Here is a 60948-nt window from a genome sequence, read left to right on the forward strand (position 1 = left end):
GTACAGTACGGAGCTATAACTAGGTCAAAACATCTACATTTTGACATGTATTGGCACATTCTGGAGTATGATTCTGGCCTGTCCTTCATCTCAGTTTCAAAGTATAGGGTCTTTAGGATGCTACGATGTCACGTGAACGCAAACTGTTGGATGAGGCCCATTTAAAAGATCAACTTTAAAGTCATTTGGCACAATGAGAGCCGATTGCCGGTGCCGCCGCCGCAGACAGACAGGGCATCTGTAGCACGGGGCTGACAAGTGGATGCAGCTGGTGGCCTTTTGCCCGGAGCAGCACATTATCACCGACTAGAGCGGTTAATGCGGGCTTCAATACAGCTCCTTTTGAGAGACTAAATAGCATTCTGATTAGAAAGCCAGGAAACCCACATCTGCAGTGCCGGAAATCGTCACAATGATCAGCCAGGGCGCTTTTGGCACAGTCTCAAGCTGGCTACACAAGAGAGCCGCTTAAGATCTAAATGAAGGGATGTGCACTTTTGAATTTGTGTTTTGAATCAAGTGCCTGATGATTATTAAAGCAGCGCTCGTCAGGTCAATAGCTATGTTAAGTTTTAGCCCCCCGTAGTAGCACTGGGCCTAACAGGTGGTGGGGATGTAAACAGGAGAATGGAGTGGGAGTGGGCTATTGTAATGCTGAAATTACAGTTTTGTTAACTGAAGGAACATAATGGCAAAAGGTGTTCATATGTGGAGCTGCCTACACTGCCATCTGCCTCCACACTGAAGGAACACGCCGTAATTATCAGAAGATACAGCAGAGGCGCAGACAGCAACATCTGGGGGGAGAACAACGGGAACAAAAAACTTCACTTTTTGGCAGATTTTTATTCAATTCAAAGAGAAACGTCTCACTCCTGTTCCCGGTCATATTGATTTACAAAAGTTGTTTATTGTTTTTTTCTTTTCGTCGTGGCATCTTTTAGTTCAAGAGATAGAAAACTTTGTAGTGAGTTTTCATTTTCAAAAGGTCTATATAATGTATGCATCCAAATGTATCCAAATGGTCTTGTAGGTGGCTACACAATATAGCTCAGTTTGTAGAGTAACTGAACTACTAATGTGAAGCATGATTCATTCCCTACACCCAACATTGATGTCATGGTGTCCTTGGGCAAGAAGACACTTATGGCGTGTTTCCACTGGCAGGCCCAACCCAGCCCAGCGCCCGGTCTACCCTGTTAGGCGAGCGTCCCCACTGTAGTCCCGGCTGATCAGGCATATGTTTTGGGACTTCTGGCTGTGGACAAAGTGTGCTGAACTGAGAGGGAACAGGCCTCACTAAAACATCAATAACTGTTGAAACAGGTGATTTTGCCGATGATAGCACAACTTTAGCTGGTGTTAGCATAACATTAGCGTGTTGCTTACCTTCAAAGCTCATCTTTTAGCTGCTTCTTTCTTGTAGTAGGCCTAGGTATATGCCTTGGCACCTCTGCATAATGCCATAAGCCGCACCGAAAGGCAGCATTTGTCCACATTGTTCTCATTGCAGGTTCACAAAACTTTTCATTGCTGTTCTCTAATGTGTACTCCAGCGTGTGCATCTATGGGGCTCCGCCCACAACAACTGCGGTCCATTAACAAGTGGAAACCCTCCATTCTAGATACACGAGAGGCCGAGAACAGTTTACGCTTATCGCGGGGGTTACGTTCTAAAAATAACCCGCAATAGGTGAAATCCGCAAAGTAGACAGTTTTTTTTTTTTTGAAGGCTGCAAAACCCCTCACCACACACTTTATACACTTTTCCCACTAGTTAACACGGGTTCTCTCTTATGCCTGGTTTACACTGTGCAATTTTTTTTTTGTCTTATAAGACTTTTGATGTCACATTGCACGATGTCAGGATGGTAAACAGCGTGAGCTGCTCTCGTCTCCACTGTGCGATTGTTCAAACAAAGAGACAACCGTAGCTAAGACCAAAGTTTTCTCATAGCAGTTTCAGGCTACAGAGGCGTACGTGGTGTTTATTCCCGTGGAAAAGTGCAGAGAAAGGTGTGTAAAATGCGGCCTGTGTTGCTGCGACTCTGGCGGTGTGCGCTGACACTGACAGAGATCCTCTCTGCAACGAGAGGATGGCTCACTCTACGCCTGGCCAATCAGGATCCAGAACACAATAAAAAAGCATACCAAACTGTAAACAGCGAGGCAGCAAAAGCTGAACCGCTTTATAGCGAGGGACCACTGTACTTCGACTGAGCCGTACTGAACAGAAGTATGCTATATGGAACCCCAGCATTACCCCACCTTATTGTATGTCATTTAGCACCTTTTGAGATTTCAAATACCCTGGGCCCAAACTTGCAGAAACAACAAGGAGTGAAGTCCTTGCAAGAAATGCAAAAAGATTATCTCCCAGCTATTAGCAAGGATGGACTTTGCAGAATTCAAAATGTGCATTTGAAGGCAAGAAAGGCAACACCAGGTATGTTTTGGCAACAACATTATCACATGGGTACAAATTAAATCAGGCATTACATGAGCCTTTAAAAACCTTTTCTACTTATTTTCCGACTTAAAACTGGTGAGAAGTATTGTAACATGCTGGAGCACCTGTGTTCCTCCAATTAGGAGGTGATTGGTGTACCAGAAAGAATGTGAATCTAGCTTTGTTGCCGCCAATATGGTTTTGAGATGGAGAAAAAAAAAAAACACCACACGCTCGCATTGATTTTCGCAACATATGGTGGTCTGAAATCATCTCTACCTTGTTCCTCCGTGCTCCCTGCTCCCGTGATGCATTACTGATTAGCGAATGAGAGCGTGTGCGCGAGCCTCTCAAATCAACAGCCTCGGCCCCGTGCGCTTATCGAGATGAATGCCGCTTATCCGTCTTCTGATGCAATCCATACATCACCGACACGCCCGCACTCGCCCGCTCTTAAGCAGCGAGGGGCTTTACAATGTTGTGAATAAAGCGCGTTCATAAAAGTGGGGCCGTAGAGTTTGCGGGGTGATGTACGGCGCGCTGTGGGGCGACACTGAGCTCCAACGGGAGGGGGATCAATAGGCAGTCCATCAGCGCGACACTCTCCTGATGTCATTAATGGAGAGTGGGCATCCTAATTCATACGACAAATCACCTCCACAGACGCTGCATTGATCTTTAATTAGAGGCCGCTGTTAATCACCTTTTACGAGTCTCGGAGCGGGAGTAACGGTTTGTTGTAGCCCAGTCGGTGACACAAACAGCATCAACAGGCTGTGGTTATATGGATGGAATAATAAGGAGGGTGACAAGAAGATCGCTATGTTATCACTCACCAGGTTTCACTCACACTTTAGCATTTTTGCCTGGAAGAGGGGGCTTTTGCATGTGAGTAGGTTAATGGGCCACAAACGCATTTGCACACATTTCATCAAACAGAGGAAAGAGATCTGGACAAAAGAGGCAATAAACAATGTGGTCAATTTCATATAGACCAAGGGTATAGGCAAGTTTGCGTCGTGGAGGGTCGATTTTCATCATTGCCAAAACACGCAAGGGCCGAACCTCAACATTGTAGCCTGAAGTAAAGAACTATTTTCTGCAAATGCCAATGTTTTACATCAGTGGTTCCCAAGTGGCAGGGCTTTGGGACCCACCATTACCCTCGGATGGCAAGCCGAGGACCCAAATAAAGCTGTAGTTTGTCATATATCTTATAAAAATAAAAATAAAATAAAATTATGATCAAAACAACCCAAAAAGATTCATTTTAACAGACACAGTTATTGTTTCCATGCAGATAGAAAATATTGAAAAAGTAGACTCGCGACCCACTGAAAATGGTTCCGTGGCCCACTTTTGGGTCCCGACCCACCAGTTGAGAATTACTGGACATTTTTTAAATACTGACACCATTTCTCGCATTTTAAGAGTACTTTAGCAGGTATTTGCTCTCTTATTTGCATAATAATATTTCTCAAAATCATCTTGGGGCCAGAGGTTCTGTGCTAGAGGGCTGGATTTGGCCCTTGCGCCTGACGTTGCCTACCCCTGGTCTAGACCATTCTCTTGGCCATAGACTTTGACACAATACATTTAATGACTTTTAATGCCTTGCGGAAACCCTGAGTCAAATCATCTTGGTGGGGTCTCCCTGCTCTGCTGCAGTTTCAAACACATCAAAACAGCTTATTCAAAGTGTATCTCCTGGGTTTGAGATGTTGTGCATTGTTCATGATCAGTTTTGGCACCGAGGCTTAGGTAAGTCCGTTGTCTTCATGGAACTCTGACATCAAAATATTCCCCGGACACAGGGACATCCAATGACCCACAAACGTTAGCCGTACGGTTCCTGCTCCTGTCATTACGCAGCTGAACTCACGGTTAAAAGATAAAGCCCCCACAGAGACACAGTGGTTCGTTATTGACCCAAAAGGTTGCCCCCCTGTCTCCTGCTTCACTGTTAGGGGGTGAAGGGTCAGTCTGCAGACAGCTCCATCCTTTATCCACATTTAACCCACTGCACTCTGACACTGACCCCGACATGTTCGCCTGCAGAGAATAAGCTCTCTGGGCGTCTTCAGACCAAGAGCTAAAGACTCCACACAGCGACTGGATGTGGTTCTACAATCTGCAATTCAAGCACAAATAACAGGTGGCTTGAATTGAGTTTTCAGCAAGATTTGCAATGGAAATACAATTGACAAGCATGACATCTTTCTAAATGCAGCAACAGTGCGCACATATATCAGCCTGTTGAATTGTCATGTCCAGGGGAAAGGTTGACACATTTGTTCAAAACAATCTGTTTCATCATTTGACCTATTGATTTACACATATCAGAATTGTTCTTGCACTAATAATTTTTGTTGTAATTATCAAATTGCAAAAGCTACAATTACTTTTGGTAATGAATCTGCAGAGAACCAAATCCCCTCTTCTTCAATTCTGTTTACACTTCTACAACAGTTCCTCTTATAATCTTAAACTGTTATCTGCCATTTTAGGGTTAGGGTTAGAGTTAGAGTTATTTTCTCCGATTACTCGTATCCATGTCCCAAAGCATATTGACTGGAGAGCTTACAGCCTTTATGCCAGTGTGAAACCTCATTTGAAAGCCAAGACCTTCTAGTTTCTTAAAGTATGTGTAAGGTCTGTGTGAGTGAAACACAACTTACATGACATTCCCTAACCCAAACCTATTCATAGACCAAACCCTGTCCCCCAGATCAGGAGGAAGGCAAGTAATAGGTTAAAGGTGCATTGTGCAACTTTTTGGAAAAAAAAGTTGATATTTGTGCATATTTGACCTTGTAGTGACCCAGTGGCTGTATGAGTGGTCAGCATGATGCCTTTACTTTCGACCACGGTGGTCTCTACAACCAGGATCAAGTGTTTTGTGGGTTTTCTGGTGAGAGGCTCTGTCTGCAGTGAAAAATCTACCAGAAACTCCAAAAACAATTGATCCTGGAGCATCATGGAGACCATGAAAGCAACGGCGCCATGCTGACCACTCATACAGCCGCTGGGTCACTTCAAGGTCAAATACGCACCAATATCAACTTTTTCTACCCACATTAAAAGTTGCATAATGCTCCTGGATATATTAAAAATAAATAAAGTCGCCACAAAAAGAAGGTCACACACTATGATATTTCGTTGGATCACCTTTAACTTAGCTCAATGAGCTTCTGATGGGAGAGTGTGATCACTGTGCACTGCCTTCTCCAGCACATCCCAAAGATTCTCAATCAGGTTGGCAGTGTAGTTACTTCATTGTGAGTGAAATGGCTTTTTGTTAACATCATTATCTTACCTAGAATGAAATACGTTACATTGCTCGTAGTTGCGTAAACATTTTGGTTTCCCTGAACCTAAATCTGGCTTTAAGGTAACGAGACAGGATTAATTTACAGGTTTCCATATCAATAAAACACCACTTATGTCCTGATTATACTTGTCGGGTTTATCTGTCTGACCTCACACAGTCGATCTCAATCCCCCAGAACAGCTACTCCTTTATTCGGCTTACAAGCGAATACCTTTGTGGTGCAAGAAGCGTATTATTAAGTTCACCACAGAAATACAGTACAGGAGGCATCAAATTCCATTACCTCGCGCAACTTTCCTATCCCTCTCTCCTTCTCTCCCCCATGTAGGATGTGCACAGACCAGTGTCAGGACCCGCCCCCAGCGTTACGGCAAATGAACGGCCCCGAAAAGCCTTGTGATTATCGCACAATAAAAGAATGCGATGGCTTAAAGGAGCAGAAGGGGAAAGCTGCCCAGTGAAAGATGGGTGGATGGTGTACGTCGCGCGGTGTATAATTAAGCCAGTCTGCACTTGATGAAAGCGGATCGCACTGGCGGGCCACGGTTTCACACACTGTTTGATTTTACGACATAATAACAGTCCAAAATCCAATGAGAAGATTTAATATTGAGCTGCGACCAAAGTGTGTGTCCAAAGTCAACACTGACAGTGGCTCCCTCGAGGCAGGAGCCGGAGGAGGAGGAGGAGGAGGCAGTGAGGGGAGGTATGAGAGATGGGGATGGGAGGGGGGTCCAGGTGCTTCGCTGAATCTCGCTGACTGTAGAGCTGTGTACCTGCGTGTGAGCACCTGGGAGGTCTGACTCTAAGGGAAGAAGACAACTGTGCAGAGCTAGACGTTGTGGATGGAAAAATAAATACAGTGACTTCAAGAGCGGACAAAACACACAGATATAACAAAGAAAAAGAAGAGGAAATCAAGTGGGGGAACGGGTTTTTATTTGAGCTTTGTTTAATCAGGAAAGTCCCATTTAGATTTCAGAGCATGATTTTCAGTAAAGTCCCTGGTGGGGATTCTGTTGTACAAGTTTTAGTACGTTATGTTAAGAATTATCATGCAAATTGTATTTCAGTGCCATAAAGGTAAAAAAAAAAAAAAAAAATCAATTAAACTCATGGATGGTATTGTGTCTCAGGGCTCTTTGAATCACTGACATCAATCTCAGACAGCTGTTATAATTAGTTGTCGGGTTAAGCCCAGTTATGGGAAAAACTACTGAAAAAGGACCCTCACCATAAGTAAGTAGACCGCCATTTGCAGCCGTTTTCTGATTGTGAGCATTCAATTAACAGTTTAGGGGAGGCCGAATAGACGGTTTGTGCACAACTGCAAGCCTCTGGAGGGTCCTACACCATGATGTTCAGGCGACTCCAGAGGCACCAGCAGCTTCAAAAACCTGTTTGCTGCTTTGTAGCAGCTGTTCTCTTAATCTGATGTATTTGTCTGGCTGAAACCGTCCTCATTGTGCATTTATCTGCACAAACCCACGTGTGCTCTGAATCAGCCACAAATCTATAACAGTATGATGATTACGATTGATATTTCGTGAAATATCGAAGGTTTTCAGACCAAGGCATTCAACTATTTCCCGCTTTTCATCAGCAGAAAGATCCTTTTTCTTTCCCTTATTGCTTAATAATGGTGAACATCCTTTTTCAGTAGTTTTTCCCTTAACGGGGCTTACATGACAACTACTCATCTGTCTGAGATTGATGTCAGTGATTCAAAGAGCCCTGAGACACAATACCATCCATGAGTTTAGTTGAAAAAAAATATTTTGATGGCACTGAAATACAATTTGCATAATAATTCGTAGCATAGTGTAGTTGGGGAAACCAAGAGGAAAGGGAGAAAGGAGAGAATAATCCAATTCCACACTGAAAGATCTCTGGCCTGGGAGTGAACGCGGCCCCCTCTCACTGTGCCACCATGCTGCCCACCAGGTATCTATAGATTTTTCTCTTTATGTGACCCCAACTCTTGTTTTTTTGTTATTTTTTGTTTGTTTTGGGGTTTATTTGTACCCCTTTACTTTTCCTGACATTTGTATGAATCAAATCCATACAGGTTGCGGCCTGTTCACCACTGTTGTTATAACAAAAAAACAAATGTGCATTTAATATAGATTTAAAGCCATCTCCAAAGACAGTACACAAACATGTTTATTTGCACTGCTGAAACCTCTGGCGTCCCTGCAGTTACAGGCCTCATAAATCATATTGCGGAGTTTCCAGTCGACCATAATTTGTCATTGCAGTTTGGAGATGAGCACCATTTTGATGCTCGACGACACGGCTTCACCCTAAATGACCAAACCTCCCAGAGTGTGGTTACTGCGCTCTTCCTCTTTCCCCCTGAGCTTAAGTCTCCGTCCTTTAGTTAGACGCTCATCGTGACCACACGTCTTTGTTCCTCCGGGTCACATTCTCCTCACAAGAACAGATCTGCCCCATCCCAGCTGTGGACGGACCACGCTTCGCCGCACGGCGCTCTGCACTGTAAAAATCACTGCGAGGGGGATTGTACTTGAAAAGAAAGTGTCGTAAAAAAGTTGTATTTACGCAGGATGCATTAGAGAGCATGTTTGAAAGCTGCTGTGTGACAATAAAAACACACAAACCTAATGATTACGCTGATTATTACAATTCACTCACAAGCTCACAAAATCATAGACAGGCAAAAGGCGGGAGAAGTGTTTTGCCTAACCTTGCCAAAGGACACAATGACAGAGTCCTCTCAACCACTGGAGCTGATGTCAAATCATCAAATAAACGGAGTGTAACTTTTTGGACTTACACGGAGCAGCAACAAAGGCATATATGGGATAATATTAAGAATAGATATATAACGAAAAATGTACAGTAAGATAAAAGGTGTGCTTGGCTATGACACTGATCTTCCGCCTTGCGTTTATTCCTACCAGGGATTAGTAGTGTCTTGAACAGTAATATATATAAATCTGTACAAATAAATAAGATTACATGGAGGACAGTGAGTAACTGATGGACTGGAAACATGTTAATGCAGTACGCTTCAGTGTTAATAAAGGATAACACTTTATTTTAGACTACCCATGATGCATCCCTTGTACCTGCCAAATTTAGTAGAATATGATGAGCTGTGTAACAATGTGTAACAACTTGTACCTATGGGTTGGATACACGATGGAATAATATGTATTTGTAGTTGGATGGGACATAATGTTTAACCATAACCTTGTCTTATTACATTATGTACCTGCAAAGTTCTAATACACATTATTCTATTGTGTATGTACTACATAGGTACAAGTTATTACAGAAAGTTACAAAGCAGATTACAATGTACTTCATTTAGTTAGACACAATGTTTCAAGGAAGTGTAAAATAAAATATAACAAAAAAAATAGACCTAGTTGTTTATTTTAGAATTGATTTAGTTGTCAAGGGTCAACTCAACTCAGTCAGCATCATACACACACATGCACGCACACACACACTAACATACTAGCAGACAACAGAGAGGGTTCACATTTTGTTTTGTTTTATTTAACACATATTTATAACATATATTTAATGTATCGATATCTGAGATCACAAATAACAACATCAACAACAAAAAAACTCCCACCTTAATGGACACAGATGTTTCTTTTGTTTTCAAACTGATTGTGTGCCAGTCATTAATAAATCACAAAGTATATTTAAATTCAAACATCACTGAGAGGGTCCCTTGGAATAGCCACTGATTATAAAACGCTCATATTATAATATTTATAGGGCTCGTGTTACTGTGCCCGGTACTACCACAGTCATTCGTTTTGTTTTACAGTGACTCTTCTGACCACTCTTCCAAAGCGCCGTGGGTTCATTCCTCGTCTCTATGTCCTCCTCGGTGTTCCCACATGCTGCAGCTGGGCCACATTTACTCTGGTGGGGTGTCGTTGGGCTCGGAGCGGGGCTGGCGTCACTGTCCCGTGGCCGGTGGCGAGATTAGTGACTGCCGCTGTCCCAGGAGGAGAGAGGCCTGGTCCGGAGCCCTGTGATCCAGCGGAACGGGCTCTGCGCAGTGTTCATGTGGTGTGTGGCCCGCGACGCCGACCACAATCCCTGCTGACACCCTGTTCTGTGAGGACGTGGTTTTACTGCGCACCATGATTTCACCTCCCCCCCCTGTTCCGCCGACGAGCATTTTGGGGGCAGAAGGAAATGGCACCTCTTCACCACGGCTGCTCAAGGACACTTTTCTCCCACGACGCTGGGCACGGGAAGCTCCCTGGAGGGGGAGGGGGGGGGGGGGGGGGGGGGGGGGGGAGCCCGTGAACAGGCCTGAAGAGGGCAGTTTACGATCATTAATTTTTTGTGATGTGAAAATAAGAAAAACGCTATGAACGGGTCTGATGGGTCACCTAATTGTGGGGGTGTAGGTCATGAGCCCTGCAGGGGGGGAACGTTTATTTTCGATATCAAACGTGGTGTTAAAAAGGCAGGTGACGAGCTGCCAGTATTCCAGTCATATGGCGGAACGCGGCTCTGTCCCGAGCGTTGAGGATTTGAGTCCCGGCCTCGACAATGTCTCTCCCGCTCGTCATCGCCCCTTTTCCAGTGCTGTCCTGTCGAATAGAACCTACAGGCAAAAGAGACACAGGTGTTGAGTTGTTTTGTTTAGGCTTACACAATGCTTAAATCAACAAAAAAAGGGCGGCAAAATGCAGATGGGGTCACGAGATAGCGAGTCCAGACACCACACAAGTTGAGACCAACAACGGACCGCCTCAGATTGGGGGACAAGTTCCTAATTTGCGGAGAGGGGAATTGGAAACTTAAGGTGCAGTAAAAGGTACTTCATTGTTCATGTATGCTGAAACTTATTTCCCACTTGTAGCGTGACAACCTGCCAAGAACCGCTCCATACCCATCTCCTCGACCAGCCAGTTAGGAGGAAAGGCCTGTTTTGCATGTTTTGGCTTGATGAGAGAAAACCAAGCAGCGGTAAACCAGTAAGACGCAAGGAGAGCATGCAAACTCCGGACCAGCACCCACACTTTGAATCTCGCGTGATGACCGCCATAGTGCAATCTCAAATTCATAGAAAGGAAAGAAGTGCGTAAGTTCAGCAGGCATCTCCAAACACATTGTGGTAAGCCTCTGATTATGCAACAAGCAGCCCTGAGTGGACCGCCCGGGCGAACCGTATTAGAAGATGCCCGGGGCTGTTGTATAATTAAAAAGACAACTCTCCCCGTCATGTCACGTTGATTGGTTCGATGATAGCCGAACTCAAATGTTTCAAAGCGGAGAGGAGAGGAGAGGAGGCTTTTTGGCATCGTCCTCTTAACCTTTGCGTAATGCCTAACATGTGTGGCCGGCGCAGACAGTAGAAATAGACTGTGGGATCCGGCGCTGATGAGGAAGGTCATGCAGGAGTTATAGGGCTGTTCCCACTGATTCACGCAAATTAAAAGAGCACAACAAAGCGAGAAGAGGACACTGCTGTTGCCAATATCGGCATCTGCGAACGACTAGCGCGCACATTCTCTCTCTGTGCAGTTAGCCCTTAGCGCATATGTATAATAAAAGGTGTAATGGTTCCTTACGTTACTTTTGGATGAGATTTTGGGGGGTGAAGTTTGATAGCCACGTGATGTACAGCAGTGAGAAGGTATAAAGCGCTCAGCTCGGATGGCTCCAGCCTCTGCATGCCGCTTGTTTCTTGTTGTGCAGTGTTCTTTGTGGTTAATTACTTCTCGCGCCACAGACTTCCCGTGCGTTCACTGAGCCATTGTGAGTCGCGTCTCCTTCCCCCCTTTTCCCTCTGTCTGTGGCCGCCGCGCCGAGAAATTTCTTGCAGCGTTTTCTATTTTGCCCGGGACAAAAACCTGTGGCATCTTCCCTCTTCAGCACTTTCCGCTGACCAAAATCTCCCAACATGGCACCCAGATGTCAGCCACACACAACAGCGGTCGGCGAAGTCATAATGAGTTTTGCGAAGTACCACAAACATTATCTGTGGAAGCCGCTGAGGTGCAAGAAGCGCTCAGCATCACAACTTAAAAAAAATAAAAGAAAAAGACAAAATTGTTAGATAAGTGTGGGAAAAAGTTGGATGTAAAAGTTATCGGACCAACAGACTTATCATTGTCTTATTGTCTATGATCATCTATGACAACTCCCCTCCTGGAACTGCCACCTTAATGTGGTGGAGGAGTTTGAGCACCCGAATGATCCTGGGAGCTTTGTTGCCGGGGTCTTCGTGCCCCTGGTTGGGTCTCCCATGGCAAAAAGGTCCTGGGTGACGGGTCAGGCAAAGAGCGGTTCAGAAGCCCCCTATGAGAGACCAACAGGCCTGGTTAGAACCATGAGGCCGTCCTTCTGTGGACCCACCACCTGCAGGAGGAGCCATAAGGGTCTGTTGCAATGTGATTCACGACCCGGCATCGGAAAAGTGGAGGAAAATGGATGGATGGATGGATGGATGGATGGAAGGATGGATGGATCTATGACAACTACTGCCATCACTAGTGTTTCTGTTGTTGTCAAATCCTCCAATGAATATCATCACTGTACTTTTGGCGCAACTGTGGTTAAGGTGTTTCTTATAACCAAAAGAGTTGGTGATTTAATCCAAGCATCAACAAGTGACTTTTTTTTTTTTCTTGGCCTGGGGGGTTTGCATGCTGCGTCAACACTTACAGAATTGTCAGATTAATGGACAACCACTGGTAAAAAGTGATTAATTTCATCTGCACCGCTGATTAACTCCGCTCTCCCCATGTCACCGCTGGCCTCAAACTCCTGGGGGTTACGACTCCCTGTGGTGTCAACGACTCTGTAACTTCTTCTTCTTCTTCTTCTTCTTCTTCTGCGCGCGCACAGACAAGAACTTGTGGATTTTTGAGTCTCTCTCCGAGTCGTTGCGGGAAAACCCAGAAGTTCTAGCCTGTGACCTTTTAAGTGTCGTAATCCCCTACTTCTTTGGCACGCCCAGATATCTCTTTCGCATGGGGCTTCGCTTTCCTCTCGACAAACTGCCGTCCGAGCTACACTCATCACTAGGGCTGTAGATGTATCTCTTTAAGGTGTCTGTGTGCATACTTCTCCGCCTGGTATCCACCTGCATGTTTGTTCAGTGTGAATGAGGTGTGTGCATATGTTGGGGGTTAGAGAGGCCATTGCCAATGTCTTTCCATCTCGAATTAGGGCCTGGTTAGTACCTAGAATACAAGGTAGCCTGTGTGAGTGAGGGGTTGTTGGTAGTCCATGTTGATCCAATTTTGTCGGATAAATCATAGGATGGATCCCAGGCTGCTTTTGAAATGCTTTCTAGTAAAGGTTTCTAGTTACTTTTAACCACTAAACTTTCCATGCTCTGCAACATCACAATGATTCAACCTTGATCTGCATATTGAATCACCGAACTGAGAAAGTTAGCTGCTCTCGTATGTGGCGAAAGTTGGCATTAATGACAAATTCTCTGTGTTTTGACTTTCCCCCCTGACAAAACCATCTTTCATTTCTTCCCCGGCTCTCGTAAACAGAGCGCATGCATTCTCCGGTCGCTGTGCAATGTCCTGGAGGCTCAAGCAAAGACAGGCTTGACTGCAGTTGGCCCTGGATCAGCGCATACCTGATGGGTCCCCTTCCTCGTGCCAAAACTCATTTATGAAGTATGAGACTGTCAACAGCTCGCGTACAAAAAAACACCAGCCCCTATGACTCATGTTCGCATTTGCATTGTTTTCCAAAAGTAGGAAAGTCACACACACACACACACACACAGCGGTAGCAGCTGCGGAGTGAGCAGGAGAGCGATTTGCTTCTAATCTGATTTCATAACGGACATGAGGGTGTCTTGACTTGTCCGACTCACTGGAAGAGAGCAATGTCAAGAACGCGGTTGTGCTTACTTTGGGGTATTTGTTGAAAGACTTTGAAATATTGATCTTCTTGTATATACAAAGGAAGTATGAAGAATAGCAATACTACTTTCTACTTCTACAACAGCTTCCACCATTTTTGATATTAATGAATAACACTCTATTGGAGGCCTATTCAACTTCAGATGTGGCCCTCAAACTAATCCGGTCCAGGCCCCCAGCTTATCTTTCTTTTCTTTTTCTTTTTTTACTTTTTATGTTGTTGTTTTCTTCTGTTCAGTCCAAACTTGAAGTAGACGCTGTTGTATGTGATCTATCATTAAATCAGACACAGTGGATATTATGTGCGGTGGGAAAAAGAGATGACATTTTGTGAAATGTGCAGCCCACATTTGGCCTTACAAAATCAGGCTCCCACAAAAATATAGTCGATTAAGCCTTGCTTTTGAATCACTTTTAGCAGTGTCCGGCCCATGAAGCATTTCAAAATGGCCAACGCCTTTGTTGAGGATATCTAACACAGAACGGACTTCGCACTTTGTTCCATTGGCTGAATAGACCGATCGACACTGCTGTGCCCAGATACATAAATAAAGGTAGAAATGAAAGCTGCAATTTTGTTGTTGTTGTTGTTTTGTTTTGTCTGTTACTTTTTTTGTTAATTGAGTTTCTTTGACAAAAGGTTTGACGACACCAGCTCTCAAGATTGCAATGAATTTTACCTTTGTAATGATAAAGTACATTTATTGCATGTAATGCTTAATTTTATATATAAACTATGAATAAAAGTGAATAATGCGTCGATACACTCACTTATAAGGGTGAGCGTTTTATTCTCCTGCCACTGTGAGGATTTCTCTTAGCAAATATAACTGACTCAACAACTTTTACCTTATTATGAAAACCTGTTCCAAATGTAGTGAAGGCCTAATGTTTTAACACACAGATGGAGAAAAAAACCTACAACAAAGGATCACACCGTGCTAATCGTCGTGATGAATGAAATGCAAAAGACGGCGTTGTCATAGAGCAATTGCAACATTTATTGAAGTGTTGGCTTTCTTGTATTGATTTTTCAACACATTACAAAAATACATATATGTTCCAAACAGCAAGACGTGGACTGTTTCGGAAACCACTTTTTTTTCCTTTTTTTTTTTTCTTCACAACAATGCACTCCCCCCCCCCACAAAAAAAAAGAGGAACAAGGAAACTATCATTTTTTTTGTACAAAGAGTGAGTGAAAAGTCGTGAGATATGAAGAAATGTATACAGTATGTTGCCAAATTACAATTGGTAAGTGCCATCACAAGACCTTCAACCAACCATAAGGAGAATAAGAGCGAAAACATCGTGTCTCGTTTTGATTAGGGGTAGTTTATGCACTATTTTTAGACCCACCCTTGCAGAAAGTCCACGGATTCTGACGTTTCTAGTTTTATATCCATACTCGGATAGCTTCACCAAACAAACAACATTCATGTAAAACATAAAGGAAAATAAAAGTTCAAAATGGCACCAAATTGCGATAATAAAAAAATAATAAAAATCCTGGTTTTCCTTTTTGCAATATTACAATTTCCACAATACAGGAAAAAAAAAAAGAAGCAAAGATAAAAAAAAATCCCTCCACCAGCATAAAAAAAAAAGTCTTATGGTGTTCAGAACATTGGACAATTTAAAAACTAAACAATACTTTATTTTCTTAAAACACGTACACATTTTTTTTTTCTTTTCAATAACTTTAACACTGTAAACGTTGTAAAGACTTGAACGTCCTCGAGGGGTTTTGGATAATGTGACAGCGTTTTCTTTACGTTTGCATCTCTTTTTTTTATTCTAGTATGGCTCGGGTTTTTTTGGCCTCGCGCAAACTTTTTCCTATAGGCGCGTCTACCACTGGATCTTGATTTTTTGCAGCCATGCATCAACACATGTAAGCAAGCCCCCTCTTTCTCCCCCCCCCCAATCCATGTAGCCATTCATTACAATGTATAACCTATGCCGTCACCTCTCGCTATGCAGGAATCACGTTGCATTTCGGAGCACTGTATATTCCTATCAAACAAAATTGGCGGCGATGGAAGCCGATGGTGGTCCCCCCCCCCCCCCCCTCCCAAAAAAAAAAAGCAGGTCAGAACTTTGCAAAATGTGAAGATGATTTTCGATGGTCGGGGGGTGCTGGGATTGCGAAATGAAAGTCGTCTCAATTTTCTTTTCATGTGGCTTTTTTTTTTGCGCCGCGTCTCCCGCCTCTCACGCTCCGCCGGTGTGGCCAGCCCATGTGCATTTGGGTACGAAATAACACACACTTTTCATATGCTTCCAATTTGATTTGAATGACTCTGGTCAAGGCCTTGCAACCCCCCCCCCCCCCCCTCCGCGTCCGCTCTTCCTCCTCCCCTCTCCGCCTTCATACATTTCATCAATTTCAATCTTTCTATTTTACTATATAAGACCAACCCCTGCGCAAGGTCGCCGAGTCGATCCACCCCCCCCCCCCCCGGTGCGCCCGTGAAAAATTACCATAACTCATATATTTTTCCTTGTACCCCGATTCATTTCGGGGGGGAAAAAGCAAAAAGAATCAGAAAAGGGTGTAATCCCCGAAAGTCGCCGCCGCGCACACTGTCTCGCAAATCTGTTAAAACCGTATCACTTTGTCGGGGCGAATGAACAGGCAAATTCGGTCTAAAAGCGGCTCTAATGCATGAATGTGAGCTAGTGGAGTGTGAAAAGACGCCCCGACGCATGGGGAGAGGCTTAGAGCGCGCCGCCGAGAGAAACACATGCTAACACACAAACTGATATGACTTTCATTTCGGAACGTTTGGAGAGGGGCTGCGGTTGTGTTTCCATAAAGATTCAATGCACTGATATAAGGTTAACATGGTCGAGCAAGAAATCTTAAGGTTGGCATCACTATTATTATGATTCTGATTGATCCTCCAATGATCCTCTCAAACTCAATTCATATTTGCGATACCTTTTTGCAGGTAATGTATTGCGGCATATTGAAGAAAGTCTGCAACTACTACACAGCAATAGACAAGACTTGGAATGTGCGATAAACAATTGAAACTGTGCATCTACAGTTCGTAAAGGTTCAACAGTCTTTTATGAAAACACAACAGCCCAGGATTGTAAGAAGGACTTGCCGTGGAAAGTGGACACGTTGGCTTGGGAGGTCTGAAATCAGGTTAAAAATGAAAAAATGCACGGTAGATGGATGTAGCATATACTGTGGGCAATGAAGCAGCTGGTCTCTGATTGTTAAGGTTTAGGCCATCTCCTAAGTACTCAGGGCAACTTTTGAACATATAAAAAAGAAAATATTTACAAACCATAAACAGGACTGTTCTTCTCACATTAATCACAAGTAGTCTTAACTTATTCAACATATTACATAGGGCGCTTTAGACCTACACTGGGAATGTTCTGAGCCTCCGATAAAGGTTCCTCCTTTTAAGTGCAACCATTTATTTACGTCCCGGATGAATCAAACAGGACAGCAATACAGCAACTGCATCAGAATAGTCGCATGCCAATATTCAAAATATTGAATCCCCTGAAAATTAATATATAATGTTGGATTTCTCAAATCCAAGGTGGTGTTTTATTGTCAGCCTGACATTCAGTGCTTTAGGCCTGGATGAGGAAATGGATTGTAGTCCGCTGCTGCAGTTAGTATAGATAGAAAACATTTTTAAAAGCATCCTGCTTCACACAATTTTTCTCTCATATGACAATATTTTAAAAGGAAACAAAAAGAATATTTGAAAAAGGGTGACTTCTTCCAGTTATATTTTTAAAAACAAAAATGTTTTAGCACACTTTAAAAACTAACTCCATAGGAAATCCCACAAAGATGTACCTGCACATGCCAAATATCATTACAAAAATCCAATAAATACAGAAATTATTGCACAGTAGAAAGGCTCCATGGATTCCTAACTGATAAAATCCTTAGACAGTTTGCCTGGATACGCCAAGATCGGCTCTCAGACAATTTCTTTTAAAGTTTCCCTTTGTTTATATTCTCAGGTGGCAGTTTGTGACAAGAAAAAGACAAACATTAATCAATCTCATTTCAGAGATAAAGATTCTGCAGCCAAGCCCCACAGCTCAGAGGTTGTTGAGGGAGTTTGTGTGCGTAAATGTGTGTCTAAGTGTTGATTGTTGAGGTTTTGGCTCAGCCTCTATCGGCCTGCTCCAGTTTGACCTCGCTGGCCATCAAATGTTCCCCGTGCCACTTCTTCATGTGTTTCTCCAGCGTGCTGTAGACACTGAAGGGCATGTGGCAGATGTCACAGCGGTACACCTCTTTCCCAAACTGGCCGTGGGTCTTCATATGGCGTGTGAGCTTGGAGCTCTGTGCACAGGCGTAGCTGCACAGGTCACACTTATAGGGCCGCTCACCTGTGTGGCTGCGCCGATGTACCGTCAGATTACTGCAGTTTTTAAACACTTTTCCGCAGTACTCACACGTGTCGTTCCTGCGGTCCTTGGAGCTGGGGGGTCTGCCAGGCCCGGGGCCCCTCAGGAGGTGAGGGGTACTGCTGTTGCTGCGACCTGAGGCGCTGCCTGGATCCAGCAGTTCCCCTGGCGGCGTGGAGAAGCGCAGGCTTCCCGTTTCTGAGGAGGAGTGCTCCGAGGAGGTGCCGAATGGCGACTGTCGAGAATCTGTGAATCCCAGAAAGGGTTCTCTAATGAAGTGGCGAGATGCAGCATAACCAGCCAGGAGCTGTGAGTACACATTCTCAGGGGAGATGAGGGGTATGGTTGGAGGAAGCTCAAGCTGTTCCTTCTCTATCTTGATCCTCTTGTTGTTGGATGGGTTGGGGCTGGTAATGGGAGTTGGCCGACGCTGGAACAAGCCGGAGAAGGCGTCTGCCTCAGAGACGCTGATCCTGCCGTTCATCAAAGGCCTCTGATCCTCTTGCTGGCTCCTCTCTCTCTCTCTCTCCTGCTCTTGCTCTGCTTCTCTCTCCGCCTCGTCCCGCTCTCCACCGTCTCCGTTGGGCTGCCTGTCCAGGAGTCTCTTGTTGGGGTTCAGTCTCAGGTGATTGTCCAGATGGTTGTATGGGCGCATGATCCCCACACCTCCACTTTCTCTGACTCTGTCTCCTCCCATGGCCTTATCCTCAGGGGAATGCCTTGGCCCGTTCTCTCGATTTTGGCTGAACTCCTGCGAGTCCTCACTCAAGTTTGAATCTGGACGACAGCCATTCCTCAGCTCCTCCTCTTCCTCCTCCTCTTCTTCTTCCTCCTCCTCTTCCTCTTCCTCCTCCTCATCATTGTCCAAACCCATCCCTCTACCATCACCGTCTCTCATTTTGTCTTCACCCTCTCCATCGCCTTTGGAGTCTTGTTCTGGGGAGCCACTCATGGAACCAGACTTGTGCATATGTGTTTTCATGTGCCTCTTGAGTTTGCTGGCCTGGGAGCACGCATGGTCACAGAGATGGCATTTGTAGGGCCTCTCTCCCGTGTGGCTTCGCCGATGGACAATCAAGTTGCTTTGGAACTTAAATACTTTGCCACAGAACTCACAGGATTTTGACTTAACCCCTTGGTTCTGGGGGTCAGACGGGCTACCGGAGTTATGACTACCTTGTGATGTGGGAGGCTGCGGGGCATAGGTGAGAAAGGCAGGGGGCTTGGACCCGGGCTGGAAAAGGGTGGGACTTAGCAGGCGATGCATGGGTGGCACTCGATTGGGAGACAGAGGAGGAGTTGGTCCGCCATTATTGGTGTTACCTGCTAGTTCCCTTAGACGCCTGGAGAAGTCCATCGAAGGGGGCTCCATGGGGGTCAGCCGCATCACCCTCTCAAAGGCACTGGGGTGCTGGGACAGCAGCCCCATCTCTTCCGGACCCAGCCGCTCTAGAGGAGGTCTAGGGGGAGGGGGAGGGCTGATGAAGGGTGGCGTAGCAGGCAGCCGTGTTTCCATGTAGCCTGGTGGAGGGGGATGTTCCCTGAGGAGGGGTGCGGCCATGCGCAGGAGGTGGAATGGGTTGTTGGTGTCGCCGAGAAAGGTGGGCAGAGGAGAGCGCGGCAGAGCGTCGGCACCCGGGGGTGGGGGTAGAGCCATGCGCGGGGTGAGGGAAGCGTTGACCAGGTGGTTGTCCAGGTAGATGCGGATGCCATGGGTGTTCTGAGCGTGCTGCAGCAGGAACCAGGCGCTGGTGAAGGTCTGCTTACAGGAGGTGCAGATGTAGCTCGACGGCTCATCTTTATCTGCAAAAAAAACAAGAGAGAAAGATCTGTTAATTGTTATGCCCCACACTTGACAGTTCCTGCCGAGTGTGTATTTAAGAATATTAACTTCACATAAACTTGAGCTGAGAGTATCTCTGCAAAAAAGGGTCTCTTGTGGGCTCTGTGTGCGTTCGTGTGCAACTCGCAGGGTGTGTGACTACAGGCTAATGCAGATGGTGGGTACTGCCCCAAGGCCACGACACATTATGCAAATTCTAATGTCAGCTAGGCTTTAATATACAGATCCATCTCGTCTACTCTGTCATTTCCATACGGAGACAGGAGAGGCTGCTTCAGAAAAAAAAGCACAGGGGGGGAACAAGAAAGCAGAAAGAATGGGGTGATGGAGGGATGCTGGAATCGGAGAAGACGACAAGCGCACAAAGGAGAGACAAAAATGATGGAGATGATGTGTAAACATTCAAGCCCCTGTGGTCTAGATCGAACTCTATGTCACACGGACAGTAAAAGATCTGGTGTGGCCGATCCTAACGTGCATTACTCCCAGACAAATTGCCCTTTTTAACGCTCTGACTTCATAACAGCAAATGAATTTATCAGTCACTATGGCGTGGCCCTCGTAAGCCTTCTTGTGGCTCATAAAAAGAAAAAACCTTGATGGCGATCCGTCTAATTCAACACAGGCTCAGGCTTGCCTTGCGTTAAAAAAACAAAAGTATTTCCACAGTCTTCTTGTGTTTGTGCTCGCGAGGCATCTGCATCTACTTTATCATCAGCAGCTACCGCGAGCCCGAGTCAAGTTGGTACAGTGGTCCCGGAGAAGCCCCCCGAGGGAAAAAACACAAAAATATAGAGGAGCTGCTCTTGCCCAAAGTCTTATGTGATCAAGAAAAAGAACCTTTGAGACGGCTGACTGCCTCAAAGCCACCCATTGTCAAGGAATGTAAAACACACACATACACATCCGTATAGTATGTGTACTCGAGGGCTATGCAGTACACTGCTAAATGATCTTTATTGCAGTATTACTTGAGTGAATATACATATCGCATGAAGCCACATAAGAGATTTAAACTTCTTTTTGCTAACAGCCTGAAAGGAAAATAAATGGCATCCTGCTTTTACACAATTTGGAGGGGGAACAAACTGCTGATGACTTTTGTTAATTTATTGCAACATAATACATCAATCATCACATATCTTTTTTTCCTCATATCTTAAGAGACCCTAAAGCACAGTGATGTTTCTCCTCGCTGGGGCTGCTCTGGCCTGGCCAATCTTTGACTGATCCTCGATGAGCGAAAAGTGATGTTGGATCACATAGTCCAGAAATGATTGCCCAATTAGATTAAATTACCTGCTGTCTTCAAGAGTGCTTATTATCCTTAATATCTTTCTTGTAATTTTGAAGTGTCAGTAATTACAAAAGACTCTAACACAACAGCGGCATGCAGTACAGAAGCAGGAGTCGGCAGTGAGGAGGCTTTTGAAATTCTTTATGTTTACATAGCATACCTCTCTATCCCTAATGGTCCATTTCGCGCTCCCCAACTCTCAAAAAGAGTTGGGGAGATATAGAAAGTACCTGCTGAATTTGAAATAAAGACAACCAGTTTGATAATTGAATCCATCTTCGGTCAAAGACTAACATTGTAGTGCCTGCCGTCCGTGGCCTGCTGCACAGATAAGCTAAAGCTGATGTTGGCTTGTGTCTCGTACAGGAAGCTGTTTTGGCGGTGTGATCACTTTGGCTTCCCCCGCGGGAGTAAAAGGGTCAGGCAAAGTTAATGAGGGTCTCGTTTAGTGATTCTGCCTGCTTTTCTCTGCTATTAGCGGGGGCGATCTCACAGAGTTGTCACTGACTGCCGGCTGTTTGCGTGGGGCGGGGGGGGAGGCACATGACCTGACTGGAACGCGAGCCGGTGTTGGGCATGTGTGCGCAAATGTATATGGATGTCTCCTAAATGCTTTACGCCGGCGTGTGTGTGTTTGCGTGTGGGGCGCAAGTGGCGGGCTGCGTGCCTGTGTTTAGTTTGGCCCGACATCACACGAGCGCTTGGCAAGAGCAGAGAGCTGGACGGCTTAACAGCTTGGACAGCGAGAAGAGGCGCGAGGGGGGAAGAGGAGCGCACAGAGGCGGAGGAGGAGAAGAAAGGGGTGAGTAAAGAAGTGGGGAGTGGGGCATTAGGGGAGCAGACGTACTTGGACACACACGGGCTATTTACATGTCCCCGGGGGGATCGGGGGCGGTCTACGGACTGGCAGGCTGTGTAATCCAATCAGCAAGGATCGATACGAGATGAAGATGCAAGAGCTTGAACTGCGGATTGATGAAGTTTTTCTAATTGTGAAAAACACACTATTGACTAAATGATATAAACTCCTCAAAGATCGAGTTGCTAATTAAATAATCCCATGGCCAAAAGTGGAATGGGAAAAGTAGCTTGACCTGCACCATCTAGAGAACTGGACTGCACTGTTGTGACCAGCTCAGTTGACAGCTTTGAAAACGCATTCTAGCATATCCAATCAATAAAGATAAGCTTACGCCGAAATGAAGTACCAAATAAAAAGGGAGATAAGACTAACAAAACTAGAAAATGGGGGGAAAATGGGGTATGAAAATGTTGCTTTTGTTTTACATCTGCTGGTATCAAAAAGCATGGATATGCAGCATGCACAGAAAGGCATCGTATTGCATATTGTTAGCGCGATACAATTTTTTGATATCGTTAGACACGATATAATTTATGTTACGCTCAGCTCCATCAGAGCAGCATAAACACTGTGTAGGATTCAGGGGCAAAAGAATGAAATATCAGCGCATTAATCTTCCAATAGACTGGAATTTTGAAGTACTTTGTCTGTTGTCAATTATATTGTCAAATATATCATTATCGTGATAATTCTTTTTTATATCGTGATAGAGATTTTAGGCCATATCGCACGGCCCTAATGCACAGTACTGTTTTCAAAAGGCACTGGCTGTCGTAAAGTAAGTAAGAAAAGTGTATTTCTAAAGCGCTTTTCGCAGACAAAAAGTGCTGTACAAGAGCACAGTATATTTGGGTTTAACTGCAACTGTTTTATCATCTGGTAACCCAAAGCAGGTAGCGACACTCAAAATATTGATACAAAAAGCCGGGGGCTTCCTCAGTAAAACGTAATTAACGCTTTCCAAATGTCAAAACATTTAAAATCCTGTTATACATCAAATGTATTTTAGCTGATTATATTTCCATTTGATGAAATCACTTACATTTACTGTTGCATAATTCTCAAAAATGATATGAAAAAATCGCACAACCACACTTTGGGAACCCCTGTCATAACTTTTGACATGAAGTAAAAGTAGTTTTATAAGTAAATCAACATTACTATTGTTTATTAAGTCTATGAAATAATGTGTATACCTAATCGCTTAACTGTAAATGTTAAATGAGTCTTCCCTCACGTGCAAAACAATCATTTTCTTGAAATGATGTCTGCCCGATCAATACCCACCCTCCCCCACTCCTGTACCCACACACCCCACTAACCTCCCCCCACCTCCACCCCCTTCACCGGCACCACACGCATTTAAGCAACACATTTGCATCCTGTCATAGCCTACACAGCCGTGCCATATGTTGTTAAAGGAAGCGTGTCTGCTAATAGAGAGGCAGCGGATGAGGGGGGGGGGGGGGGGGGTCGCTGCCAAATGACGGCCAAAGACAAAAATTGTTATCAACTTCCCAAATAAGAATCTCCATAACGGGGAGGGAGGGTCAAAACGCCGCCACTCACAAGCGCACAAACCTTGAAATGGAACAAAAAGGGAAACGCCTCTGACTCATGGAGCTCGAGAAGAAATGTAGAAAAGCCTTTGGGGATGGCACAGACAGAACCAACTGTCAATGATTTGTTTTATTTTTTAACTAAAAACGGGATAGAGACACAAAAAGAAGCATCCCTAAATTGAATCGCCACGTGTCTTTCAGGATATTATTGATGATGACCCCCATATGTTCGCGTCTTTCAATAAAAGCACACTCTAAACAAGGGGAAAGCTTCCCAATCGAAGACACGCGCATTCAGTCTTGCAATACATTTGATTCTTTTGTGCAAGGGTTTCATCAAAAGCTCATTTCATATCTGTTAATGTGCGTCTTGGCAGTAATTTGGAGATTCAGCTACCCATTAAGCGCACATAAAAGCCCTAGAAAGCAAATCTCCCGGGACATGTTTGCTTGATTGACACTTGACTAAGAAAAATCGTGCTAAATTATGGGTTGCAGGCCATTAGATTACGGCGCAGTGGAGATGTATAATGCCGTATACGCCATTGATTCTGCTGCGTGAGAGACAGGTCTGCACAGGGTCACGGTGGCAAAGTGTGGGACAAAAGTCTGAGAGCATAAAAGGTGTATGGTGAAGAGAAAAATGCAAACTGGCAATATAAGCAGCAAGGTCAGGTCAGGCTTACAGTATATTAACATCAAGACAACAACAAAAAAGGGAATCATGTAGTAAACTGCTTTTTACATGATTCCCACTCAGACGCACCCAAACCGTCCCCTTCCCCGCCAGTGGAAACGGGGCTTCTCGCTCTGACGGTGGCACACACACGGAGGCGAGTGTGCGTGCTGTCGCTGCTCACCGCTCACAGCCAATAAAGCCTTAGTTAAGGGGCGTCGCGGGGCCGTGTCATGCTTCACTTTGTGGCAATTACGCTCGTCTGCCCGACACTCAGACGGGGGACCCTCCACTGCATGGCCGCCAAGGTCAACTACCGGCTACAATACTTTCGTTCTCGTCAATGAGTACGGACCTAATCGGCCAATTTACGCCGTGCTCGCACACTTTGTAAAACACACACACCGAAACTCTCTCCAGCCCGTTCGTCGCCTGTGTCTGAGGCCAGGGGAGAAATGGAGAGAATACAGGATTCAGAGCAATGCAACAATCTGCTAATGTTACAGTCCACTCAACGCGGTTAATGCCTTTTTATGAGGCACAGGGAATCACACGCTCTGCTCTTCTGGCAATGCACACTGTCATTGTGTCGAGAAAAAGACACTACCAAACTGTGAAAGTGTGAGTGCGAGTGAGACAGGGCTGCTGAACGATTCCTTTATGTAATTATAAAGATGATTTCAAGAATACAAATATTACTTTTAGAATTTCAGAAAAACAAAATGTACACCTCTTGCCATATGATTATTAACTCGAAAATTTTACAGTGAATGATTACATTAAAAAGGGAAAAAACGCATTTCTTATATTCTGTTCTGCTATTCTGTTATCAGCCCTGGTTCTAAAGTGGAGAGATTCTGCATAATTGTGGCTTATAGACCTGCTTCTGGACACCTCAGCACTCATATTTAATGTTGCAAGTAATTCTGTTGTATGGACAGAAAGGAGTAGGGCTGGATGATATGACAAACAATTACAATTTTTTCATGATAAAATAAATACATGTTGCTGATTCAAGAACTTATACACACCTTTTATACAAACCTCAGCTCAAACAAAAACAATTGGTTTTCTCCAGTATAATTTGATTAGAGGTCGACCGATATGGGTTTATCTAAGGCCGATGCCAATTTTTGGGGATTTTTATTGGCCGATGCCGATATGCTTGGCTGACTTTTTGGGCGATTTTTCCAAATGTCTGGTCTATAATCCTGTTAAAACATAAATACTTGGCCACTCTAGCAGTTTACTTTATTCCTTTTGTAATTAAGTAGTTTCTGTCCCAGCTTTGATTAGTTGCTGTTAGCATTAGCATACTGCCGTTAGCATTAGCACACTGTTACGCAGTGATCAAAAATACAATTGCAAATGTTAAAACTAACTCAGCGATTGAATTGAGGTTCTGTGCTTCAAAATGACCATTTTGACTGAGGTTTAGTGAAACTTATATAAAAAAAAAAAATATTCATCTCGATGTTTCTCGGTTCCCTTGAGGCCTAGGGAACTGTGAGGCTCATTTTACAGCCCAGACTTATCTCTTTACAAAGAAAAAACGGGAAGTCTGTATCACTTTCGGTCCTGGAGATATGGGGATTTTTTTCAATATATTGGTCGATCGATATATCAAATTGACTTCTACATTTAATGCTTAAAAAATCTCCCAAGGTTCTGTTTATATTAGCTCTAAACCTGATGATTATAAAGACCGAGATGCACCGAAGTAAGTCGATTTTATTTTCCAGCCCGAGAAAGGAGAGAGTTTTGGTTTGTATCTCAATGTTTGGTTTTCATCTTCAGCGGCATGCTAACAAATCCATGGCACAGCTATAAATGCACTTCAGAGTTATATTACGTGACAAAAGGGAAATATGAATGCTTGCAAATGCTCCAAAAGTAGAAGAAAAAACAACCTAATCAAAAGAGTTTACACAACTCCAGGTATGTTTTTGACAAGGGATCGATTTCATAACAAGCGAACATTAATCATGATATGTCCCCTTTAAGGCCCTATTGTCTCATCGCCTGTGATCCCTCATGTGCAGTGTGTGGCCAGGTAGCGTGGAGGCAGTGTTTTCCCACAATGCCGCCGATGTGAGAGAGAGAGGGCAGCTCTTTGTCCTGCGCGGAGGAAAGCACAGGGCTAAGGGCCAGCAGCCTGGAGGAAGTTATTAAAACCCTGGCACATGCACGCAGCCGAGGTGGGCCCGTAATAATGCCCCGCTCTCTCCTGCCTTGTTTTTTACCAAACCACGGCGCCAATTAACTCCGTCTTCAGGGACCCAGATCTGAGCTTTACATCACGTTTTATTCCTTCCAGATTGCCTTTTATAGCCATTATTTTGCCTTAAAAAGTACAAACAAAATGCCAGTGAATGAAGGGGAGCCATAGCGTTGACTGTTCACATATGGCTAATGTCGAAACGGTGAAGGCCATGGAGCTATGGGTGCAAACATGTGGACTTGAGTTTCAGATAGCAGTTCCCATATGCCAAATATTGTCTTACACTGTATTGGAATTTTTTCAGAATCCAGACAAACAGTGGCAGTGGTGTCTTTGTGCCAGTCACAAGCACAGGCAAATGGATGGGGCCGGTAATGCAATGTCACTGAATGATTATCCACAGATTTGATGATGATTTTTTTTTTTTTTGGCACAAGAAAGGAGAAAACAATCTGAAAGAATCTATGAACAGACCGGTTTTTCAAATGCAAAATGTATCTGACAGACAAACATGCAAACTATTCTATACTCCCCATAATCAGGCAAAGGCAAGTTTATTTGTAGAGCACTATTTATAGACACGTGCTTCACAGTTACATAAAATTACAAGATGGCAGATACGATTACCAATATCTAGAGGTGGGTAGTACTCAGTTACATTTATTCAAGTACAAGTATCCATACTCTTCCTTGAGTAAAAATAATTGTTACTTTTTCCACTGTGAGTAAATATTTAAGCGGCAAATGCTCTCGTGCACCTTGTTCTTTGGAATTATTTTGTTTTCTGTATTTTAAGCCATTTTCTTGGAATTGCCTTTGGAAATATCACAATTTCTACTTTATTTAATGGTTTGTTTCACACAATATATGGTGTCATTGAAAATGAATCAGATGTTTTCGCTCAAACAGTTACTCACAGTACTCAAGTAAGATTCTCTTTGACTACTTTTTACTTATACTTGAGTAAAATTATTGGAAAGCCCCACCTTTGCCAATATCTACCCCCAAAACAAGCTCCTCAAGCACAATATTTAGATTCCTTTGCTATTGTTTTGCCTTTGAAAGCAAGAAAAGGCAAGTAGTTTAAGACTGTACAGCATTAGTTTGGGTGTAAGCACCGAGGCCACAGTGTTATGGTGCCGACATGTGGACTTGGGTTTCATTTATAGCGGCTCCACATTTGCCATCCCGCCAGCCTGCTTTTGATTTATGCTTTTGAGGTCCGCAGCGCTGCCCAAATTTACATTACGCTTACATTCGGGGGCTTTTATCAGATGTTCTAAGCCGGCGGGACGTATATTCAGACCGCAGAAGAATAACAAGAATCCACAAGCGCCGCTCCGACATGACAGGGGCGAGGAGAGTGTGCGGGGTAATGGACACTCACCGCTGGCAAATTAACTCGCAAATCTACCGGGAGAAAACCTAATTGAAATGAGGAGCATTTAAACTTGAGCCCTCTTACTTTGCATGCGAGTCGCTCTCTGAGCTCCGCCAGGTCGCTCAGAGTGTCGCTTAAGAAAAATAGATCTTTGTCTTCAATGGTGGAAGTGTATTAAAAGCCTTTGGAGTTATGTAATCATTGTATTACACTTGATGATCATTATAATTAGTGTTGTGGTGTACCATTGTTCAAATGAGCCATGGGAAAGTGACCTGTGAAGAAGCAATAGACAGACTAAAGGTCAGCGTATCCCTTTGTGATGTTGACTGTTATGAACCTTATTTCATTCTGACACAATATGATAAGGATAGTGTTGTCAAAAACAGCAAAGAGGATTCCTGGTGCCATCAAAAATGATAAACCAAAGAAGAAGAAAATGTATGGTTCACATAAACATTTGGATACTATAGATGTATTTTCGCAGCTCTTAACTGTACTTTCTAATGTTGTTGTTGCTTAATGTTACTCTATGTGTTACTCAAAGTGCTTGGATGTCGGGGTGTGGACACAGCAGAGCGCAGGTCGAGGCTGTAGGCGTCTTTGATTCCACGTTCCCCCTCGATGTGTGACCGTGTGCACTGCAGCATTCCTGGGCTTCAGCTCCACTCTACTGCTCCTACATTCCATCAAGGGCGACAGAACGCCACCACTACGGATTTGCATACAGAACAAAGCCGCCCGCAGGCGAGGCCACTGGGACGCCGAGCTGCCCCACGGCTCCTCCTCTACCTGCCCCCCCCTCCTGCCCCGTGCCCCGCAGCTCCCCCACCACACACACACACACACACACACACACACACACACACACACACACACACACACACACACACACACACTCCGCACCAGCCCTGGGACCGCGGCTGCACCTGTCAGGGGTTAGCTGACACCTCTGCTGCTGGCAAAGCATCTCCTCATTAGCATGGCTGTGATCAAGGGGTCCCCGGGGGTCCCAGCCTGCTCACCTCGTCCTCCTGCCCCCAATCCCCCCCCCCCCCATCTCCACCTCTCACACGCACCCCTGCCCCTACACTCCCCACGCCCCCACCTCCCACACCTCCATGTTCTGATGACTTGTTTGTCATGCACCGAGCTAATCGCCAGACATCAGCCGCTGCGTGCACGCGTGTGTTTGTGCCCATCTCATTCCAGGTGATAACGTGTGGTCAGCGGGCCATGTCGTCCTCTAGCGATGCGAAAGGGAACACTTTGTCAGTTTGTATCTGTCATGTCTTGACCTCGGCACTCAACACTAAGCTGCTGACATTCCCCTTGTGGACTGCGGTCAAACAGGCACGCTATAGTTACACATCACTTAGTTGTACAAGCGATATGTTGCTTTTTGCCGGTGTATTTGTACGGCCTTCAAAATGTGTACTGTCCCGAAGAACCTCCTTCTCCTTACTCCCCATCTTTTGTGTCAAAGTTATGTGTCATGTTGCTGACTTCAGGTATAAAGTGCACTTCTTGTTGACACATACCGTAATTCGATAATATAACCTAACTACTCGTTGTTAGCACATCAAGTCTACACCAAGGCAGTCACCCTTTACCGTCATCCTCCCTGGCTTTATAAGGTAACTAAAAGTGCCCATTATTAGAGTGAATGTGAATGGCTTTCTTTCTGTCTGACTAAGCAGTCCAGGATTTGTCCATGAGGTCCACATATGCACCCCAAAATAACCCCAAACACCCCCCACTGAATTCATTTACTCCAATCACAACCTGCACTTTTCGTATTGTTCATTCAACAAATGTCCGCAGCTACAACCACAGGCCGAACCATACATCACTCCTCTACACCTAGTGACGGCAACTGATAATTTTCTCCCTGGGGTATAGGATTAGGCCTGGGCAGTTAACCCGTGACCCCGGCCTGTCCGCACGAGTTTGGGTGGACTATAGTAGACATGGGAGACGAAGGGCTGAGGAGGGAGGGGGAGATCCAGGGGAAGAAGGGTGGTGGTGGTGGTGGTGGTGGGGGTCTATGGCTCTCACACGAAGGGACTGGCGCTAATGCTAACTCAAACCAGCTACGTCCTGCTAACCATGTGCACGTGTAGCGCAGGCATCTCACAAGCTTCTTCGCGTACAGTATTTGTGCAGGAATAGACGCCCGGCTTGTAGTTGTGTTTTTATTAGAGGCATTTATACTCATCAACCAGTCGTCTATTTCTGTTATTAGAAATTCTATCTATCTGTCTGTCTGTCTGTCTGTCTGTCTGTCTGTCTGTCTGTCTGTCTGTCTGTCTGTCTGTCTGTCTGTCTGTCTGTCTGTCTGTCTGTCTGTCTGTCTGTCTGTCTGTCTGACAATCCATCTTGACTCAACGGAACTCTCAGGAACTATACTCTAAATGGTTCTCAACTGATGGTTCGGTACCCAAAAGTGGGTCCTCGAACTGTTTTTTAGTGTGTTTCGAGTCTTAGAAAACCTTTCTTTTAATATTTATGCCCAGAAATGTATAGAATCACCAGTAGAGTCTGATGAAAATGACTGTTATCGGGTTGTTTTATCATAAATATATTTCATATATATATATTTCAGCTTTTTTCTGTTATTTAAAGCAGTACTAAGTCTACAAATCATTTTCGTTGTCCCTCTGGGGGTAATACAAGTGTTCATAGGATGATTGGGGGGTCTTTCATCTCCATCTGGTGTCTCTGGCCAGAAAACAATGCTTGCAACTTACCCTGCTCTGACCCGGAGGCGCAATACACACTAATGGAATCACGAAGAAGAAGCTAACAGGCTAACGGGAAATGCTAACTGCGGGCTAGTGCCACTTTAGCAGTGTTTACAGCCAAGTGAAGAAAAAAAAAAAATCTCCATTGTGTAATTGGGTTGTGGCTCAATACCAGTTGAGAACCACTGCTCTTAAACAATTGCCATTTACTTTAAGTTGTGTCTAGGGGGACTGTGCATGGAGACAGGATGAAAGTGACAGTACATGATCAGTGGAAAGCCTCATTGTGGAGTTACAACCTCTGGCTCGGTTTGCAGGGGTAACGGAGACCAGAGAACGAGGGCCAGTGAATTAAGAGTAAGAGGAGCTTTATAAAGTGCATTAGACTAAGCCCCGTAGACCTGAGTCATCATTATCAGCTCCTCTATGTCCCGCGGACTCAGTGGGCTTTTAGAGGCTGCTGTCAGCCGTGTGACACTGACAGATACATCAGGCTAAACTGGAGTTGCGGTTTCAACAAAACACAAAGAACTGAGGAGGAGGCAGGCATGAACCGTAAGGATTGTAATACACTGCCATATAGCCTGAAAACAAAAAAAGACGCCACCAAAGTTTGAGCCTGATGAATCCTGGCTTTGTCATCATGGAATACGCCCGTGCCATCAGGGAAGAAAGCCTCCACTGATGGAATATAGTTGGTCCCTATCAACCTAAACAATGTGCAAAAGTCTGAACTTCAGATACCCCTGATCTGATCCTGAATGATGAGGTCAAAGGCTGAGAAAACGATAGATATCTGTAATATCTGTTCCGTGGAGAGATTTGACTGGTCTCGAATAGTATCTCAACTCATATGGCTGCCATTTTTTTACTTTTTCAGGGATGGTCGCATGGAGATCGCTTAGATCTTTAAACCTTCATGTCCCAACCTGATGCATTAAAGTTGGTAAAAAAAAATGCATGTCACATAACACAACGACTGAATTCCAAGGCAAAAGTACAATGCTCTGTCAGTGTCCCCATACGATCGCACAGTTAATCAAAACATTGTCATCATCAGTAATGATCTGAAATGCTCTCCTTTGGCTCCGAAGTTCAGTCCATAATACAAAAACATAGAAACTGCAGCGATGTTTGTTTGAGGTTTTCCATCAAAATGAGCTCCTGTGGCCCTCTGGGATTCGCACTTTGTCCAGAAAGTCAATTTCCTTTGCATAGCCAGCGAATAGGAAATTAACATTGACATATGAGTGACATGCGAGAACTGCAAGTTTAATAAAAAAATACTCGGGCGGCTCAGTCATTTTATATACAGTACAGGAGGGTGAAATTTAAATACTACGAATACCTTGGCTTGATATTCTCCGTACTGAACGTTGAACTGGCGCGGTCCGGCGGCGTGTGCACGGGGGGGCTATCGTGTGTGTGAACGGTGCCGTAATTCTCGGAGCAGTAGTAATGGTCCCCAGCTGTCTTTGCCAGTCTCATTTAACTAGCTGCCCACAGGAAAATACCATGGGCCCTGAACACAGCACAGTCAGCGCGCTATAAAACTCACGTGGTCTGCAAAAGGGGGCACGCACGCTCGTCCACGCACTATCGAGACAAAAGAGACGAAACAAAAGAGCTCCAGCCGTGGTAAAGCAGTCAATGGGGTTGTGCAAGATGAGATAATGCTTTTGCACCCCAGTGGCCCAGTGGGTAAGGCTGCTGCACATGCACACGAACACCTCGGAATTAATTTCTCCGCCCTGAAAAGTCAAATAAGTGAATCATGAATTAATTACTACAACTGCTATTACTACTACTGTACTTCGTGACATCTGTGGATACACCTATACATGACATCGAACTATTGTTAACCTCTTACCCGCCGCCTAAACCGAGCACATATTCTCCAGTTTGGCTTAATCCAAATCGAAACCTTCAAAATAAAAAGCATCAAAATGGCGAGGAAAAAACAAGGAGGAAAACCCAACAAAAAGTGACAAAAGAGTGATGAAAAAGCAATGAAAAAAGCTACAAAAAAATTGACAAAAATGTGCCAAAAACTTGGCGACAACATGGCAAAAAAGATACAATCACTTTTGTAGGTCTTAGCTTTCAAATGAGACTCCAGTCGAGACATTTTTAGATTCGGGTAAAACCGAACTGGAGAAAATGTGCTCAGTTCAAGAAGAGGTTAACCATCTTCTCATCTTCTAGGAATCTTGTATTAGCATGAATAAAAATACTAAGGTGAAGGTGTTCAACAGTACTTTACAAAGCCATAAGTTGTTACTATGTACTACTCCTATGTATGTAGCCCTTACTTTATGCTTTTGTCTGTAGAAACCATGTGATGAACTCCATTCTCAACACAAATAAGCCTTTAAATCGTTTGTTATGAAAGAGGATTAGAAATAAACTTGCACTTGCCAAAACATCCTCAGACAGACAACTACCTGGAAGTCTATCCCGTATTATTACTTTGTTGTAATTGGACAAAATTCACATAAAAAAGTGCAATCTGGGAGACCTCTTTTCCTGGCCAGGTGTATCTTTCATTGCTCTTGTCCTGTTGTGTGCGATCCAGCGAAGGGCCGGCGGCGGCAAACCCTTAATAACCACCGCATTGTCTCCAGATGAATTCCTTCTATTATGAGCGGCCTCAAACATGCTCGGGTGTGCCAAGTGTCTCTCTCTTTCTCTTTTTTACACCTATACCCTTGAATTATAACAAAATGAATTGATCTCTCATCATCAGCGCGTCCAATAAAAGTTGTGGGAGTGTTTCCTTTTGTCATCGAACATTTTCCAGTTAAATGAACCGAGCGTTGCTTCACTTTCAAACACACCTTTTCATGAATTTCTTTGAATTACTGGGCTCTGATATTTGTATTCTTAATGTGTGTCTATACCATCAACCAAAAGTGTGATTCTTTTCATCAGAATATGTCTGTTTGTGTTCCATTCCTGATTTTGACCCAGAAAATTCCTAATGACTTTCTTGATTTACATTCATTCATTTAATCCCTTGTCTTTTCCCTCAATGTTCTGTCCAATTCTGTCCCTTCTCCCCTCTTCCTCCTTCTCGCTCCGTCTTTCTGGCTGTTATCACGCTGATACATTTCCTGCTCCTGGCACGGCTCCTGCATAGCTTATGGTTAAAGCAAGCTTTCATCTATCCACTGCCTTTAGGACACATACACGCATACATTCAGCGGTGACTAGCGCCGTTGCCCCACCACACCACAGGCCCAGACAAGCTCCGCTGGCACCAATCACGCTGATAACATCTCGGGCTTTATTTCATTTTGGCTTGGGCCGCTTTGCTTTGGGACAGGCGCGGGAGCAGGAGAGGGCTTTCTGGAAAACTGTGAGTTATGCCAATAGTAAAGAGTGCGCAAAAGGGCCTTAACCTTGAGCGGTAAACTGTCTGCGGTGCCATGGACGGACATGACGGCGCACGTCTTTCTTTTTGAAGCAGTACACAAGAACAGGCTGAACAGCATGCTACTACCATCACTGTGACAGATTTTTAATTAAGGCACTTTGTCTTAACGTTTGTACAATTTGACTGCTATGATTTTGCCAGCTTCGATTAAAGGGGAAATAACCAGCAAATGTACATTTTTTTGTTGCTTTTGACCAGTGTTCCCTCATACAAAACACAATACATTATTTTGCACACAATTTTGACCAATCTTCGTCTACTGCTGAAGGGCTCCAATCAAATTTCCTGAATTTTACTGCGTGTCATAAGTGTCCTCCACATATTTCCAAACTCTTAAATCATCCCTAGACATGCTCTGACGAAGTGCGTTCATCACCATATATTTGTCAGCATGCCATTAGACACAAATTGGCGGCTTGTATCTTGTTTTTTATCATATGCAATTTCCCCTGCTGCCAGCGGAGGGTGCTACAAGCAACATGCAAGCACATTAAAGAGCAGTGCAATTAGGTTTATTAATAGTTCCCCTAATAATATAATGAAATGTGTTTTTTAAAGCCAAGACCTGTGTGTTTATTTCATACCTTGACCAGCAGCAGCCGAAAACTGTCAAGGTATGAAACAAACAGAGAGGCCTGGGTATAAGAACAGGGTGTCAACATTAAATAGCAGTATCTACTTGTCAAGTGTATCAACAAAGTGTAAAAATCAATGAAGTGCCAAAATGCAGATTTACAAGTGACATGTATGCATGACATCACTCATGCAGTATCTTTATCTAGTGAACTAACAATGGGTAATTTTAACCCCACTTATATTTCAATTATTAACATTAATAAACAAGAGACAGACACCCTTACAGTCTTTCAGTCACTGTACAAACACCTCTCTCTTAATTGCATTGGCTCACAGTATTTTCAAAAAACGCTTCACAAATCCAGAAAAAAGGGGGTTCCGCAAGGCCCCGTCGTCGCGCATCCAGCCCGCAAAGACGAAATCTCTCAGGGCAAGTAACATAGGAAAAAGAAAACGCTACTCATGTGTTCGCCAGCCTCCCTCTCAAGATAATTGCGCGAGATAAATAAATGGTCATATAAGTGCAGGGATTGTAAGGGCACCATGAAAGGCTTTCGATAACTGTTGCGGCGGAGCTGGCTGTAAAATGCAACTATAAAAGCCCCCTTTTCCTCATTTTCTTGCGCCACAATCAGAGCCTAATAAGATAAGAGCAAAGAGAACAACAAGAGAGCAGCGTTACCATACACAAGCTGACCGGCTAACAAGCGCCATCTCTTTTCCCGCTTTTCACAAATACTAATGGCAGCCTTTTGCTCCCAAAGTCAACACGCTACTTTTCAACAGAGAGAGAGAGAAAAATACATAAAAAACGCTATTGAATGCCTCCGACAGAAATCTTCCCATTAGACCTAAAAGTGGGGTGTAATATGTTTTGGCTCGCAAAGGGGATTTGACTGTTTTTTATGCGAGGCGGGAGTGTTTCCAAAACGCTGGCTACATGTTGCGAAGCCGGTTCCCTCGCTTGTGTTTGCGGCGGCCGGGACGTACACATATACTGTAATTTCCTAAGGGCCTGTTCTAGAATTTGTTCAACGCAGGGAGAAAGAGAACACCTGCTGTCGAAAAACCGGCTACAGGACGTTGTATTACAGTCATTATCGACGCTTGGGCGAAAATCGCAGAGACATGCATACGTCCTCACTGATGGGAAATGATGCACGGTCCGGCAGGGTGGGTGAGATCAGAAAACGTGGGGGAATGCCAAGATGCTTCTGGTGGTTCGGTAAAGATCTGTGTGGTGGGGGGCGAGAGACAAAGAGGATGGTCGCTCGGCGTTGCTTCAGTGGTGTCTTGTAATTGCTGTTGTTTTGTGGATGCGAGATGCCAGGTGGTCGGGTCTAGGTTGAGCAACAAGTGCACAAAGAATGAGGTCAGCCGACTACCTGAATATACTGGATGACCAGGTTATTAGTCCATCAATGTTGTTTTGTTCTTCCCTGTTGGTAATGCCATTAGTCACTAAGCTCAAATTTTAAAAGATGGATTAGGATTGGCAACCACAGATACCTTAACCTCTTAACCCCTGTCTTAAAGAGACAAGATGCAAGTTGGTCATTATATACTCACTACTGCCACCTTAGGTCATACGTGTAACTGCAAGTTCTATACAAAAGAGACTAGATGCAAGTTGGTCATTATATACTCACTACTGCCACCTCAGGTCATACGTGTAACTGCAGGTTCTATACTAAAGAGACTAGATGCAAGTTGGTCATTATATACTCACTACTGCCACCTCAGGTCATACATGTAACCGCACCTTCTATAATAAGCTCGTGCATGACCGCAATTCGGACCCGAACACCTTTTTGAGTGACAGTGCAGGATTTTAGAGGCAGGTCTGGGCTCGTTCTACACATTAGGACATGGCTGGAACATGTAGGGGGGTCCCTTTAACCTTAAGTGTGTTTTCTCCAGTTCAGCTTTACCCAAATCTAAAAGGTTACAACCTATAAGCCAGTAAAAAGCCTCATTTGAAAGCTAAGATCTACAAAACTCATCTAAACAGATCTTTTTCCTTGTGTTGCTGCCACGTTTGTCATCACTTTTTGCTCCTTTGCTTTTTTGTTGCTTTTTTGTCACTTTTCGGTGGCTATTTTGTGGCTTTTGTGATTTTTTTTGCCAAATTTCATCACTTTTTGGTCACTTTTCTGTCACTCTTTTGTCGCTTTTTTGTTGCATTTCGGTCCCTCTTTTGTCACATTTTTGTCCCTTTTCTACTGCTCTTATGTGGCTTTACTGTTGCGTTTTCGTCACACATTTTTACTCACGTTTTTGTCGCATTTCCATCCTTATCTTCATCTAATTTTCGTCGCTATTTTGACACTTTTTTCCGAGAAGCTTTCAGATTTGGGTAAAGTCAAACTGCAGAAAAATGATGCCCGGTTCAGGTGGGGGTTAAGAGGTTCACCCGCGCAGAATCTTTGGGATGTGCTGGAGTTTCTCCGACCACTGTCTCATCATCAATACAAAACCCAAGTGAATAATCTGGACTAAGACTGCACTCACATTGACTCTACAGGTCATCTCTGTCACATTACCTTTTGGCATTAAGTTTGTGAGCCTACAACAAATTCAACAGCAGAAACTATAGCAAGATTATTACCCAGAATGAGAATGACCAGAGACATTTAGAAGTCCTTGACACTTCCTGTAGAGATGTCAGTTATTTTATGTCATCGAACAGACAAATTGTGAAGCTAATCAAGATTTAAAGGTATACAGATAATGTATATGGTTTATCCATCATTAACACTCTATTTAAAAAACCTTACTTTATATGATTCTGCATTTAAGTCAGATGTTTTTCCCCAAGAGGAGCCAGCTTGTTAAGTGTCCCCTCTATACGTTAAAATCAAATGCCGTTTCTTCGTATTTATTTGTTGATCATGCATTCAGCACTAAAACCCTCCACTCCGCTGCATATCGAGCTCCCACGGGACAGATAAACGACCGTCCCGACACGTTCGCCATAGCGGCAGAGTCATGGTGTGAGATTCTTAATAGCTCTTTAAGGCAGAGGCTGTTAAGGAGCAAAGGGTGCGCACATCTGGAAGGCACCGACAGCTCCGGCACATGCTGAAAGTTAGCGGTGGCGCTTGCAGTCCAAATTAGTGGCGAGTTTTATTCCCCCGCTGTGGTAGGAAAATATCAAATCTGCTGCCATCGGAGCGTCATAAAGCTCGTTGCGGAGCGTTTGATGCCTTCATGTGGGAGTCTTTAAGCATGTGTGAGTGCTTGTGTGTGTTTGCGTGTGTGGACTTCAGCAGGGCCCGTGTCTGACCATGTACACATTCCATAAGTGTAGATTTGCGTAGTGTTTCCGGTCCGTTCAGGTGATGGTTTTACGTCTTATTGGAGCAGAGGTTTGGGTTCAAAAACCTGTAGATTTTTCTCATGTTATATTGAAATCTGATACTAACAACGTTCAAATGATTATGACCATTGAAAAAATATTTGCTCAGCTCAATATACTGTAGAGACTGTAGATTAAGTTTTCTATATCATGGACAATGAGTGTAATTTAGAGGGACTATACGGAGTTTAAAAATGTCAAAATTATGTATTTTCCTTCCAGCAATGTCCTAATGTGTAGAATGAGCCCAGACTTGTTCACCACAACTGCCTCTAAAATCCTGCACTGTCACTCAAAAAAGTGTTAATTCGGGTCCGAAGTGCCGTCATGCACGAGCTTAATATAGAAGGTGCAGTTACATGTATGACCTGAGGTGGCAGTAGTGAGTAAAACTTGGCTAACTTGCATCTAGCCCCTTTAACACAGAATAGGAGAAAACTGTCTTAAATATTATTACAATATCTAAGACAGTAACAAAACCATTTTTACAAAGTGTGCTCCATTAGCTTTAACCTCTTACCCAACTGCTTTAACCGAGTGCATTTTGTCCAGTTTGGCTTTACCCAAATCTGAAAGGTCACAGCCTATAGGCTAGTGTAACAACTAATTTGAAAGCTAAGACCTACAAAACTGATCGCAACTTTTTGGCCTCTGTGTTTATGTCACATTTTTTTCAGTTTTGTTGTCTCTTGTCTCTTTTTTGTTGCTTTTTTGCGCTTTTTAAATGTTGTTGCTCTTTTGTGGCTTCTTTTTTTGTCGTTTTCATCATCGCTTTTGCTGCTATTTGAACTCTTAGATTTGGGTAAGCCAAACTGGAGAAAATGTGCTCGGTTTAGGTGAGGGCAGTGCTTAATTTGATCCAAATGTTCAGTTTTTCAGGGTAAAGGATCCGGGAAATATTTAGGAGGATCCGGCAAAGATTTGATTTGATATAATGGTGTTGAATGAGAGTGCTCCGGCAAATGTTTTGGCCTGTTCCCCGAATCCATCACATCAGACCAAAAGTGTTTTACATTTACAAATTTACAAATTAAGCACTGGGCGAGGGTTAAGAAACAATTGTAAGTAAGTTTGTACTAATTTGTATGAAAACAAGAGTTGATATGTACCGACAACAAGGCTAAAATGGAACTACACTGGACTACATTGCGTTTGAATGACCATTAGTAATTGAATTCTGAATACAATTGAAGTTTATCAAAAAAAGAAATGTTACTGTGCATTTAAGTAATGGTAAGCCAAAAAAAAGTGTAAAGCCCAGTCAGATGATCATTTGGCCATATACCTAACTTACAATATCCTCTGTAGCTTCTATGACAGTCTCAATGCTTATGTCTCTATGAAAGTTTTAGGAGAAAAAAGCTTATAAAAACTTAAATCATATCAGTATCAGGCCGCTACATAAAAAAAACAAAAATGTGTAAAAAGAAGTCTGAAAACGTTCTCAGTGTAGTCACAGCTGTGTACCCATATAGACCCGGTTGACCCCACGTACTTGCAGACAGACACGGGGCGAGGCAGTCAGACGGCCCCTGGGGTGGTCCCGTCTGAGTGCTGCAGTTATGGGCCAACAGCAGCCGGGGCAGGAGCGCGCAGGCTGGGACACGTATACTGTAATTGTAAACACGCATGGATTCGGGCGCGCACACGGCAGACTGGACACGCACATAAAAAAAAAAAAAAAGACCGCTTGTGTAGCCTTTGTAACCCACTCCGTTTGCACAGGGCGACATGAATGAATGGAGTTCGCTTTGTAGCTGATGTGACTTTGTGTTGTGAGGTTGTGGCTTTTTGTAAATGTGGTCGACACAGGCCGGCGTTTTGCGTAGAGCGTTACAGTAGCCAATCGCAGCATTGCATTCGGCTTTCTGCAGCTCACCGCCAGACAGGAGAGGGGTATTTTTCAATGTCAAATCTCACTTAACCGTTTTCATGGCCTTGATTGATTTTGTTTGGCTTTAGTTGCTCTTTTGAAAAGCCGGGGGGACAAGGTGGCAAATTTCACCGACACAAAATCAATCTGCTAAGAGTCCATATTATGTTTTGCATCCATGTGCAAGATACTTCACAAACATTGCATTATGTAGATCCTTCTTTCAAAGAAGACATCTAGCCAGGCACGTGTCCAGACATTTTTCATCAGAGTGGGCCTGTGGTGGCACTTTGGTATAAGGTGTCACTAGCTCCAGCCCAGTTTATAAGGCTGGGTTGCAGCTGACATCACAGCATTCTAAAGGCCTATATTATTATATAGAGGAAAAATAATTTTGTTTTTGAGGACATTTTTGGTCTTGTACAGAGAGATCATGGACCCAGTGACTGATATTAATTATCATTTTTTAAATTCATATATTTTCTTTTTAGCTACGACTTGTCAAAGTGTAATGCTGTTAATAGGAAAAACTGGCTCCTGCTCATATTCTAGAACCTGCAACCCAGCAAAAAGCAACATTTCAATTGAAAATGTAGCACTTATTTCATAATTGTGGTCAATTTAGATGCATACACTTTGCTCTTTGCTGTTTTGCTGTGGTTTGGTGAGATATTTTGTAAGTTGAGCCTTCAGTAATCTGCCTCAGAGCTTCTAAATGAGGAGGTGGCCCATCAGATTTCCCTAGACCGGGCCCTGACCCGTCCTGCAAAACAGAAGCTAAAATACTGTGCGACTTGTTCACAGCAGTGATCAAATCTAGTCAAATATTTTACACCATGAGATTTGGATCTGCTAATGTTTTGGTATTTTGCCATCTTTGCATTGGGACATTTATTTGCTAGGAAAAACATACCAAAGATTGAAAGCATTTCGGCGCCTTTTTAATAGTCATTATCATTGTTGTGCTGTTTGCATGTTTACAACTACAACAGTGTTTACAAATTCTTGCTAAATATGCAAAGTCAAGTATCAAGCGACGCACACGCGGTCCCGTCTGCCTGACCTTCCGGATGCTTTCAAAACAATGTACGTACAAAAGCGAGGACTTATCAAGTGCGCAAAATAAAAGTAGTTGCATGAATGGAAAGGGTAAAAAAAGAAAAGGGAGGAAAAAACATGCAAAATCAACTAGCATTCAAATCCGACTCACTTACGGATGCATATGCCACCTCCGCAACCACCGCGTAACCCCTAATCACAACCCCAGAGCGTGGACATCAAATGAGGCAAGTTTAGAAAAAAAAAAAAAAATCATCAGCAGTAATTAACGCATTTTCATATGCAAATGTGATTAATGCAAAACTACAAAGTCATTATGCAAATCGACTTTTCCTTGAGCCTCTGTACAAATATTCGCCGCTCAAATCACGGATCAAGCTAACCATCTTTATTTTTTTTTATCTCCCCTCTCCCTCTCTCTCTCTCTCTCCTCTGTCTCCTCTGTCGCTTTCCCGGAGTGGAGATAAGTCGCATGTGAAGTTATTTGGAACTGTGTGTTTTCATGCGATGGTGCCGGGGCTATGGCATTACACAGGCTGCCTACTGATTACTATACTGGATGCTTGGCAGTGGAGCGAGACAGCGAAGGGAGGGGAGTGAGGGGAAGGAGGGAGAGAGAAGGGGGGGGGGGTTAGAGGAGAAGGAAGGTATGAATATGCAAGAGGCTGATTGCTTTTCATGATTAAAGCCTATTTAATATGGAAATGAGAGCAAGGCAGGTGATTAAAGGAGCACGGGGTGGTGGGGGTGCCGCCGACATAAAAAAAAAAAAAAAAAGAGGAGGAAAAAAAAGTGTGGAAGAAAATAGGGAAGGGGAGGGGGAGGACAGACACCTTTATGGGGGAAAGGTGTCGGATTAGTTTGAGCGTATGGTATGATTATGAATTTGATGGAAAGTGGGATATTGAGGATAAAGAACAAGCCAGTACTTTTTTTTAAAAACGGCAAATATCGCAGGGGATCCCCAGAGCTTTATCTTTTGGTCAGAGGGTAAGGCCATGAAACTCCTATTCGAGCAAATTAAACAGTTAATTCTATAAGGGTGATTGGAAAAGGAGGAGAGGTGCCGAAAACAGTAAAAGTAAAACAGAAAAGTAGCAGCTTTAGATTAGAGGGCCCCAACATGCGCAAGGCTGGTTACTACGGGTCTAGGGGGGCACAAGCCACCCCTGAAGAGGAGGCAATAGGGGGTCATTTAATGTAATGTCATGTCTCATATATCGCAAAACAACAACAGATCAGTGAAAATAGCTGCAATCAGCACATTCACATTTACCAGAAATATTTTATTTAAGGACATCTCATAACTCAGTGCCCCCTTCTCGGCCACCCAATTGAAAAAAGTCTGGACACGCCCCTGGCAATTATTCAAAATGATAGGTAATGCTGAAACAAAGACACACAACTAACATATTGTCATCGAGGTCGTCTTAAACAGACTATATTCCGTCTCAAAATTTATCCATTCTCAGTCATAATCTCCTGCTGCGAAAGCCCTGGGCCACAACTGCCACCCCGTATGCAGCAGGAAATACGAGTTCTCGTCGGCTCTCCTAATAAATAATGATTGAGAGTGACACAATTGTGAGAGCCCAATTCTCTGTCAATATGTAGCTGAATCGCCTGCAGGTACAGGGGCAGGACAGTGGGGTTTGGTTTCAGGTTATCACTTGAGAAGCATGTGAAGGTGCTTCTATAATGTCAGAGCCCAGTTTGGACAAGTTCACGGGGCGTGGACCGTCACTGAAAAGATATTACTTTCTATGTGTTGTCGTTTATTTTTCAACTTTATAGGCAAGATCTGATTGCAAAAGATCACTTACAACATTTTTTGAACTTGGCTTTGCCAGATTTGGATAGGGTCTAAATACTGTCCCCAGATCAGTTCCTTGAACAACTACTACAGCTGCTATACAACTGCGACTTCTGCTGCACTTTTCTCTTGTCATTTTGCACACAAACATGCTTAAGCTGAGGTGTGAGATACAAAAGAGACATGTCAACATTTTCTAGAATGAAACAAAACTATCCCAGGGGGTAAGGACTATATTTTGATACGCCTTTGTCGGGATGTACTGTACAGACTATATTTAAAGGCCGATTTATGCGTGCGCGCATCTAATTATAAAGCAAAAAGTCACTGAAAGCTGTGAACATGCTCATAATCTCAACCCTGTGAACAATTTGGATTGTTGGAAATGCATTAGTAAACTTAAAACACATGGTCTTCCTATTTCATTGTGTGTAAAACAAAAAGAGAATCAGAGGAAGGGCCATTGAAGGGGAACAGATGCAATTCTCATGTACAATCTTTACAACAACAAAAAAGCACATACAAATAGATGGATATGTGACTTGAAAAGCTCTCAATAAATTGAAATACTTATGTCAACTTGTACATTCTGTGCTAACAGTGAAAGAAGTTCAATGGTTGAAAAAAAGACCTTACAGTTTAGAAAGCATTTTGACTAATAAAAAGGATCTAAAGCACTAAGCAATAACCTTGTTCAAATAGTTGGCGAATCATACTTTGTCCTTAAAACCCTTCGAAACACTATTATTAAACCTCGATGGCTCACATTTATGCCAACTATTCGAACAAACGCATGTCTGTAAGCTCCAGTAGCAGTAAGTGGCCAGTCAGAATGTGCTACAGCCAGCTTCAAATGTATGGCGCATAGGTGGGCGTTTAAGTCAAGGCCCGGATGTGAGAGCTTTTGATCATGAAAAAGCCACCATTTTATGTCAGCCGAGAAAGTGTTAGTATCAGAGGAATTTTTTAAGTGGCGTCCAGCAGAGAGAGAAAGAGAGAGAGACAGAGAGAGGGAGAGGGAGAGAGAGAGCTGAAGGAGTGAGTCGTCAGTGTAATAGCGATATAATAGGAGGGGATGGGACTGGGCAGGCCGCGGCAGTGACAGAAGGGCGATCGGAGGTGGACTGTGCCAAGACAGACTGAAGATGTTGAGAATGTCGCTCAGAGCCGCCTCATAAAATATTTATCCGGTGTGATCTCAATCCACTGTTTGGGTTGGAGTGAGAGGAAGAAAAAAAAAGAAAAAAATAAATAAATAAAAGATAGAGGCGCGTTTCTGAATATTACTTGGGCACTGTCATCGAAATGGCATTCTTACTTTTGTCCTTGGCTATGTTTTATTATATACAAGGCAGAAAATTGATTGGGAGAAAAAGCACAAATAACAAAAAACAAAACAGATGCACCATACCCGGGACGAGCCCCCGTTTTTGCCTTTCTTCAAATTCAAGAGCGTTTGGAAAAAGCCAATAAAGTGGAGTAATCAAACACATATCTTGCCTTTGAGTAACTTTGTTTGCATTGATCCCTGTAGAGTATGTCCTCAAGTGTCCTTTATTTACAAAGAAGGCAATTTTGAGCAAATTTTAGGCTGTCACTACTACTATTTCCATGGTCCTATTATAAGAAAATGAAAAAAAGGGCACTGTAATTGAACACACCCTACACTGCCCGGCTTTTAGTGTAAAGATTCACCCTCTTTACTGCCAGTTGCATTAAATAGGGGAAGAAAATTGCCTGTTAAAGTTAAAGGCGGGAAAATCCTTGCTTGTTTAGGCACCACAGACCCGTGCCATTTGAGGCCAACTTACAACTCTGGAGCCACGTGAGGGGGGAAAAACGTCAACTGTTGCAAAGACAAGTGAAGAATAATATAGGATGTCGCCTTAATGTAACTTGTCCCCTATGCAGCGGTTCACTTAAAGTGCTCCAAAGAGACCCTTCCCATGGCAGGCGTCCAGGGAGGTGGTTCAGAGCGGGGCCAGGGTCGCCTCGGCGCGGCACCACACTCCCCCCCCCAACAAGCGACAACCTCCCAGCTCGGGCCCCGATGACACGCATCATTCTTCACACAGGCTCATCCAGAAATTCATACACACCCGGGCGCATTAACATACTGTGGAAAAGGCCACACGTAAACAGGCAGAGTGCATGCATCAGCAGGAGAAACCCAGGTTGAGAGAGAGAGAGAGAAAGAAAGAAAAAAAAAGCCGGTGCAGAAGGGCCATTTTTCATCGATGCCGTGCACAGTGTGAGTTGTTGCGGGAGGAGGGTGCTTGCGTCTTTTGGGGATGATTCTGCTAGGCTTGCAAGCATGTTTGCAGCTTAAGCATGCAGGCTGACAGACAAAGAGGCCAGACAGGATGTGATAAAAACACAAGATGGTAGGAGAGAAATTAAACAGGCACAAGATGGGATGTTAGGGTTATCCAAACAGCATGACAATCTTTATAGCTGCATATAATTAAAATGTATCGCAATTTAGCCAGCTTACTCACAACTAAAGTGGAATAAAGGCCAGAATTCAAGGGTATTGGAGTTTTGACTGTCAAATGCAACTGTCAAATGCAAACCACCTGGTTGTGGTTAATATCTCTGCAAAAACAAGGCCTATCCCCATAAAGCAAAAGTTCAGTGTCTTGTGTGTCAGTATAAATAAACTCAAATATATATACATCCCACAATATTTCAGAGCGGTGTCATTAAGCAATCTCACAGGCACGATTGATGTCTGTCGAATGGACGGCAAACATGCATATCCTTACAAAAACCATAACATGTGCATATTCTCTCCTATAGCAGAGGTGGAAAGCAATAAACAAAAAACTGCGAAAGTGAAAAGGTCGGTATTTCCGAGCTAACCTAACCTAAAATGAAACAACCCGCCTCCGCCTATTTACTAAGACTGTCTGTCTACTCCACAGCGCTAACTTCTCACTGGCGCACACTGATGGCTGTTCTAAAAGTGCGCGTGCTCGCAGCGTATTGGACTTAATTAAGACTAATAAAGTAATCTAATTTCGCTTAAAACTGGAGAACGCCTTGAGTGGCAATATCGCGCGTTGAACAAAGCTCTCGTCCTGCCCCCCTTTGATTGGCTGCTCCGAGTGCTTTCATGCCCTGCTCTCTTAGTGATAACACTCGCTAACTCACTCACTTAGACGCCTTTTCCCGCCTCCTGACCACCAAACACACAAAACAATATGTGGCTAAAAAAAAAAAAAGGCTTGAAAGGCAATGATAATGTGGATGGAGCGCGGTGAGAAAATAAACATGTTTCTGTCAGATAATAGCGGTCATTATAGCTGGCAATAATTGTGCGGAAAGAGGACAAACTTTTCAATAAGACTGTTCCCTTGAGTAGTATTTCATTCAATCATGCAGTTTTGAGTAATCCTGTTCACTTTGTTGTTGTTTTTTCCACTGATGAAGCACCCCAATCTGTATTTCTAGGGTTTTGGTGCGTCATACGGGCAACATCAAACTGTCCACAACATTTTAAAAAGCCACAATCCACCAATAAACCCGTTCTGTGCTCCAAGTGTGTTCATCGAGGCGCCGTGTGATTGCTAGCCTGGTATTAGCTGAGTGTGAAAGCTTGTTTTTACAGTTTTACAACATGTAATTCCCACTCCTGCCTGCAGAGGGGGGGATTCTTACAGGCTAAGCTCTCACTCCTTCATGAGATTCCTTTACATTACAAATTAGTGTAAAAAATAAAAGCTTAATGTTTTTAAGCCTATGTTTTGCATATGTCTTCTTTCAAATTGCTGGGCTCACAAACTCCCTCAAAAAAGGATTGGGGAAAAAGTGTAAGTTGAGACCATGTACCATTTGCTATTTACAAGTGCATTGATTATTATTTCATTTGTTTTATAAAAAAAAATCATTCTAGCAAAGTCAAGTATGTACAAATATACCATAACAATCAAATCCTACACAAATCCATGTAAATCTTATTCTTTTGCTCTCCAACATGGGGGCACTACTGTAAGCCACATTCATCAACACACACACACACACTCACACACACACACACACACACACACTCCCAAATATTTCAAACAATTTAACGTCTTGGAAAATGCCTCTTATCCCCGCTGTTTCAAAGCCCATGCGTTTTCTTTTCCGTAATTACCCTCGACATCCAAAAGTGTGTCACACATTATTTCTGATCTTTTTTGATTTGTTACGAACGATGGCGGCCACACACACACAGCTGCGAGCCACACACCAGCGCCGAGCACATGTGCCGGATTGTCAATAGCGGCAATGACAAACCCACATGAAAGGATTAGCTTTCAAAAAATATATACAAAAGAGTTCTATCAAAATACTTGCATGTCACATTGGTTTAGCTAAGCACTGCTCGGCGTAAATGGACAAGTAGAAGTCTATTGTTTGCTCCGGTTTAGTCGGATCATTATGATATGCAAAAATGCCTGTATTTAATCACTTTAATGAGCAGTTCCTGTACATATTGCTGAGTCAGTAAATGAATAATACTGCTCCATAGATACAACTTGTAAGGACTAATAGCTCGACAAGTGCCAGACTAGCTACCACATCATAACCAATAACGCAAGTATCAAGTATCGACATGCAAGCTATTTTTCTTTTCTGTGTAGTGCACTTAAAATCAGCATGGAAAGTGTTTTGACGAGTTAACAAGCCAGATATGTAAAAAAAAAAAAAAGACTATTACAAACTAAAACATTTATGCATTACATCATCTTTTTGGATCATTGCTATAAACGGCGGGAAAAAAAGAAAATAAATTCAAATTGTTCAGCTGATGATAGGATCTTGTCGGGGCATGTGTCCCTGGATTAACACCTATCATATTTTCTACTTTACTCTGCATCGGCCAGTTTGCTCTCACTCCTAATCCACTCCCATTACAGCAATGTCTATAACAATGCAGTGTTGTGTTCTTGACCCGAGCCTTAGCATTGGCATTTCTGTTGTAATCCCGGGGCAGCCGTCCCTGTCCGCTCTGGGGGGGGGGGGGGGAACGATGGCGACTGTCTCCGGTGATAACTTTGAACCTCTCTCTCCCCGCAGCGCCAGCCAGGCCCTCTCCCTGTGTCTCCCCCCTGTAGCCACACAGTGAACGGCCTCGCTGCTTTTAATAATCCCCTTCTCCTCGCACACACACACGCGCACGCATTTTAATCAGCCTTCTTAGCCTTTCCCTTTTTTTAGGATGCTGCAGGATTTCTTTACAAAGACATGTCACGTGCACTCGCGTAGACACACCACTGGGGGCGGCTCCTCTATCACCACCTCCTTTGCCTTTGCGCGATTGGTTTCAGATGGAGGAGTCCTTCAGGCCTGCCACTGTGATGAGTTACTCAGAACAGAGTTGAATAGACACTCTTTAGGTCTATAATAAAATCGTCCCGGGCTACATTAATCCCTCCTGAAGGCCCCTGTCAAAATAACAAGTAGCTCCGATTCTTTAAACCCGGTTATCTATCTTGGACAGGTGTGTTTAGACCGCATGATTTGATTGGCTGCGCTGTGATTAACCTCCTTTGCACTACGGCGATGTAGCGCTGGTTGAGTCATGAAAGGTAAGTTTATAAAAGTTACCGAAATCCTGAACTTGAACGAGCAACTTTTGCGAATTGTGGCAAGAGCGCTGTACAAATGTAAAGCCATGCTGCGAAAACATTTTGCAAACATTATTTCATCTCGCCTTTCCGTAGACCTGACTCATAACTTCGGTGGGGGCGGGACATCACCAGCTTGTCTCCATGGAGATGTCACTGCTTTTCTTTGATTGCAGATAGCCCAACATTTTAAGTACAGTAAGATCTATTGCTGCGTTTAAATGAACTGGGAAAGTAACGTCAATGTGCTTTTTATGTGGGAAAGTGGGGATTTTATCGCTGAATTAGCTTTTAATGGAGCTCACCATTTACATTTGGCATTAGCGTCTCAAAAGCTAAACTTTGGTTTGTTCATTTTATAAAATATTGTGTTTTATTTTTTTTTATTCTCACAGGGACAACAGCTCACATTAACGTCAAGAAAGTTACAGTGTTTAAGAGCTCATATTAGACGGAAAATAAGCAAATCAGCTGATCTTCTCGGTCAGGTGCGGAAGTCACGAAGATATTTTTGATCTGAGTTCCCCAGTTGTTTTCCCCAGTTCCAAAGGACCACATGAACACAACATATTTCCAATGCTAATTCAATGCAAAATGAGCATCGCCGTCAATACCAGCGGATCCTTAGGCGCACATTTGGTGACATAGCGACATACAGTATAACCTGGAATGTTCCACAGTGTGGCATTAAAAATGTGAAGCTACAATAGGTGACCCCAGCTCTGACTGGTGCACACTGCCTTTGTTTCCTTGGGCAAGACACTCACCTAAATAGTGGCCCTAAGAAAGCATGAGTGAGAGTATTTGACAACTTTGAGGCCACCTTAATATGGCACACAGGTTGTGTCTTATGAAATGCTGTCCAAATGTCCCTCATTTTCTTAATATCATATTATATACTAATTAAATAACTCTTTGGCACGCTCATGATTGTGAAAATGTAGCCGCTCCTATTTCTTTTACAGATCAACACAAAACAACCTGAAGCCTTCTATATATGTACGAGTGCTGTAAATAAGAATTAAAAGAATGCATCTGATTGGTCAAATGTCATTGTATATGTTATTGTCGAGAACCATACCTCCTCGTTCCTGTTTGGGGCAGATCCCTTTGGCGGGGGTCAGCCTCCTCTCGTGGTCGTCCTCTCCGCCCGGCGTCACCTGGATGCCCACCTCCACAGGCAGGGGCCCCCTGCCCAGCTCCAGCGACCGCGCCCGGGGCGAGATGGCGATCCCGTTGGCCCCGCCGCCCGCCTCTCCTCCCGGTTTGGAGAAGGGCCCCGAGGGACTCCGGAGCCCCCTGCATAGACGCCGCTTGTGCTCGATGAAGACCAGGATGTCGCCCAGAGGGAAGTTGGTCTGGCACTGGCCGCACGTCAGCAGGTCGTGTTCACCGGGGCCGGTCCTGCGCGGGCTCGGGGTGGACGGCTGCGGTGACGAAGAGGGTGATCCCGTCCCTGGATCATGATTGGCCTCTGCTGTGGCTGAAGATAAAAATAACATCAACTCAGTTATAAAGTGGTAAATTCAGCCATTCAAACTTGATCTCCTCCACATCTTTGAGTATTTTATTAACTGTTAACACGTCTTGATCACTGCCTTATATTGTGTGGGTCAGAAAATGTCATATTGATCTAAAACAGACTATTTAGAGTTCAACTTCTGGTTCACAGAGCGCACCTTTCGGATGTTTCTCACTCCGCTCTCCATAAAACAAACTCTCACTTTCACAAATGTGTCACAAAGTAACAAGTAAAGAAACAACATTGTAATAAAAAAAACAAGCATTCCTATTTAGATTCATTTTCTCTGTCCTCCACAATGATACTCTTGCTACTTCCATCATCACCCTGAACATCCACCCCCATCTACCCTGAAGCAGCAGAACCATCAGGCACCTCAGCCTCTCAATTTTCACCACCGCACTGACGTAGACCTCAAGGTGAGATAGTGTCCAAAACAAACTTTCCCTTCTCATAAAGATGGATTGCAATAAGATACATACATTACCACTTGAGTAGCTTTTTGAAGCAGAGCAGTCTTAACACAAAGTACTTTCCTCACTTCTGTTATAACATATTCTTTAAAGCATCCTTATGGGTCACTGTGGGTAAATGTGGGACATATGAAAATGTTTGTGTCTGCTGTGAAATACTGTACTTCAAACAGTTCCTACTTTTTTTGTCTTCTACTTGAGTAAAAATGATCTAAAAACATTACACTCCTATTTAGGTATACTAGCTGTCCTCCCCGTGGTCAAAGACGCTTCTACACACGAGTGCTCTCCTAGAGTTGCCTATAAAAAGCTCCTCTTACATCCCTGAGACCGAAAACAGCCCCACTCCTTGGCCTGAGAGAAACACCTGCGCGGCTTATCAGGCAGAGATCAGTGTGGGTGGGACGTGACACCAGCGTATATGGATGTGTATATCTACGCCTGTGTGTGGGTGTGTGTGTGACCAGGACGCTATTCATCTTTTGTGTTTCCGGTGAGGTCCTTGTGCGGCACTACAGGCTGTCATATCTCCCCCACCCCCCCATCCCCCAGCAGCCTTCACCACGTGGGACACAGCCAAGCCAGGATCTGTGTGTCTTTTACATCTTCGACAAAATAAGGCCTAAAAAAAAAAAAAGATGTCGGTGCATGTGCAGGTGAAACGCTGTATTCTCCACATAGAGAGACTTTCATACATAATAAAACTACCGACTCTGAATGTGACCCCATGTTATAAGCTTTTTAGAGGAATTAAAACGTGAAACAAAACATGTAATCAGCAAACACATCGGAACCTATTTGAATAGATGGCAGGTGTATCCTCCAAAGACAGGAAATATCACCTGTGGTATGTGAGAACTCATGTATATTGAGAGAGAGAGATTACTAAATGTGAGATTTCGCAGTAATGCATTTACGTAAACTTCTGTAGTGTTTTTTCCGGTTTAGGACATGGTTCACACCAACTTTAGACATAACTTTACCCAGTTTAAGCCTCCATTTAGTCCCGATCCTTTTGATTTTGCTCTTGGAAGGTCAAATATTGTATGAGAGTTTGTGTGAATGGTTTGAGAACAACTGCTCTGAACCAAACAAATGAAATGAAATGAAATGAAATGAAATGCAGCTGTACAATTTTGTTAGCCCCTTTCCTCCACAATCAATCAATCCGTCATTAAAAAATAAAAGATGTCTGGTTATGAATGGGGGCAGAGGAAAAGTCGGGATTCTCCATAGACGTAAACACATCCACCACGCCGGATTGTGGCCACAGGATGATTTCCATTCGTTGTCCCGCAGTCGCGCTCGTGAACACACTCTCATTTATACACCGGTGCACAGAGACACTACAGGCGAGGCGGGTGAAGTGTCTTGCCCGAGGACACAACGGCAAAATGCAACACTTCGGAACCAGAAGCCTTTGGAGACACTGAGCCCATGTCGTCTCCTACAAAGCAAAGTAACTACTTATGCAACTGACTGACTTGCAAAGAAAGATAATTGTATTTATTTATCCATTAACAATAAATACTTGTATATAAAGAAAACTATGTCATGCCTTACCACCACAATGTCTCTTTAATTATTTATGGATTTACAACTTTTACACCCCTGAAATATATTTTTTTTAAAAGACGTGCTGCATATGAATGGGATCAGATGAAGAAAAGCTGTATTCTCTGTGGACAGAAAAATCTATAAAGCCCAAAACCTGGGGTCCTGTTAAAAGAGTAAATCTCATTCTTCACAGATCCGACATGGTCATTAATAACCATTACACACCCCCCTCCCTCGCTCCCTCCCTCCCTCCCTTCTCCTCCGCACCCCCCTCCCTCCCCTATGGCGCACTCCCGGTCCCAGCTCAACATAAATCCCTCATGGACAACCTCCGCGTCAGGGTTTTCTCAACAACCACCCTCATGTACCGCTATGAAAATGTGTCCGGATGAAAAAAAAAAAAGAGAGAAAAGAAAAAGGAAAGACCCGGAGTAACTTGAAGCGTTGTAGATTGGGTGAAAAAAAAGAAAAAAAAGAAAAATGAGCATCTGCGCAACTATAATGCAACTTTGAACTAAAAGTTTAATAAAGTCGTGCTTTTATTGAGTTTTACATCAGTGGAATCAAATCGGTTTTGACCTTCGGTGTATTGTAAAAGCAGACATATGCGGGAGAAAAAAAAGACCTTTTTTCTTATCATAAATCCTTTTTAATCGATGGCAAACTAGCAGCTAGTGGTTGTTGTTTACATCACTGTGGCTAAAACATGCTTATTGAGCCATGCTTACGAAGAAGTGTGATGATCGGAAAGTTAAGAATGACTTTTTGACCATGACTAACAATTTCACATGTACGCACTCGCTCTCTTTCATTGTTTAGTCAGGTATAAGGCCTTTGATTGTATTTTCTTCTTCTTTTTTTTTTACTGATAATAGGTAGGAAACATTGCTCCAAATGATCTACGCTGAACACTGTACCGCATCACACACACACTCCTTGTCATTAAGCACCAGTCAGGACACACACAGCCACATTGTTGCACAGATAATCTCTCCCAGGCGCATAAATAAACAGCTCACACAAGTGAAAAGATTGTTATACATATAGTTTTCTACCCGAATGTTACCACATGAACATTTAAGGTTAAGGACTCATCAATAAAAAAAAAAGAAAGATAACATAACATCAACATAAGATTTCTCAATTCATACTTGCAAATTCATGTGACTAATTTGTGTGAGCTCTTGGACATGTCACCATAAAACTCCTCCCTTCCCCAAACTCCATGACACTTCGGGAGCAATTACGAGCGTGTGTTCTCCTCGCATGCCGATAACCTCTCACTCGCCGTAGGTGAAGCCGCTCTTATCCGCCCTTTGATCTCCAACAGTTTGAAAAGGTGTTGCCTCTCTAAAACTCCATAGGCGCGAAAAGATATTCACGGCCCGCTTATTAAAAAAACGCATTATGCGCAGCTAGAATTTTTTTATTTTTTTTTACATTATTGCTAATCTTTTTTTTTTTTTCTTGTTTTGTTTTTTTTCCTCCCCCCCCTCCTTCCCAAAGCTAATCCTCACTCCCGCACCCCCCCTCCTCCTGTGCACTCTCTCTCAAACACGTTCCAGTCCACTCAGTTCGCCCTGGAGTGACGATCCGATGCCAAATATCTTCTTTTTTTTTTCTCTCTTTTTCTAAATGGCGATGGCTTCCTGGACGCCTGCCAAATAATTTCCATCTCCTAATCTTTGGCGGCGAAAGAAGGGAACGCAGATACATATTTACCTACAGTTCACAGCTTGTGACCGTAATTCACATAAAGCTGCTGCGTTCCGGAGTGGTGCAACTGTGCATATAAGGCCGTTGATCGAGCGGTACGCGGCGTGCATTTAAACAAGAGATCTGTCGGCGAAACAATATGGCGCCTGGGCTGGGAGGAAAAAAAACAAAAACAACAATCTTCACGCGATCGCGATTAGACTTGCAGGTTATGTTTGAAAATGATTCAGGCCAGTGTGCAATTTTTTTTTTACACACGTTCAGGGGGGGATTCTCATTTGGAATACGAAATGCTAAAAAAAAACTGCTTTAAGAGAATGTTCGTATAGGTCCAAACAACAGGATTGGCAGGTTTTCATATGCCTACTTGGAGACAGGACATTTTGTTTTGTGTTCAAGGGACATTGTTCTGCCTGCAACTTGCAGCTGCCCTTGCCATTTGCCAATTTCAAATGCAAAAGGCGTTGGTTTGCAAAGGCCTAGATATGTCGTCGTCGGAAGAGTTGATAGACACCTGGGCATTTCAAGGGAGGCCTGTTTGCTTAAAGTGTGCTTGTGTAAGGCGGCCTCCGGGTATAAGGTTGTAAATTAGCGAGAGTTGGCACTGTCACGCACTGAAATTGAAGTCGGACATCTTCAAAAAAATCAACGGTTGTGTCTAGAGGGTTTATGCGCCTGTGTGAGAAAAAAACAAAAAAAAAACAAACGAGAAGGATTGCAACTAGGGCTAATGTTGGCTATCACCGTGATAGACGCTGCCTAATTCCTCTGTATAAACTCCTATGTGAGGGGAACATGCTTGATAGGTAAGGGACGCACTGTCAAACATGCCAACGGTTTGGTAAGGGAGGGAAAGCGGGGGGGGGGGGGAAGAGAGAAGGCGTGATGATTGCAATGAAACCCAGCTGTCTGACACGATACCGCACATACTTTTAAAGCTCCTATGCGTTTCGCCGGGGCCAACGTTGACAGTGAGGGAGAGAGCGGGAGCAGCAGCAGCAGCAGCAGCAGCGGCGTATACAGGGGAGGTGCAGTCAAGCAGCCTTAGAGCACCCCCTATCAGTTTGACGAGGATAGAGGCGAGTCAGGCGGAGAGCTGTGTGCAGGAAGGTCCTCGCGCTCGCCGCTGCTGCCACTGATGCACAATGCAGACCAGATGGGACACACACACGCACAATGGGGCTCTTTGACTGAAATTTCCAGCTTTGAAGAAAGCAAAAAAAAAAAAAATCATGGAGAAATCACTGTCTGCGCTTGAGCAGTCGTGAAAATTTTACAGACAGGCTGATATGCAAGGATGTCAAATTCTCAAGTGGACATGCATGTAGTCAATGGCAGTTTGTATATCTGTTTTTTTTTGTTTTGCTTTTTTAATCTCCCTAATCTGTAAACATTGAGGTATTCCCAATTTGCGTCTCCTACAGTTACACAGCTCAAAGGAAGAGGTTAAGGTCGGGTTAGATCAATATCCGTTTGACAAATACTCCGTTTTACCTGCAAACTCAAGCAGCTCCGGCTCAAGTTTCATATTCACTATATATTTGCTTTCATGTTGTCGAACCACTCTGGCGGCTCTTTGCGACAGATGAAATGACTCTGAACCGTTAATGTCCCTGGCTGACACACTGTTCTGCGGTACACGGCTTAGGCCAGGGGCGCACACACACACACACACACACAAACACACACAGGATAGTCCTCACTTCGTATGAGTCCGGACCTGCCTGCATTTCTTTGTTTCTTGCTTCAGTCTGTTCCGCTGAAGGCGCACACATGCGGAGCCCACGGGGGAGAAGCCCGGGTAAGATTCGCGGTGTCATTGAAAATAAATGACACCGGCAACGATGCAGATGGTTGCAATCAAAAATTCAAACAACAAGCAGCCTCGCTTAGCCTCTCCCTATTCCCCCCGCGATGGTTTGCCAGTGAGAGCTGCAACAGAGTGCATTGTGCAAGGCCCCGCGTTGTGAGTGTGTGTGTTTCATTATCTTATCAGCATTTAATCTGTTGCAGTCTCGTTGCTTATCATAAATCTGGGCTTATTCAATGCAAAAAAATAAAGTGAGCAAAAATATGAGTGGCGCAGCTGACTGGGGCTTGTCACTAAATCTCTATAAATGACTTGTCAGCTCTGAGGTCTGACATTTGGAAATATAAATCAATTTTTGCACAACACTTGCAGGCAGATCATAATAATAATCTTTATGGCAGTGCAAAATTGATTAAATGTGTTCAATAACAGTGAAATACAGGAAGGGAATTTGCAGAAATTGAGCAAAGTAAAATGGGCACCGTAAATCACCCAACTCTCTCGCTAGTCATCTTTTAGAGATTTTATCATCCGTTACCACGACGTGTGTGTGTGTGTGTGGTTATGTGTGTGTGTGTGGATACGTGTGTGTGTAGCAATGCACCAGCCATATGGGGGGAATCAAGAGGAGCAGCGTTTCACAAGTAGCATGCGTAAACAGTTGTGACGAGGCATCACCAGTCCTTTCCCTGCCCCTTGCACAGTGCAAATGTACAAATAAACCTCAATTTTTGGAAAAACCTGCTGTTCCACCTTGCAAAATCGCAAAAAAGCCGAGGTGTTTGTCTTCTTTTTAACCAAACATGTAGACACACACACACACAAAAAAGGCTTGCAGCGTGACACCTGCCTATAGAGTACATTCAGCCGGGGTCAAGCGGTTTAAAGTTTGCATAATGTGCACATGCTCTCGCTTTGCACATTGCACACAGACATTTCGAACATCTCCAATAAAAAAAAAAAAAAAAAAAACATTCTCTTTCTCCATTCCCGGTACATGTCATTTTAAGCCCCGCTCCAAAAATATGCAGATTTACAGGTTTTTCCTTACACTCCCCAAGTAGAGCATGTCCTATAGGCCTGTGGCTGCAGGGCTTCTTCTGTGCATTCAGTTCACTTACACCGGATAACCCCCACAATCCGACGAGCCGCTTGATGTAACGCTGGCACTAAGTCCTTGTTCTGTAAGTGGATACCTTTTCTTGACAGCTCAATGTTCACAACTACAACTTTGTCATATATGGTCCAAAGACACGTTGTTCTTTTTCATTTGGAGGTAATGCTGTTGATAGAGAAGATAGAGGTTTACCTGGGGGTGTGATTTTGCATGCATCCACATATTTAGTTACCGTGAGAAAATAACTAAAAACGCGGTTGTATGCTTAGCTCTTTTCAAACGGACTGTCCCCTATGTGCCTCACGGATTAGGAAAAACTGCACAACTCAAACAAACTGGCTAAGGTCACTGTCATTGCCAAAGGCCAAGAGTGCAAGAAGAGCATGTGCAAAACAGGTAGGACAGGATTCAGGCCCTCCAGATGGCCCTGCAGAGTATCCACTGTCTCCGACTGTAACTCAGCACTGCAGCCACATACACTTATAAGGCCTTAAGTGAAGCAACCACAGGCATGGTCACAAAATCAGCTTTGACATGCAACACTACCTGTACTGTACACTCGCTTTGCATACTGGCACAAAAACAAAACAAAACATAACAGAATTTGCAGGAGTAATTAAAAGTTTAGGGTGTGTGTGTGTGTGTGTGTGTAAAGAGAAAGAAATCCAACAGTTCTCAAAAAAGAAAGCAATACAAAAGTGATCAAATAATGCATAGTGATTCCAGTTTGTGTGCAGAATATCAAGCAATGTGTCTAAAAAAAAAAAAAAAAAAGACTGCATAAAAAGTTATAAAGTTGTCGAGACAGGAGAGAACAATGGGGTGCACGGTATAGTTCTGAAATTAACCCAAACGCGCGTGGATGACGCACAGATTCAATTATTTATCAAGTCGTTTTCTCTTCTGCCAATTGTTAGGGCTCCATAAGTGGCACGTCAGAGTGTGAAGGGATAAAATGTGTTCTTTTTGTGTGTGTGTATGTGAAAAGGAATCGCAGACTTTCGCCATCTAAACATTTACGTTTCTAGACTCCTATATTTACGCACGAAATTGCCCTAATTATTTCCAAACTGCGCCGGGGTAAACGCGGAACGTGTCGGCGGGGCGCAGAGAAGCAGCCCCCTTATTGCTCTCTTCAACACATTGGCCAGAGATTACATCATAAAGTTCTGCTGTGAATTAGCCAGATTAAGGCCCTCCACGTCAAATTGGATTTGGGGCAAAGAGCGCAGCGCTGGGACATGAAGGAGGTTAGATTGATAGAATTGATTTGGAATTGGATTATTTTTAATCCCATGCACACACCCCTCTTGAAATTGCGATATGATCTCTCTAAGTAAAGTGAATCAAAGACGTGGATGCAGGTTGGGGAAAGTTTACTGGCGGTGTGTATTTAATAGCGATGCGTTTCATTCTGCAGCGGACACTTCCACAGGTGGAGGCCGTGTGCCGCCAGGGTGAATTAAGTTATCATTATTGCGAGCCAAGTGAGACGATGAACCTATTGTGTTTAATGATCAAAATCCTGTTCTTAACTTAGACTTATGACACACACAATGAACAGTCGGCGGGGGAAAGTTGCACAAAACACCGGATACGCATTAATAACAGGGATGCGCGATGTGCCAATGTGCTATGGAGGAACGTGTAATAGCGTGCAAAGTGATTCATTTCATTTAAATCCACGCTGAGAGCTCACGCGAGTTTGACACAGACAGACGCACTCACATTTGCACAAATTGCCACACATGTTCACACTCAAGGATATATACTATTTGACCATATTAAACGGCCACACTCTGTCCTTTCAAATGAAGGATATGAAAGAATATAATTGTGATATAGCTGCGTAAAATGCACAAATACGCGAGTTTGGCTTATTATCATTCAGTGAAAGAGCGAACTTTTTTATGAGGTTTCTTTTTGCGTTGAGTTAATATAATAAAGTATGGTGGTCTGCACGGGCAAAACTTTTCACATATATATAAAAAAAGAGAAGAATAGACGTTGCGTTCAGAAATGCGTAAAACCGCGATAACAGTGGCATGGCATGAAAAAGCGAGATGAAAAAGTGTGTGCAGAGTCATTACTCACCTTGTACCGTCTCCCTGTGCGTCAAAGATAAGTGCTGCGGGTTCACCTGCTTGCGGCGGGACATTGCCCCGGCATTTACTCTGGCATCGCCCGGTGAACGGCACTTGGTTTCGGCTTGAACCGTGGTGTCGGTCCTCTCTGGCTTTCAACTATCCGCTGTTTCCTCTCCTCTTCCCCCCTTTTTTCCCCCTTCAGTGTTTGGTGAAGATGTCCACACCTGAATGCTGAGTAGTAATAGAGTCTCGTGCGTGTGTTTACGCTGGGAGGAGGACCTTTTTTTTCTCTCCCCCAAATCCTGGACCGCGCGGCTCTCCCCCGGTGACAGATCGCTCCTTTGCGTGTTGCTGGTCAAGATGCTGCTGTTTATTCAAGAATTCCACACAGTTCTTGCGTGTTCTGCCTCTCCTCCGCAAAAAAACAATACTGACCCGGCTTCTTGGCACAGAGTCTCCCCTTCCCGTGCGTCCTGAAACAGCGCGGTAACTCTGGGCTCCGCTGGCCACAGTTGATGGAGAGTGTGCGTGAGTGCGCGAGGGGAGGGAGAAGAGTAAACGAAATGGGCAGACAAGACACCGCCTCCTCCTCCTCGTGCTTCTGCGTCTCCCCTGGTCTCTCCACGCGCGCAAAGCGGTCCAATGTTTTCTCCAGTTTGCGTCCGATCGAGGCGACTTGTGTAGTTGACTCACGCGGGATGAAAGGGAGACTGTGATTGTGGGGAGGCTATATGCAGCGGCGTGTGCGTATAGAAGTCGGCGCGCGTGTGTATGAGTGTGTGTTTGTGTGTGTGCGGGAGAGCGGTTGGGGGGGTTGCCTCCTGCGAGAAAAAAGAAAAAAAAAAGTGGGATGTAATCCAAGTTCAAGAGCGGCCGTGACGTTGGTGGAGAAACACGGGAATAAAGGAAGCGCGCGGACAGAGGGAATGAGGACGGAGTGGCTTCGTGGCAAAAGTAATTATCAGTGACTGCCGCGCGCCGCGCTCTCACGGTGTTTGACTTTTGAGCCGGTGTTAAACTCTCCTCCTATTTCAGTCTAATGACTTTTTAAATAAGTGATTTCTATATTAATGCGGCCACTTCGCAGCCTTACAGGGAGGCTTAAGGATACTGCTAAACGCTTCAGAAGGGGACTCTCTGATACTGATGAATGATATTTGCAAAAGAGACAATGCTTTTGCTCAGTAGAACAGAATGGAAGCTACACAGCAGATGCTGTCCATCATTAAAGGCCGATGTGTCATATAGAGCCTATACACACACACACTTATTTGTTCAATCTGTTCACAGTTTATGCTGCCCTTAATGGTTGCTATGTGACAACAAGGATCAAAATTTAAAGATTGTGTACTGAAAAACACACTGAATATTTAAGGTATATTGACTCTTACTTACACAACTAAGGGAAGTGCATCATTCTCATCTCAAAGACAAATCTATATGTCTAGACTGTGGTTTGCATCAGATCTGATATGCAGGTTTGTCTTGATGTTTAATTTCATGATTTTATCGCAAATAATCCACAAAAGGTGTACTTTTTTTATTTGTAACTTTTAAGCATTTTATCACACATTTTATTCAACTTTAAGCGACTCATCTGTTTCCTTGCCTCTACGTTCAGACTATTCCTTTAATCCAGTTTTTAATCAGTGGACTATGTTCTTTTGCTTTCAATGGATTACGATTTTAAAACACCAATACAGTACAACATTATTGTCATTAATCAAATCATTTGGGGCCTTAAAAATGAAAGTACGTTTTTGCGTGTCTTATTCGTTCACACATATGTAACTCAGCGACGCTCTGACATGCTCATCGTTGCTCCTGTGTGCGTCTATCTATCTACAGCTGACCACAGTTTTTGCTTGACACGCGACATGCACCTCGCTCGCTCATCCACCGACGCTACAATTGTGATTATTCAAACTCAAACTTTCCACACCGAGTAAGATGTCTGACCTTCCAAGTCCCGCCAGGCCAAGATCAAGATGGAATCAAGACTAAACCGTGTCGAAATTGGTTGAAAATAAAGTGTACACCAAACTTAAATGCACCAAAACAAAAAGGAAATGATCTTATTCGAATTATTTCAGTCTGGAGTTGCTGGTGACCCACTATCAGCATGCACCACAGATTTAGAACCACTGTTTTGAATACCATTTGAACTTTAAGCGAGCACAGACGACATTTTCCCTATTCCTATGTCTTCTCTCTGCACTGCATTGAGGTATACAGCCATGGAGATGCACAGGGACTGCAGACAGCCACATTCTTTGT

General features: G+C 43.8%; 1 protein-coding gene across 2 annotated transcripts; it reads right to left on the reverse strand.

Moving 5' to 3' along the window:
- Window positions 1-10172: 10172 nt before the first annotated feature.
- On the reverse strand, window positions 10173-59466 carry bcl11bb (BCL11 transcription factor B b). Of its 2 annotated transcripts, XM_079572686.1 has the most exons (4): window positions 58679-59466; window positions 49471-49872; window positions 18122-19876; window positions 10173-10386 (listed from the first exon to the last, which is right to left on the reverse strand). In XM_079572686.1, exons 1-4 carry the CDS (start codon window positions 58740-58742, stop codon window positions 10238-10240), a joined length of 2370 nt encoding a protein of 789 aa, XP_079428812.1. In that variant the 5' UTR covers window positions 58743-59466; the 3' UTR covers window positions 10173-10237. The 2 variants fall into 2 exon arrangements, with proteins under 2 accessions (XP_079428812.1, XP_079428811.1); XM_079572685.1 differs by lacking the exon at window positions 10173-10386 and having other exon boundaries at window positions 16129-19876; window positions 58679-59460.
- Window positions 59467-60948: the final 1482 nt, after the last annotated feature.

The sequence above is a fragment of the Gobius niger genome (assembly GCF_951799975.1).
Source record: "Gobius niger genome assembly, chromosome: 15".
Lineage (NCBI taxonomy): Eukaryota > Metazoa > Chordata > Actinopteri > Gobiiformes > Gobiidae > Gobius > Gobius niger.

Bases quoted from the DNA above. Each gene is read 5' to 3' on its own strand.
- bcl11bb (XM_079572685.1), bottom strand. From the start codon at position 58,742: ATGTCCCGCCGCAAGCAGGTGAACCCGCAGCACTTATCTTTGACGCAC. The intron at 49,873-58,678 runs GTGAGTAATGAC...TTTTATCTTCAG, and splicing joins GCACAGGGAGACGGTACAAG to CCACAGCAGAGGCCAATCAT. The intron at 19,877-49,470 runs GTATGGTTCTCG...TTTTTTTTGCAG, and splicing joins CCCCAAACAGGAACGAGGAG to ATAAAGATGAGCCGTCGAGC.